The 72,089-nt window shown below is 34.6% G+C and overlaps 1 protein-coding gene and 1 long non-coding RNA gene across 3 annotated transcripts; both read left to right on the top strand.

The window, feature by feature from the left end:
* The first annotated feature begins 2,466 nt into the window (after positions 1-2,466).
* LOC116164994 lies at positions 2,467-2,911 on the top strand. Its single transcript, XR_004144051.1, has 2 exons — positions 2,467-2,645; positions 2,784-2,911. It is a non-coding gene; the product is annotated as an uncharacterized LOC116164994 (long non-coding RNA).
* Positions 2,912-19,672: 16,761 nt separating this feature from the next.
* Positions 19,673-61,447, top strand: LOC116164895 (paired box protein Pax-6-like). 2 transcript variants are annotated; one of them, XM_031479143.1, is made up of 5 exons: positions 19,673-20,203; positions 31,119-31,367; positions 55,644-55,784; positions 60,057-60,541; positions 60,599-61,447. In XM_031479143.1, the coding sequence occupies exons 1-5, from the start codon at positions 20,005-20,007 to the stop codon at positions 61,064-61,066; spliced, it is 1,542 nt and encodes a 513-aa protein (XP_031335003.1). In that variant the 5' UTR covers positions 19,673-20,004; the 3' UTR covers positions 61,067-61,447. The 2 variants fall into 2 exon arrangements, with proteins under 2 accessions (XP_031335003.1, XP_031335004.1); XM_031479144.1 differs by having other exon boundaries at positions 60,616-60,954.
* The last annotated feature ends 10,642 nt before the right edge of the window (positions 61,448-72,089 follow it).

Here is a 72,089-nt window from a genome sequence, read left to right as displayed (position 1 = left end):
ATCGTAGCAACAACACCTGCTAGGGGATTCGTCCCGATCCATTATCCTCCTTCTTTCTTTTTCTATCTGCACCTCAAACACTTTTCTTCTTCTAATTTCCTCAGGGGAAATTTGGGAGAGGTTGCCCTTTTCTTTTCGCTTTCCTATATTCTATCTTTTTCTACTCTTCTTTCTTCCATTTCCGTTCCATAGAATGAATGAATGTTTGAATGGATGGGTAGTTGACACACAAGAGGAAGGGGGTGGGTGCGCCTTCCCTGTGCGAGCCTCGGTGACCATGGGACCCCTGGAATCGGCATGAATGAGTTTTTTTCTCCGCAAATGTGATTTCTTCTTTCTCTCTTACTGTCTTCTATCCATAGCACCTTCTTCATTTCATTGCGCTAGTGCATGGTGGAGTTGGGTTGGAAAGGTACCTTCTTTTTGGGGGTTTCCTTCTACACTTTTTCGGCAAGGGGGTCAAAATTTGGGCTTTTGTGTCGTTTTTAGTCAGGGAGGGGGGTTTCTTTATTTTGGGGATTTTGGTGCTGCATCACTTGAAACTGTAGGGTTTCTTTCTTCTGGGTGGGCACTGGATTTGGTTTTCTTGGGGGTGACTAGTAGTTGGATTGGGTTGTGGGAAAGGGGTTGCTATTGTCATGATACCCGACGGCGCGAGATTCCATCTTTACGCGAGGGCATGTCAATACCCGATTTTGCATACCTTTTCCGCTGCTGGAGAACCTGGGAAAATTCTTTGAAGGTGAAATTCTTTGGGGGGGAGTTTTTTTTACACTGGGGTGGGTTTTCGGGTTTTCAATTTGTTTGCTTCCTTTTCGAGTGTGTGTGCTGGGTTTTTCGATCGTCGGAAAACTTGTAGTTTCCCTCCTGTCGAAGGAGAGGGGGGGTGTAACAGTTTAGTTTATTTATATTCAAATTTCAAAATTACCGCTTGCTACGTTAGGCAGGATATAGGTGAGATGGCGCCACTTGTACGCGTGCTTCTTTCCTCGCGCAGAATCGCGTAATTTTTTCACTTCATTTCCGTTTTAAAGCCAACGAGGTTGTACTTGTAGAGCGTGGCATTGTGAATTCTTCTAAAACCAGTGGGTAATATTTGCCATCATTCACGTAAAATCTCTGGCAATTTTACCTGTTTATTGGCGTTGTCGAGTAGAGTAACTCAGAAGCCGTTTTCTCCGTTGTGAGGCTATATCTGGTGGAAGTTCATCGCCCTACCTACATGTAAGTGAAATGGCGTTGACTTTCTTTTACGTTATGTTATCTAAAATTCTTTCAGATTCACAACCTCTTGGATAATTTCCATATTTCATTGATTTAAGTATTTTTCATTACCCTCCTGACGATTTCAGGTATGTTATTAAAAATCTCGTTAGGGAGTGTTACATCTTCATTACTTTTAGGGGGTCCATGTAGTAGACGAATTCTTGTACCGGTCAATCCATGTAGTAGATGAATTCTTGTACCGGTCAATCCATGTAGTAGATCAATCCTTGTACAGACGAATCCTTGTAGCTATCCGGCGTACCACCGAGTAGATAAGCGCTAACACCTAAACGATACCGGGAGCGACCAGCTGATTGTGGAATTTTCGGAAGATACGATCTTTGACCCAACCTTTTTTATTTGCTTCAATACCGTTAATCTAGTGTAACCTTCCGACGATTTATGATCGGAGCTTTGTATTTTGTTCGCATCAAGTGTTTGAGGTCGTGACTCTCTTCAAGAGCAACGCACCTGTATTTAACGTATGGGTAAACGAGCCGGCTACGAGTAAGCTATTTTTGGCCCTTCCGGCTCATATAATCGTTCCGAGCGTTGTAGCTTGGGGTTTGTTTTTGTGTTACAGAACTGGAACTTCGAAGGAGAGCTCTTTTTCGGAGAAGACAGCGTATGTGTTATTCAAGGTAAGATTTTTAATTTACTTGTACCCAGTGTTGCCTATATGAGTTGTTATTCGGGTTAACTTAATTCAATCTTTGAATCCATTGAAATCTTAACTACATTTTTGCTCGATCATTGTTGTAGGGGGCTGGTAACGTAATTATTAGGGAAGTGTTCATGAATTTATTTGGGGGATTGTTTTTGTCATTTAAAGTATTTGTTATTGTCGTATTGAAGATACATTTTATTTGCCGATCCTGCACCGTTTTGTCAGGATTAATAAATCAGAATTGCTCGTAGTGAATTTATTATTTGGCTCTCTTGTGTTTTCCCAATTTCTATACAGGAGAGGTCAGAATTTGTGCAAAATTGGGTGGCGCTCAACTAATCATTTCTAGTAACTACCAAAGATCAAAAACTTATGTTATATGCCCAAACGAACAAACCGCTGTGGAAGATTCTCATCTCGAGCCCTTCTTTTAATTAAGAATCTGAGCTAGCTGGCCGTTTATGCGGCGGGGTTTGAGTTTTACAGCGCCGAACTAACCTCACGTTATACACGAACAGCGGCTAATGGCGAACATCCATTTGTATCTTGCAGTGCCAACTATTGGCATTTACATACAGTTAAATATAAAAGAAAATGCTATGACAAGTTGGTCGGTACAGCGCAAAGGAACCTAGCTTCCCGTTTATGAGAGTTATGGCGATTTGTGAATTTGTATGTGCTTTGTTATTAAAACGTTTTATGCAAAATTAAGGTAAGTTAGCTTTGTATTTTGGAATTTTAAAATTCTTTATGGATAGTTATAATCTCTAAGCTAATGGTTATCAGCAGGGACGATAGCTTTATCATAGGTTTGTGTTTTTTATTTTTGTAACCTGAAATAATTTTGAAGGTCGTTTCGGGGAATCACGGACACTGTGTTCGGCATTACCAGACATGCGACTAAGCGCCGGAAACAAAAGTCTGAGATTCTTACATCTACACCTTTTAAGGCTACGTTAGAAGAGAAACAAAGAAAAAGAGAAGCGAAAGAAGCAACCTTGGAAAGAAGAGCCACAAAAAAACAGAAACCGAAAAAAAATCGCACGTTAGAAAAGTTTTCGATTCGTCTAGTGAAGATGAAATAGATGAGAGTAAATTGTGCGACGACGATGAACTCGACGATATGGATCCCCAAAATATGATGGACTTTGAAGGAAACGAAGGAGAATCCTGCTTAGTATGTGGGGAATATGGAAAAGACGAAATTTGGTATCGTTGTGTTTCCTGTGGAGGTTGGGTACACAAAATGTGCAGTGGAAAAGATAGCGCTGTAAACTATATCTGCGATGTTACTTGCAGTTAATAAAAAAACTTAGTTGTCCAATTTTGTGTCTTTTTTGTTTTGTTCGGTATTACCCACCTGTTGTACATCATTACCCGAAACCTTCGGGCCATGCCGAACATGCGCACTTTTTTTAAAAAAAATATTGTGTCATTTTACAATTTAATTTTCGCATTTTTTGGTATTACAATTGATTTGTTAGGGTTTCCAGTATCTGTTCTCCTAATTGGTAGTTAGGTAATGGCTACACTTATAGAGTTACTGATTTTTTTTCTTAAGTGTTCGCAATTACCCTTCGCTCCCCTATCTATAGTGTAAATGTAACAATAAAGTATCGGAACCCAAGGACCAAGGTGGTGGAAGGAGGGACGCACAAATTACTAGTCTGGGGCCTAATGTTCAGATAATCTTCTGCAATTAATTGTTAGTATAATATACAATGTTGTGCAAAAGAAATATTATTATTTCTTAAACCGGCGCTATTACCGCAAATCCATGCATTTTAATTTGTAGACGAGTGTTTTGACTGAATAGAATACCTATCGGTATTTGACGTCACTTATGTAAGGTAAGGGTAAACAAATTGAGCACTTAGTTAGGATAAATAATATTTATGGTAATAATACAATTTCATGATTAATTTTACCAATTAAATAAACCAATAACGCAGATATTTTTATATTGCTGAACATTCACATTATCATCTTTTCACCTAAACATTTTATTAGTCACGACTCACGACCACGTGGGTGATATTAAAAGTAAAGAAGTTTTCTCTCCGCTTAATCAAATTAAAAATGCAACTTTTCCGGCCGATAATAATTTTTTTACGCAAACTTTCACTTATCCCGAACCACCCTTGGGATTCGAAACTACCGTTCGGGTATACAATAACTAATTCAAAATGTCTCACACTGAAAAATGTAAATTCCCTTTTAATTGAAACCCTGCGATCTCTCCCGATGGCTTAGAGATCTCATCTATCTCTTAATTCTACCTGAATGATCTCTTTTTTTACTTTTACTTTTCTTTACCTCGATATTTTAAATTGCAAACTACCTTTTGTTATGAAATCTCAAAAAATAATAATTTTAGTAATTATTGTGGGTGGCACTCCCTAGGTTACTAGGTACAGACGTTTTCAGATCGCATCAACAGCCGCCTGTGTGACTTAACGACAATCGTGGTATGAAATGGGTACGTACGTACCCCCATTCTTGTAGCCAAATGAATTTCTGGACCGAGCGAAGAGGGATTAATAATGGGTGCCCATTATGTATGGAATACCTATAGTATATATCTCGGTAATATCGAATGTATACAACATTTTTCTATATGACCACCAGCCACTTTAGTAAACAATCAGCAAATTATAAAGTTCGAAAGAGTTTCTAGTCAAAAACAGCCTTTATTCATTTCAGGAATTTGTTACGGCGTGCTCTCAACTGTGATATTTGATTTTTATATGTGATATTTGTATCTTGTTTTTTGTTTTTTTAATCTAAATTCTAGTCCAAATATTATTTATATCATATATGTATACATAATGTTTGTGATTCAAATGACGATGTCAATATTTCTTTTGAAATAATCGACAATAAATATTTTGAAATTTTTTTTGACAGTTGTTTAACATTTATTTCCCATAATGAGGTATGTATCATTTAGTTGTTTTTATTTCAGAAAACAAATGAGTAACGAAAAACAATTGAATTTTTTTTAATGGCAGTGCACATTTTCATTAGGCTCATTTGATAGTGACTTTTTTTTTTCGATGATATAACATGTTGGGTGCCCATTATCCTCGCCATTATCAAAATAAATTATTATAGTTATAACAATAACATTAATCCAGATATCCTACATCTAAATAAAACAAGTGAACGTGTACGTTTCTTATTAAACTTTGAAGACAAAAAGAAATTAACCGTAAAATGGTTTTCAGCGCAATGTAATGTTCAAAATGTTCACCATTAACTAACTGCAAGGCAGTGGCACAACGTATCATAAAAAGCTTCAAATAAAAATTCATTTCTCCTACGCGGGTGGTAACTGGTAACGTGTTACGTAATTGAAAAAAGAACAAAAATCTCTATCAAATGAGGGTAATGAATGTGTACATTGCTATTTAAAAATATTCAATTGTTTTTCGTTATTCATTTGTTATCTGAAATAAAAACAATGGAATGCTGCCTTCTGGACATAATGGGCACCCTGTATATGTTTTACTTCCAAGGCAATTTTGTTGGTCCACATTGCGTCGGGTTTGCGATAGAAGGTTAGATACTTACAAATTTGTGGATATCTTGTAGGCAAAATTCTATAGGGATGTAATTTCACTTCGTCATAATTTGCAGTCAACCAAAAAATTAAGCAACAAAGTAACAAAGTACTCATCCTACCGGAACCCACTGTCTTCCGAAAACAGATTCATTTAGTAGGTATAATTTCATCTTATTTGAATTAGACAAGAGGAATACTAACATCAAATTTGTATATTATACGAGATTTATTTATAATTATTGAAACCGTCTTCAACGCAATCCGTAAAAAAAATTCTTTTAAGTATACGGCCAAAAACAATTCCCTCCCTAGTGACTGTACATACCTGCACATCAACTGAAAAAGTGAAGGTCATTACGTCTACTTAGTTATGTATGTATCAGATTATAATTTTATAGCGGTAATGATCCAAACGCCATACATTTAAATTTTTGGCAGTTTAAATATATATAATCTAAATAAAAATCTAAAAACACCGCAAGAGGTCTAAATCACATAATTTTCAAAAAATTGTAATTTGCATTTTAATTCCTATAGAAGGCAAATGCAAATTTTGTTTTATAACAAGTGTTTATAAATGTAACGCCCATTCCTTTGCGAACTTGCGGGTTTTTGTTTTCACGTTTTGAAGGACGTCTTGGACACGATAGAGTAACTACCATTATGTGACAAAATTAAAATAATACTAAAAGCCTGCACGAAAATGTTAACTTGTCGTGATTTATATGCCCTTATTACAATATGTTAAGTATTTGAGTAAGTCCTGGAAAGGACCTATTGGATTTTATCGTGCAGCAAATTCAATATGGCTACCTTATTCATCATAACAGCACGGTCATGGCTGCAGTAAGATTATCTTTGAATTTGAATAAGCGTTAGATAAGGACAATTTACATAATAATATAAATCGGGGTTAATATCGTGTGCGTGCTCTTAGGCCACCAAGGTAGTAACCCGCGAGCCAGAGCACCACCGATAAGCTTATTCCATACAATTTGCATACTTATTCGCTTTAAGTTTAGTTGTGCCTTTAAACAATGCCATAATGAATTTTCACAATAGTTAACTGCTTACTATAAATATCTGTGTTCTGCCGCCTCATTTACCTTATTATATGTCCACTTATAGGTATATTTACACGCAATTCCTTTTGCACTTCCTGTAGACTAAGGGCGATCGCCAATTGACTCAATAAACAGTAACGTATCGATAAAGATTTCAGAAAATTGTGAAAAGGAATTGATTTTATTCCTACTGTAATGAAAGGTCTCAACAAAAGAAAGTTCTGCACAATTTATATTTGTTTTTAAGGCGCCAGAGTTTTATTTCATACACAATACGATTTACAACAATAACAACTCAAAATTTTAAGTGAGGCAATTCCGTTACCCCGCTTGAGCACCCACGGAAAATTTCATGTCTTGGTCACGAGATGGTTAAAATAACTTCATAAAATTCGGAACAAATTGTATACCTTGATAACTATTGAACTTAAAACCGTTAAAAACATGAGTTTGATTTCAAATTTTGCGAGTTAATAATCGGGATTTCTCTATAATTAAGGAATTAACAAGATGATTTGAACTCCAACAAACTGTATTAACATCTGTCTTTCTGCCCCATTGTAAATTCGAGGGATCATCCTCCAGACTATGGGGGAGGGGGACGCTACTCTCCGCATGTCGAAAGCACGTTTGAGCTGTTTTCGTGCAAATGTAAAGGCGTATGTATTCCTTGGCCCCAAAAACGCCGGTCCAGACCATATCCGGTCACATCTGCGACCCTTCCATTGTGTTCCTTGATCCCATAAACCTCCGCCTATCAGAATCTTAGAAATTCATTTTGAAAAAAAGTCGAAACATCGGAATTTTAGCACCATTTTGGCCCAAATATGAGTAGGTAACCGCGGTTTTTCAATTCCGGCCCTTAATTTGTGTTCCTTGACCCCAAAAACATGGGGACCTTCGAATTGTAGAAATTAGGCATTTTAGACGGAGAATATGTACACCAGGGGAGTCCAAAAACCGCCATATTGGACGCCATCTTGAATATATCCTTTCTGGCTCATTTTCAGACGCGGCAACAGGCATAATCGGATTCAGTGGAGTCCAAATAGGGGAAAACCACTTGTAACTCATTTTCTACACGAAATGCTTCTAGCATTTGAATTTTCTTAAAAGTAGCCTTGGCTAAATATAAGGATTTAGGTAAGATAGGCCGCATTAATTTTAGTACTCATATACTCATGTTAGAAGGGCGAGAGGGAAGGAAATACATAAGATTGACAAATATAGGTAAAGCACCACAAATTTACATGACATCTATTGTTTTTAGGAGTTATACGTTTCGAGTTGCTTTATTTATTTTTTGAAAAAAATAATCTCAAAAAAAATTTAAAAAGCAATTTTATTAGATATGCATATCAATTTATTTTTGTGTAAAATAAATATTTATTTTATGTGTACCCAATCGATTTGTAACACTTTTTTTGAAAATCCAACATACAAAGGTGTACACTTATACACGGAGAAAAATGTACCTTGATATTAAAAGGAAGTAATAATCTTTTATACAGAATTCCTCTTAAAAAACGACCAAACGTAATACGGAGAAATCATCAGGAAATAATATCATGATATAGTAACAGTACATCTGTGAACAGAGCTAACTACGTCACGCAATAGAAACGTCATCAAAATAACAATAAGTACATGCAATTCCTTCCTTAAATTACGTCTAAAGTAACAGGAAATTCAGGTGGCTTGGTATGCCTGCTTATAGGTGTACCCTGACGATTTAACATTACAAAAGTGATAAATGCAAAGTCATGATCATCAGAAACTATTCGTTGTACTGCAAAATTATCAGGATGCTTATGGTGGATGTATACGTATCCTGCTTGATGATTGTTTGATCTTATACTGATACTTTTGTCGGAAATACTATATTGTACTAAAGGATTCCATGCATCCCCAGGGATGTTCGGCGACGACTGGAATGCACGACGAACGGGGTACATGTGAAAATTAATGTACATTGCTAAAGGGTTAGAATGAGCATTCCAATCATTTAGCAATTATACACAGTGACTTTGCTGTGCCCTGTTTTCTGAGCATTTAAGTCCCCCATCATATTTCTGGTAATGTTTAGTAAATATTAAATTAGATTCAAGCAATATCGTTATTCACAATTAATTAATAATTATACTTACCTGTTCTTTCTTACTAGGCACTTGTTCCTTCGCATACTTAGCATTTAGTATCAAGTTTAAGCTAGGCTTAGTCATTAAGTACTTATCTGAAATTTCATGACATTCTTATTTCTTGTGTAACCTTTAGTGGACCGATAATTGATTTATATAAAAAATAACTTTAGGCATCTATGGGTGCGTCGGGTACAAAATCTAGACTCTTAGGAAATTCCAAAAGATACAGAAGATGAGAGAACAAATATTTATTCGCTGTAAAAATGGAAAAACAAAACAACCAAAACACTATTCAAAATCTACTTAAATGAATAGCCTATACTACTGCGAACAGGAACAATAAAAAAGTATGGTGTACCTAATTATATAAGTATGAAAATTTGTTTTAAAATTGAAGATAAACACAAATAATTTGTTTATGTGTTCATGGCTAAATAAACACGCGAAAAATCCACATAATTTCAACAATCATTTTTTACCAAGCATTAAACATTCAATGCAAATACTTAAAATAAAATAAATAAATTCTCTTAAAACGAGGTAAAAAGTAAGTGTACATACTAACCATTAATTGTGTTTTCAAATTATCCTCCTTCCAAAGAGATAGATTGGCTTAAAATTTTAATTGGTCTCCAATGGGTGTCATGATTGCTTCAATGTCTTGATCCCGTAGCATTTGCAGCGCAATGATGTCGATACGAGCATCTGTGTCCATAATTCAAACACATTAGTTCGATTGCAAAAATGCAACCAAAAGATTAGCTTCGGGATTAACATATGCAAAAAGTTTGCCAATGACCATAACAAAATCGTTTCATGAAATAGGTACAGAAAAAAATTTTTACTTACCAGAAAAAGCTGTCACATATTCCAATAAACCCCACTTCACTAATAGGTCACTTGTATACTGATCCATTTTAACATTTATTTTAAAAACTAATTAGTTAATGCACCTTAAACATCACAGAACTCCTTTAAAACTAAAGTAGGAATTAAAATTCAAGAGTTTCGAGACTGAAAATTCAGCAAAACGTTACTAAAGACTATCATTTGTACTGATAAATTATGCGTATAGCACGTAATGTTCCACATATAATGATTTCTTCTCATTAGTGATGGCGAAGTAATATTACATCCCGGAAATTTAACAATGTACCTACAGTCTAAACGGTCTTAGGTGTGTAATCAAACATTCTTCGAGTATGATTATTTTCCGCTGATCTGGCGTATATACTGGGAATTGGCGTCGCATGTAAATACGACTTAACGCTTAACTTTATAGGAAATCCGATATTTTCACGCTCTATATCAACCAAGATTGTAGGTAGGTATTTTGTGTTTATTGCAACAAAATCATATAGCTACATTACGTGTTTATGGATAGTTGATCGTTGATCAATCAATACCAAATTCAAATTCCATCACATCAATAAAATACCTACATAATAAGTTGATAACGAATAACGATGAAACTCAATAATCAAAATGGTACATTATAATAATAGACTGATACCTTATTCGTATTGAAATGTTTTACCTAACTTCCTAACTTTAATACAAAAATAACAGTACGGCTGGCGAAATGTTAGTTTTTTCATAATAAGTATGTGACGTCATGCTTTATCGTGATCGCTTCTTATACAATTATGGGTATGATGTGTTAATAAATCAATCCCAAATTATAAAATAGAATATTGGTTCACGGAATGATATGTTCTCATTTAAAGGTTGAATTAATTTCCTTCTTGGTTGGTACAGCTTTGGTTTCCTGATAAACTTATTTTACGAATTGCTATTTTAGGTTACCTATTGATAATTTAATACGCTACGCTTAATTTAACATAATGCCAAAATCCCATTTTTCTCCGTGTAGGTACAATTTTGAATAAAGCATGATTTTTCCTGAGTATTGCCATTGGCAAGTCATTTTGGAAAAACCTAAAAAAGTCAGACATTTGCAATAATTTTCGATCACAGAAATGGCTCCCGACGTTAGTTGCATTGGCGAACTTGATTACAAACCAATCAATAAGAGCGTTATTATGTACAGTGCATGAAACCTGCCGAATCTTGTAGCGATATAGTTTCATAACCTTACGCATTTTGCCTTGGAACAAAAACTAGTTTAATCCAGTGTTATATTATTTTTTCCAATACCAACCGATCTGAATCCATTTCAAAATTAATATGCTATAAAAACTAAGAAAAAGTAAAGTAGGATTTTTAGGGTGTTATAGTTACGCTCGCTTGTTTGTAGTAAAAAAAATTAAGAATTTTTCATTCTGGTAAAATCATACCTGTAAACTCTTCTAAAAATATTGAAGACGAATGTGACGAAGCATATGAAGGCGCTTCTTTCATCCCCTAAGATGTCACTTGCTGACAAAGGTTAGTTTGTGTAAAACATTTCATGCTCATGCTTCCAAAGTTTGTGGTTGTAGAATGTGATAATTATGTATATTGGAGGAAGTTGCAGCTTGCAGATCAGAGGAATTGTTAAAAATTCTCCATCGTCTACCTATGCTGGTAGTTAGTATTCCAGGCACAAAAACTAAAAGTCAAGAGTTTTTACAATTGTTGAGGGGGAGAAGAACTCAGTTATTTGGCATTATATAGGAAGCTCTGGATGTACACTAGGGCCCTTTATAAAATTGTGCTTTTCATATTACCTGTTCTGAAAATAAAGAAAATGAATACTTTCTGAATGTTTGACAAGAAAACAAAAATGAGGGATTAAAGTTTTTTTAATCCCTAGGGATTAAAATTACCTATTAATGCACAAAAATTAGGGATTAAATTCAATAAAAACGTGTCGGTATTGGAAAAAAATATTTATCTAATAGTCTACCACTACACATAAAACTAAACATGTTATTATCAAAATTAGTGCATTAATATCATGGCTAAGAGACAGAGTTTTGTTTATAATATTACGAGTAGGTATTTTTGGTTTTTTGCTTTTTCTTCTCTTAATTTATCTCGTTTATAGGTAATTAGTTCATTATTTAAATTTAGTATAGATATTATTATAATACCCGTTTGATTTCCCATGTGCTTTTAACTAATTTTTACTAATTGGGTTAAAAACTTAAAAATTAGCAAACTATCTTAAATAATTTCACCATAATTTACGTTACGGTGGAAATAGACTATTATAACTAATCATTAAATTTCTTAAACCTTTTACATACTTAGGTAGGTACCTACTAAGAGTCCACTCCACTATTAATATTTGATGTAATTTCTGTAAAGAAAACCTACCACCACCTTCCTCTATACCTAGATATTTTTTTCGATAGACTCTTGAGCTTAAATCATATACCTATCGAACCTATAATTTCTCAAGGCAGCTCAAGGTCATTTTTCATATATTGCTTCAGCCAACTATGCATTGAATCTCATAAATAACTCATGAGCTATAGGTATACCTACCACAGAATTATGATGAAAAATACTCCCTCGAGGCATAAGTAGGTACCTATTTGCCTTTCCCAGATCAGAGGCCTCCTACCCTGCACCTAGTTAGTATCTTTCCCACACATTGATGGCCTATTTCACAACTGATTTCCAACCTACCCTGTTCCTTAAACATAATCACAGTCTCAGTGAAAAACAATTTTAAATCCATTTTTGTCTAAACAACCTTCCTTATTCCAGGTTGACTGTTTACAAATTGCTTTGCAGAGATTTCCAAGCTATTCATTTTGGAGAACCTGGGTTGTTTCTTTAAAATCTAATTCTCAAGACTTCCAAACGCAGTTAAAAATAATAACAACCGTACTTTTTCAGCTGGCAACCAAAATTCGTCATTTACCCACACCATCCTCACCTCTGGTCACTCTTGTACAACTTTAAAATTAAGATCCTCAAATGACACTTTTTAGAATAAAATGAAAGATTTATCGTCATTACAAAGAGTATTCGCAACACTCCCTCAATAAAATCGCCAATTCGAACAAGAATTCGCTGTTTTTAATGACTTCAATAACCCTTATTTAACCCAGTTATGTTTTTAGCTTATAAGTCAAGGTACCCCTATATTATCCCCTGTACTTTTTTTGGTAACATTCTATTATGATTAGTGATTACCTATACCTACTGAGTTGATGCGTCCCTGTTAGGCGCCTTTTTCATTCTCTAACTTCAGTGTGAAAGGTTTTGCTTTTTTATTATGAACCGTATACTTTTCTGTATTAGTTGAAGGATAGGTATTTAACAAATAGGAGGACGAATCCTTTATCATCATACCGTATCAAGTATAAAAATGTGCTGTTTCTATAACGTTATAACGTTACAAACACTACCTAAAGTTATGATAGAAATATGAAACGAAATTGCTGGCACTGTTTCAATTTAAGTAAAGATTTACTTTGGTTATAGTGCACTGACACCTTGTAGGTGTTTGATAGAAAAAGTTGTGAATCTCTGTTTGATAATAAAATTAAAGCTAGGGATTTTGCCTGTTCTCTTTGTTGGAATTCAGTAAGAGGCGTGCTTCTATTGGCCACTCAAAACAGGGAAGTGGCACTCGTCCCAATAGTAACTGGTGCCGCTGAAAGTCAATACTGAAAGAACATACCCAAAGGTGTGGTGCTTTGTGTGTCCTGCCTTTATATATTTGGTGACTTGCATGTAACGGTTCTTTCAGAGGAGATATACCAGCACTTCAAATTGCCAACACATTCGTATTTTTCAGCGCGTTGTACGATGACTTAAATATACATAAGTAATAAAGTTGATTTGCGTACACTTAAAATTTTATGGCATAACTTTAAGAACAAAATATGCTTGTTTTTGATTAATTTCAGCGTTTCTCAGATGTTGCGGCTATAATAAAAGGAATAAGGGTGAAGACAATGCAACGATGTTCACGTGTTATACCATCAGTAGGTATAGGTGTAAGTAAGTGTTGAATTACAGGTTTTACAAGCACTTTGGTAAATTATTACCAATTTTGTGCCTCAGTTGCTTGCAGTTATTTAGCAGATATCACTTCGCATATTACGTTCCCTACTTCTTGAAAGGAGTTTATTACCTTCCATATTATAGGTACCAGGTACCTACCTAACTAAAAGTGCTCGAAACAGTAAAAGTGGCTGACAACTATTCAAATTCCTGTGATTATCCATACATTCCAAATCCGCTTTTAAGTAGGTATACACATTGAGCTAGATGTATATAGGTATAGATACGTAGGTACAATAAGTATACATCAGAAAACTCAATATTTGGATGAGACTGTAAATCTATGTACAATTTTCTACAAAATATACCTAAACGATTTGACTATTTTTAAAAATCAAGTTACTTTATAAAGCCAAAAGCATTTGTTATTGGATAAATCTCCAATGATAGACGTGCTAATAATGAAACTTATATTTGGAGTTTTAGCATATTACCTACTGCTCTCGGGTTTTTAGATCTATACTGGATACGTAGAAAATGAACACGAAACTGAGGCATACATGTGCAATACATTTTACAGCAAAAAACTTTGTGCAAGGTGATCCAAAACTGTGCCCAAAACTTCAAAATTTTACCAAAAAATCTGCTTAACTATTAATATTCCTTGTGGAAATGTTGCAGTGGCGGCTCTTCTGCAAATAATTTTTGATAATTTCCTTTGCTTTTATGAAAATGGAAATTGCCACAAGAATATACCTAGTTGAGAACATTTTTTGGTTTTGGTGTTTTGGTCACAGTTTCGGATCACCTTGCACAAGGAAAATAAGAACTAGACCTGAAACCAAATTCAGTGGGTTTCTTTGATTGCAACACACATTGAAAATACAGAATTTTACACTTTTTCGAATCCTTTAAGATTCTTCTCGTTTGAAATTTTACTAGGTACATGATTATTGAAGTAATTCAGAATGCTTACAAAGATGAAGTAGTTGGAGATCTTTAACAAAAGGTTTGATAGACAAAAATTGTAGAAATTTAGAAGAACTTGGTGGAAACTTAAAGAAAATTTGTTGGAGTTTGGGTAGAATTTAATAGTCATATGGGGCATCTGGAAATAACTTTTATTCAACGTTAAAACAACTAAAAGTAAGAGTTAAGCTTGAGGGGGACGTGATGAAGATTTGATTAAAACTTTGGAAAAAGTAGCAGAACTAGAGGAGGTTGATAATTTAGAGAGTTGCATTATATGGTAAATTTAAAATAAGAATTTAGTCTACAAAATTATATGAATTGGTCCACAAATGGAATGGCTAAAAAATTGCTTCTTTATAACTTCACAGAAAAGCAAATTAATTTTGTTTTGTTACAGTAACAAGATGCATGGATGCAGGATATTAATACCAAGGTGTAGGGGGTGGAACAATTAATCATACGCTAGGGTCCATTGTTCAGTTAATCCACCTCTGCATCTGTGCGATTATAGACAGGTACGCAAAAATATGCAGGTGGTTTCAAATGGTATGATTTCATCAAGTAGGTATTACCTACTTTTACAATGTAAGGTGATAGATTCATTTTAGTATTAGTATGGTTATTTTTTAATTTCTCTGAAAAACAACAAGGAAAAGGTTTGTTTAAGCCTCACACAAGGACATGTCACAAAAATTTATAATTATTTCCGCTTATAAATTGCATACTTTTTATTCTCGTATGGTGTACACTTACCTAATATTAATGGTCGTAAGGCGGCAACCTTACTTTAAAAACACGATACCATAAATTATAAGGTGGTAAAATAATTCTAATCTTATTAATGATGTACATGATAAAACGCTATTGTGTTAAGCTACCGGTGATGCCTTCTTTCTACTTTATATGCAATCAAATAAATTATGAGTTACCTCTGTTAATTAATCTTAAAAACTATGAGAGAACTGGATAGGTATTTGGAGAGCCGTTTAATAAAAAAGTCAACGTATTGCAAGATACATAACGCCTTTCTACAATTTGTGCAATGATAACAGATGATCAATATTTCATGATTCAGAATGTGTGTACCATTAAAAGTATAGTTACTAAAATAACAATAAAAACAAAAATGGGGTTATTTTTCCTTCTGTCTGTCACAGTATACCAAGCCACCGAATTATTTTTGGATCTGACACTATATACGTAAAATTACCTACAGCTACAGTCTAAAACGGAATAGGTATTTACTTGCGTCCCTATCGAACGTATTCAGAAAATTAACTGACTGTAGTTCTTGTTATCATTAAAAAATAAATAATTAGAAATTACAGTGTCACAAGAAAAAGGTTATCTCTGAACGGACGGGCATATCGTACCAGTCGCCTAATTGTACCAATCAATTATTTAAAAATATTAATGGGTTATACACGTCATCTATGTATCGCGTTTGAAAGCACTAGTCTAATATACCGTGTGTCGCCTAAAATTTGCTCTAGTGTAGCCACGAGTCTGTAGTAAAAGTATAAAAAGTCTTAGGTAGGCCTAGGTAAAACTTTTGGGACTTAAACAGTGTTTATATGTTAAAATTAAGCTATGAAATTAGTAAATAACTTATATGGTATTTAGGTGCGAACAACATTTATGTAAACAACAGTAACCTAACTAACTAAATTAAAACTAAGTAGTTTGCGCGGAAAAATAGCATAAATATAGTATTTTCGTTCGATGATTTGTACCATCGATACGTCGGTTTTTTTTTCTATCGAAGGATAACATCAGTGCCGTAACGAGCTTTTTCAGCACCGTGTGCAACAGACCAGCTAGCGTCTCATAATTTCATATCTAAAGTATAAGGTGGCATTAATATTTCTGTGTGCAATGGCAAACGGTTACTAAGCCACCCACAAGACATTTGTCCAGCTAGCCTAATTAAATAAACTTGATTGTAATTTCTCAAACACGCCTGGCCTCAGCTACAATGAAAAAAAATCACGATAACGACTAATTTAGGAATTTCAGCAGACTTGATCACTTCAACAAGTCTAGAGAATTATTTAAACAAATGTTTAATATCACCTAGCAACTCTGGATACGAATATCAAATTCAATGTGAAAACCCTAATCATGGATCATAAAATTTATAAGGGTTCGATTAATCACAAAAGTGTTCATTGACAAATAAAATATTTATTCGGGCTACACACAAATTTACAAAGCTGAAAGAGAGAGAGAGAGAGAGAGAGAGAGAGAGAGAGAGATGCTCTTAGGGCCTGCTACATATACCACGCCTGCAAGAGATCTATAGGCAAATAATTAAAGTTTTTATTAATCCATAATCTAGTCGTTAAACGGTGTTTAAAACGTGCACTAATACTGTCGGATCGCTACTTAAAAAGCCCAGTTTTTCTTTGTTCTCGTATTGAAAGAATCTTTTCTCTTCCATATCAAAAAATCTTCTTTAAGATTCCATAAACAAATAGCCAATCAGAACCAAGTTTGATTAACGCCAGTTTCAAAATAAACTGTTGTTTTTTATCGGCGAAAACACACACTTATCTTGAAACTAATTAAATTTCACGTTACGCATCGCGATAACAAATGTTCTTATCGCAATGGCCTGATAAACCTTTATAATACAGCGCGCAAATACGACCAAATGTTCCTACATTTTAACTCGTACTTCCACTTTTACGATTAAGTAAAAAGATCACAATAAACAAATTACGAAACACTCAATTTAAACAAAACTTAAACATTTCACAAAACAATGTTGAAATTCAAATTGTAAACGATATACAAGAAGCGCATTTCCACTTGCATTCATTTCCCATTTGTAAGATGCAATTTCGTAAAAATCCGGCCACAAATAGGAATAGTTTGCGTTGCGCATGTGCAATCCATTTTTGACGTCCTACTTCAATTCCTACCCTACAATTTCAGAAATACCGAATGTTTGTCTGGCCATGTGCAATTCTTGTTTTAGTAGGATCTGATTGCGCATGCGCAGAACAAATTTTTTTATTTGGCATTAGTTTTGTGTAGTAGTGTTGAGGCTTGCACCAAGGAAGGAATTTTTTCTGTGTTTATTAATCAAAAAGCAAAAATTGATTTTTTTCATGTATCACACTTTTGTAGTTTAATAATTCACTTTTTCCGTCAGTCTGTCTGTTCGTCTGTCCGTGTGTATATCTATCTGTCCGTGTGTACGGTAACGTTGTTTAGAAACGTCCGAACGCTTTGATTGAAATTAGTAGGTACACATGTTCTTGCGGATATAAGGAAGGTAACTATTGTTTTCAGCTGTACGTAGACTATCGGGCCAAAAAGTTACATCCCAAAAACTGCCCAAACCTTAAAAACAGGGTTTCTTTTATAATTCTTGTTGCAGAGCAGATGAATGTCCGGTTTTGTGTGTTGAAATGAAATTTTGTATGTAGGCACCTCGAGTAAGAGCAAAACTAATACTCAATCAAAAAATTTGTTTTGCGAAAGCGCAGTCCAATTTTTCTATTTATTAAAATATTTAAATGAGATTTTGTATGTAGACACCTCGAATAAAAGTAAACTAATGCCGATTTAAAAAATTTGTTTTACAAACTACGCTGATCTGGTGGGACAGAATCAACGCCTTCAGGTGTATTGTAAAAATGATGGATGCATGAAGATCTCGAGGATCGTACGGTTCAGTTGTATCGGAATTTTGTGCTTGCCCAATTGACATAACGTGTTAAAGAATAGGTTGTGCATGCCCAGTGCAGACATCAGACAACCCACAAAAAAACATTTCAGGATCAAATTCTTCACAAAATAGACCTCTTTTCGTCTATGATATACAGGGTGTGTGAAAAGAAGGTCCGATATTTTATCTGCGTACATTACTCATATGAAAAGAAACAAAAGGGTCTTAATGAACATAGGTCCGCAAATTTCAGGATTTCAGAAATAGAGTTGATTTTCTGTCTTAATTTAAATATTTTTGTATTCGAAGTCGAACGAATAAGAGCTTCCCTTCAAGATGTGCAGTTTGTGTGCAAATCTATACTCTTATCTCTGAAACACCTAATTTGCGGACTTATGTTTATTAAGACTTTTTGATTTTTTTTCATGAGTAGGTACTATACGCGGATAAATTATCCGACCTTTTTTATACACCCTGTATATATAACTCTTTCACACACCAAAATTCGTGTTTTGTACTATCTGCAGCGGGCCATGAATTCTTAAGAGAAGTACAAAATCTTAGCTAACAGACAGTAGTGAAAGTTTAAATCAGGCGTTAATTAGTGGAACGCAGGTTGTGGCAGTCAATCGTTGCCTTTTAGGTTTCTGATGAGGCTTCCTTGGCAACCTTATTGTGGAATAAATCTGCAGAATCCTTCACCACTGAATGCATCCAAATAGTTGCAAAGCACATTCTTTACCAATACCTACATAAAAGAAAATCACAGATTTCCCGATTCCAAAATTTCAGAAGTAATCATTAAAATTAAAAGAACTTAATAAGTGATTGGTGCCTAAGTAAATACTTATATGTGTCAATTACGCCCTGTATTTTCAAGGCGTCGCCGTCGCCCTTGATTTAATTGCTTTGTCTTGGGAAGTAGATAAATGTAAATTCTGCCTGTACACTTTTTAAGTACCTAACTTTTCATAAAAATGTTGGCACATGATCAAACAACTGAAATGGGGATATGAGGTTAACGTTATAAGGGTTCGGATGCGAAATGGAAAATATTTCTACATGAGTGGCGGAATTTATAAGTTTGCGTAAAAGTTAAGCCCGAAAAACAGGACTATAATTCAAAAATACAAGTAGCTGGTTGATCATCATTAGTTTTAGTGTAACTCAAGACAGGGGTTACGCACAATCTATTATATCCTTCTCCGTTTTACATAAGGCGACCTTAAATATAGCTATTTCCTTTGACGGAAACTCGAGATCCGTTCAAAGGCAGCCCAAGATGAGCAATCGCAGTGGGCCGAGCACAGGAGGGTGCAAGCCTACCTATCAAGTAAGCACAGGTAGCCAACCAAACTCGAGGTAGCACCGCTTACCTGGCAGGTAGCTGCTCCTGAGCACTGGGCAGTCATTCAGTGTCGTGCCCGCAGTTCTTAGGCTTCAACTCGCATTCTCTTGCCTTTCTGAAGCATTACAAGAGGTTATTGCTATAGAACTTCCCTGAACGAATCCGCATTAGAACATTAACCCTACACATTATAAAGGGGTGCGCGATAGAAAGACGCTGGTGCATCGCTTAATAAAATCGCGTATATCTTTCCGTGTAAATAATTAATTTAGACAATTTTAAAATCGGCTGTGCTAAATAAACGATAATATAAGACAAAGTGTGGAAGCTACTTGCAGTGAATTTCACAATGACTAAACCTCAAATTGGAATTTAATCAAGATTCGAACAGACATATAAAATGTTAATTTCCAACGGAAACACACTTGGGGGCGGACCTGAGTTTTCAAGCGTGCCAGGACTTTCGGGTTGTTGTCCCGTACCCGTTGCTCCTGCGGCAAGATCGGCGATTGTTAACTGGAAAATGGACCCCGTCGGCTTACCAACACCTAATACGGCACCTAACGTTTTACCTACGGCTCTACCATTATCGCCCTCAGGTTAGTTTAGTACTTACCCCATGCACTGAGGTGCACATGCTTCAATTTACATTTACAATTTTACAGAATGTGGCTTTGATTTTAACAACTTTTTTGCGAGACAATCAGTGTCACTTGCCCACTAACGGTGTTCCTTAATGAGAAGTTAGGGCAAAATGATTGTTCGTAACTTTAATATTTAATATTTGTACACGTCCTTGATTATACTAGGTAGTAACGTAGTATACACATTGCGATTAGCTAACGGGGGTACCCGAGGGTGTACTTATAATTTAAAAATGCACACTCTGTCATTTAAAGCTCATGAAAAAAAAGCCCCATAACCTCAAAGTTCAAATTCGCCAAAACTGTTAAGAAATCACTGACTTGGAAGGTGTTTTAGAAGGTTTTGTGTTTTACAGCTTTGTGAATAAAATTTAAAAATAAGCAAAATTGAGCCGACGGTTTGGTGCCTGCATGGAAGAATTTAACTGCCAATACAAATTATTTGCCTTACAATTTAATCCACATTACGGGCCACAGTCTTTACTCATGATCCTCATGAAATAACATATCTTTTACCATATATTAAATTAGAAAACATAGAATATCATTATATAATCGTCATTACTTTCATAGAATTTTTTATTGTAAAGAAGTGCTACCAAAAACGGTTTCCATATACAACAAAACTAATCAATTTACGTAATGATTCGTAAAAATCATTTTAAGCTTTCGTAAGAAGTCATCATAACACTATAATCTTGCAATTTAATTTTGTGGTTTTACTTCTAGCGTTTTTCGACAAATACTTTCTTTATAAATGTTATATTAAATTATCCCATTCGTTATAGTATATCTTAAGTTCGCCCATTTGGACCACTAGCGAGCGATTTAAAAACTTACAAACATTCTCTTTTATATAACCTAATACAGTTAACCATAAAACTGTCTCTTAAATAAGACGCTCGCTGCTTTACAATTATGCATTTTTGCCTATTAGGTCACAATCCGAACTAATTACGGTTATTAGATAAAGAAAGACATACTTAATCCCAATTTAAAAAGTGGGGGTGTGCGCCAGTAGATGAAAATATTAGTGAGCATCATCATGATCAAACTAAAACTTGTTTCAAAAATGCACAACTTCGAATGAGACTAATTATAGTCTAGTTAGTCTAATTTCCTTAAAGTTATTTCCCCCTTCGTCAACTTCGAACTCACTTCGAACAGAATTAGCAGCTACCGGAATAGCTTCGCGTCTCCATAAAAAACTTGATTTCATCATAGCAACTCCCAAGAAGGTACTGAAAATACAAACTTCAATTTTGGAAGTGACGACTGCTTTTTTTACGAAAAGAAATGTGCCAATTCTTGACAGAACAGCTTCCTAGCTCAAACAAAAAATCAAATTTTTGGAAGAGTGTCTTCAAAAAAGGTGAAGTGTGGGGAAAAATGGAAGTTTATTAATTTCTTATGTATATTAAGAATGTTAATTATGTTGTTTGACTCTTAAGGTACAGTTATGTGAAAATGTAGATAGCATCATTAAATGGGCGACTACGAATATTTTTTACAAATCATTTTTTGTTATTCCCGCTAGTTTGCTTGCTTCTAAGGATCGTATATTCCATGTATTTGTTATATTCGGTCAAAAATGAAGTTTACCCTTTATTAAATCAATAATTCTAATTAATTCGAGATGGTCGATAACTTCGATAATTTTTTTATTATACCTACGTTCTCTCGTAAATACATCGGGCCTCGCGTTCTTGCAAATTCGCGCGTTTTTTTTAAATTTGTTTGTGATTATTACTAATAATTCTTTTACTGTCTCCAGCCCAGTAACGTTGCCCCCGGTTAACATTCGAATTTGAATGGATAACCACTCGAAAAATTCCCTCGTTATTAAAAAATGTGGGCTGTAAAAAAATTGTACGACCCCACTGCGCTAAAATCCTATTCAAACAGGTTTTAGACAGTATTATACACCTGTTAACGAGAACCGTCCATTTCCCTTGAAGCTAGGAAAAACGGAAAACGCAATTGGACATTTTTAGTTTTTCGGTAATATCTCAACTATTTTCAAAATTTTTTAAAAACTCCAAATGAGTTTTTTTTTGTCACAAAAAGGGAAAACTCTACCCCCATTTAGCCGACACTGTATCTCTCACCGTTACGGAAATCCACAATGGTGAGCCACGAATTTGAACCACCCTGTACAATCCAACGAAAAAGACAGTACGACAATTTTTTTAAATTAAAGTCTCAAAGTTGTTTATCCGGGTCGCGTATAATGAACAGCGTCCCATTTGGTATCCTGCATACTGGCGAAATCGGAACGAATTACTTAATCGATTCAAAATGTACGTGAAAGACGTACTTGAATCATAAACTGGAGGTGACGTATTAAAGACGCGCAAGTAAATCCGTCTCCAGATAGTCCTTGCTATTTTCATGTTCATTTAATTGGAAAATGCAACAAGAACCAACACAAAATAAATATTATGACTACTTGGTACATTTTACTACAGAGAAACAAACAGATTATGTACAAGATGTTACAAAAAAACTCTCTAACTGATGTTCGTTGATTTTATTCACGTTTTCAAAATATTTGGATAGATACCTTTAGTAAAAAAAAGTTAGGGATTTACAATAGGAATATTTCGCATTTTTCATCAAAGCTTTCACCCCGCACTAATTTACACTGTAATGACAGTTTAAACTGATGCCCTTCTTCTTCGTATTATTTGGAAAAAATTTCTTTGACATACCTACTTCATTGCTACAGTCCTCTGTAATATTTACGCAGGTTATGCAACACGTTCTAGTAGTACCTAAGTAGGCAGATACCTACAGTATGTTATCCAGAAGAAATTGCAGCATATTCATCTATAGAAGGATTTTTTAGGATAATGCAATCAACAGTCGGATCTTTTGAATTAAGAAAATTAAAAAAAAATATTTATAATACATCATATGTAAAATTTCACAAAATCACGATAGCTTCATACTTTGCCGTTTAAAAGTCACATACCAGAAAAAATATCAGGGCCAATGAAAATTAGGGTGCACTGTCTACAAGAATATCATAATGTAGCACCATTTTGGGTTTTCAATTAAAAAAGTGGAGCTGCTTTTAAGAAAGATGTTTTTTGTTAGGTTTAAGTGAAACCGGCTGAGAAAATAGGGCACATCCCAAATTAAAGTTATCACAATTTATAAGGCAGTTCCCTGCGCAGTTCTTAAAATCCTTTCTGATTATCTAAGCGTAATAGATTCCTCTGTTCAAGTATCTAATTTCAATATTTATTAGATATGTAATTTTACTTAATGAACTTACTAATGAAGACTATAGGGACTGACAAATTTACTCAATTAATGATCTAACATGGGGGGATAACGTTGCAATCTAACTTACGATATCAGAACAATAAAACTTTATTCAATTATTAAATAATAGACTGTTTCATAAATGTCACTATTTTAATAATTGAATAATCCTTTATAGTAGTCATTCGTTTTAGGTTTATTGCCGCTTTATTGGTTTATTGGGCGAAAAAGTGACTTCGCATATTATTTTCCTAATTTGGTAATTTGACAGGTGTTTTTTCTCAACACAAAAGCATCCAAAAACGCTTTGTTACATATTGTATTGTGCTCATACTAGTAATTTCCTAAATGTTATTGGAAATTCACAAAATGTCAACAAAAGCGAAAGTTTGGCCATATGGTAAACATTCCAATTATCTACATGCATCAGTCTGATTTCAAGAAGGCATTTCTTGCCACTTGCACCCCGTGGGCTAATATGCGACTCTGACTGGCTAGATAATTTATTAGTATTCCTCGCATATTGTCACCTTTTTTTGTTGTACACTGAGAAAAAGTAGTTATAGATGAAAATTAATACACTCTCAGCATTACTCGTACTAATTAAAAGATATTTTAAAAGTATAATTCGTCTTATACGGCTGAGCAATTTGTCATATTTTTTTTATAATTGCGTCGACGACATTTTAATTGCAATCCTTTTTGCTATTCTTAATTGATCTCGATTATGAAGATTTACTGGTTTTACAGAGTTCAGGGGATGTGAGACGATTACAAATTAACATCATAAATATTCCGATGCACGAAGAAAATTTGGAAGGTCCAGGTACATTATTAAATATTTTTCACGCTTGTAACGGATATTCGCCAAAAGACCTACAATTTCTTGCATTTACAAGGTAGCACAGTAACATGTTAATTTTTAATAACCATGTGTGCGTGCCTTATTTTTTTGGGACAATTAACTGCAAATTTCGGTCAGCACATGTGTATACACGTACGGAATACGTAATGTTTAGTGTTATATAAAATAAAACTGGTTCAATCTCCATAAGCGTTATTGGTAAAATATTGCTTTTTAAATAGGTAATTATAGGGGTCGCTTTCCTTTACAGAAAATTCGTTTGTATTCATTATACGGTGGACATCTGCGAATATTCACCTAATGAAATCTGTTTGAATGTCTTGTTTATGCCAACAAACACATGTCCACGTGTTAATTTGTTGTATATCGATTATATCTTGTATAGAAAATGGAACAGGTGCATCAGTTAGTACCTATAACAGGTAGCGACACATAGGTGACTTAGTGCCGAATTTTTGTACTTTTTTGTCAAGTACACCTGGCGTACGGTAATAAGTTTCGCTTGTAGACCACCCTTAAGGAACAATCCAGGTTGTATTTAATTTTACCGTTACGCATTCAATTGGCCATTGTATGATGTACAACAACTTTTTTAAAATGAAGTTACTCTTACAAATCTTATCTTCAAAGAGGTTTCATTCCATTTCAAACAGTTAAGTTGAAGCCCACGCAACAAAAGATAATCCTAACAGACTGAAAATTTTTTGTGTTTATACCCGTCTCATTATATATACCAGATGCAAATTTTATGGTGTTCATCCATTAACGCATAGATACGGTAGCCAATCAATGAAAAAAATAAAGTAAGTAGGTCATAAGTAATCCAGCAAACTGCATTGTGATACCATGATTTATTTTATAATAAATTTTCTCAACAAAATCAATTATCAAATCTAAAAATGATTCATGGCGAGAGTGATCAATGGTTTTAAAACAAACACTGATTTAGATCTAACCATTTACTAATGCATTGTTTGTAATTGCCAATTTTCAACCACTTATGGACGAATGTCTTACTTCTCACGGTAGATATGTTAAAGTCAGTGGCGGATCAAAGATCTTGGGATGAGAAAATTTTAGTACAGCGATTATTAGGTATGGTGTTTCGGGGGGTGCGGTAAACCCCTCTCAACCGAAGGAGATACAGCGAATTGCGTATTCTTGAAAATAATTGCACGACAATTTTTTTCACACTCGGACGGTGATGAGCACTACGATCTTGACACCGAAATCTTATTTTGCCTCAATTTGCCCATAATAGTATCTCCCAAGATAAGCAAGAAATCTCTATGGCATAGAAAACGAGCACCCCGCACAAGGTGTGATCCGATGGTATATAGAGGACCAAAACATTTTTCCAATTAAACCAAAACGTTTCGGTTCGTTCTTAAAAGATTCAAAATGTACGTTTCCTCCTCGGTGTGATTTCTTTCTCAGTGACCATAAAATATGTATATAGATAGATAGAAGTGAACGGCTTTACATGGGCTTTTGGGTGTACTTTTCCAATTTTGTAAAATTTTTCTTAACATTCCTACACTGACGCTCCTAAACGTAGGTCTCAAAATGATCTCGATGGAGTTTCGTTTCAGGGATCTTTGAACATGAATATAACGACAAAAAGTTTATTCAAAACTGGGCTGGGAACTAAAAATATACACCGACCCGTAATTACCTATTTAGGCCACCCTGTACAAGGATTTTTCCAGATAACAAAAATCGGAATTGTAAATGAATTTGTTCCTTTCTTTGATCCATATAGCTATTTGGAATAATAGAACGACTCTAATGCGTGCTGCAGTGTCATACGGACAGAAGGGTGAATATTTAATCAATCAAAATCATGTTTCGGGCATCGAAATAATGCTCTTGGTCTTTTTCCCAACGATCTAGGTGCATGAGTAACGATTTTGGCAGGTTTTGGTCAAAATACATGTGGCTTCAGAAAAATAATTTAAAATCTTTTAATCAAACACATGCGGTTATCAGATGTGCTTGTGATGTACTCTTTCGCCATCAAGATTGAAGAGATAATGCGCGTTGGAAAGATTGTAGAACTCCAAATTGATGTGTAAAGAATAATTTTTGCTCTAAAACATTTGACTAAACGCTATATAAAGTATTTTTTCTACAATCGATATCCAAAGTAGGCATTTGCGCTCGTATTTGACAACGCAAAACAACGCTGGGCAAAACGCGGGAATTAGCAAAATCCAAACAGTTTCAATTTGTATGGACTGTCGACGGCAAGATATTTGTCAGGAAAGCGGTTGGGCGACCTTCAATGCGCATTGGATCTGTTGCAGATTTGGAGAAATTGTAGATGATCGCAATGGTTTTTCCTGTTTATGTAATCTTTTATTTTTTATTTTTGTCGTCAAATAAATTTTCTTTGATTACTTTCTCTCAGCAATGAACTCTGTCATTAAGGACGTTAGCATGTACTATCAGAATGTGAGAGGGCTGAAAACTAAAACCCTGGAATTTTATCTCAATACTTTAGGGAATTCTTATGATATTATTGTACTGACAGAAACGTGGCTGCATGATGGTATTCTATCCAGCGAATTATTTGACAGTAGGTATTGTGTATATCGAAATGATCGGGATAGGAAAGCTACTAAACTTTCTGATGGGGGTGGGGTTTTGATAGCTGTTAATAAAAAGCTAATTTCGGCACGCATTAATACTGGAGGTGATGAACTTCTTGTTAAAATAGGAAATCACAATACCTATTGCCTTTATGTTTGTGCTATATATCTTCGTCCCAATAGTAGTGTGGATACATATTGCCATTTTTATGATAGAATAAATGAAATTCCAGATCTTTCAAGGCAAAATTTATGTATTATTGGAGACTTCAACCTTAAAATTTCTGGAGTTAATCAGAATTTAGAATATGGAGATAACTATTGTAGAGAGTTATATAACTTTCTTTGTTTTAATAACTTAAGTAGTAAGAATAACGTTGTTAATAATTTGGGACGAACATTGGATCTCGTATTGAGTAATATTACAACAATTGATGTTTCACCATGGGATGACTCTCTTGTGGCAGTAGACAAATTTCACCCAGTACTCCATGTATCATGCAAGTTAAAACATTCTAAATCCGCTAACTGTATAACTGAGGGGCAGTATTACAATTTCTACCGGGCAGACTTCTTGCAGATTTATTATAGCTTAGCGGAAGTAGATTGGACAATCTTAAATAATATAGGTGATGTTAATGAAATTACTAATATTTTTTATAAGATTTTATATAGAATATTGGACCAACATTGTCCAAAAAAACCGTTTAGGAATAGTTTCCAATATCCTGTGTGGTTTACAGCGGAAATTGTTCAAAGTATTAAGCAAAAAAGTAAGCTATTTAAAAAATACAAACGCCTACATTCTAGTAATGATCCACGATCAGTAGATACCTATTTGGAATTTAGCCACTTGAGGGCAGACGTGAAAAAACGAATCTCATTGGCTCATAAAAATTACATAGCACAAGTAGAATCCAACATTCACTCCGATCCAAATCGTTTCTGGTCTTTCATAAATAATATGCGACAACATGTAGATCTCGAAAACAATATGCTGTGCGGAAACGCAGTTATTAAGATGGGAAATGAAATAGCTGATAAATTTGCGGAAGTTTTTGAATCTGTATATCTACCCGCGCCAAATCAATATGACGTCGAAGCTGCAATTTCTACTACAAACTGTGAACCCTGGAACGTGGCACTTGATTTAGTAGAAGTTTCCCCAAATGACGTATTAGGTGCTATTAAGCACTTAAATTGTAAGCGTTCAACGGGCCCAGACTTGTTGCCACAATACTTCTTTAAGGGATACAAAGAATTACTAGCATTACCACTATCCATAATATATAACAAAAGCCTAGCCTCTAATACATTTCCGGAAGTCTGGAAATGCTCAAAAATAATTCCAATACATAAAAGCGGTAACCGTCGATTCTTCTCGAACTACCGCCCGGTTGCCTTGCTGTCAGCTCCATCAAAAATATTTGAAATAGTCTTGCACAACAACATATTCAAAAAATTAATTCCGCATTTATCTACTAAGCAACATGGTTTTGTCTCGGGAAGATCTACGGTAACAAACCTCATTAATTTTACACAGTTCATTTCAAGAAACTTGGACAAAGGTAATCAGGTGGATACAATTTTTACAGACTTGACGAAGGCGTTTGATAAGGTGGATCACTCCATTATCTTGTTCAAGTTAATACAATATGGGGTATCATATAACGTGGTTTTACTGTTAAAATCTTACTTGCTTGACCGTAGTCAATATGTTTGGTATAAAGGGCACAAATCTAGGGAGTATACAGTTACTTCAGGTGTACCGCAGGGTTCGATACTTGGGCCTGCACTTTTTAATCTTGTTGTTAATGATGTCGTGAATTGTGTACAGGAGTCTGAGATATTGTTATATGCGGATGATCTCAAACTTTTTAAGGTAATTAAAAATAATCAAGATGCGCTGGGACTTCAAAATGATATAACTTCAGTTAATAAGTGGATGACCCTAAATAAGCTATCTTTTAATGTCTCAAAATGCGTAACACTAACGTTTACGCGTGGGAAACATTACATCGCCTATGACTATTCTCTTAATGGCGTGAACTTGAAACGGGTGTCTACATACAGCGACCTGGGGGTAGTGTTTGACCATAGACTGACGTACACACTTCACTATGCCGCCATAACGAGCAAGGCGTATCGCAATCTTGGGTTGATAATTAGACAGAGTAAGTATTTCACGTCAATTTCCACATTGAAGCTATTATATGTGACACTAGTGAGATCTAATTTAGAGTACGCAACGACGGTGTGGAACCCCCACTACAGTATTCACAGTTACAATATCGAAAAAATTCAACACAAATTTTTAAGACATTTATATTTTAAAACACATGGATATTACACGTATCTGACGTCAAGTAGTGCGATGTTAGCAATGTTTGATTTAAAAAGTTTGAATACCAGGAGAAAAATACTACAGCTAACTTTCCTTTATAAGCTTCTTCGAGGTTTCACATATGATAGTGGATTGCTCAGTCAAATTGGATTTATCACCCATTCATACTCCAGTCGGTCAAGATCATTATATCATATCCCATACGCTCGTACAAATGTCCTCAAACATTCACCATTAATTAGTATGTTGCGCACATATAATGAATTACCACCACAGTTGGATATATTTGGAGACTGCCTTCACGAATTTAAAAAGAATTTAAAAAGAAATGCTATCTGCACGTACTGTAAAGAATCTTATCACATTTTGTAACCCGTGTGATTCGTGATTTCCCTGCTCCAATCATGTAACTCGTTAGTTTTGGCAGTCATACAGAATGCTTTTTTGTTTAAGTTTTTGTAAGTTTTTGTTTAAGTTTCAAATATTGTTAGCCGTGATCGTTATAACTATAAATGCATCTAATTTATATTTTATTCCTAGTGCCTTTTTGTTTTTTTGTGTCCTCTGTAGCTAGTAACTACTTAATTACTAATTATTATTTTATTTCTTGTGTACTTTGTTATATTTGAGTTATATTTCATTTACTCACTTAAATGTAAATGTATGTACTGCTCAACTGTAATTGGGGTAAAACCTGTAGTTGAGCAAGCAAATTTCATCAATAAATAAATAAATAAACGCAAACGTCATCTTTTTCGAGGAATGTCACTTTGTCGCTTATAAGCTACAAAATAGAAAAAACGCTCGCTCTCCCAATTATTAACTATAAATCAAATATGCATTGCTCAGAGTATCCAATGACAACGAGTAAATTACATCTTTCATTTGGGCATAAGATTAAAATGATTTGAGTGAAAAATTTTAATTTCTGGAAATATGTGAACTGCTGGATTGTAGAAAAAAATCTTGTGTGTAATTCGAGCGCAAATTGATTGTCGATTTCAAGAGATTGCCGCGCTCCTTTCAATCGACAATATATCATTTTGCGCTCTTAATACACAAATAGCTATAACGTTATTGCGAAAACAGACGAACGGACAGAAAAATTGGCGGACAAGCACACAAAACTATAAAGGATCTGAGAATCCTTATTCGTATTTATTATTATACTCGTTAATTTTATTTAACCTGTATGACAGTAGTGCCACCTACTGAAATTTTATTTTCTTAGCTTTCTGAGTCGAGTTGTTAAACTCAACCACCTCAATCTATGTATGATCACGGCAATACGTTATTAAGCAGTGTTGCCAGAGTAAATATGCATAAATCAAAACCCCTATTTTAGGTACTTTGCGGACGGATACCAACAATCAGAAGGGTTTCTTCTATTCGAAACAAGTCAGACGATAAAATCTAAAAATAGCACGATTTGGAGATTTTTGAATTATTTAAAGCATTGAAAATAATGGGGAAAAATTGTGAAATTATTATTTAGATTCAGTTCCTCCTCCACAATCATCAAATGAGAGACGAAATGTTTTACTCTGTTTAATATTGATATGAAAAGATTTATCGTATGCGGTCGTTAAAGCTAATGATACAGAAAACATAGGAAATAGTTTACAAGTAATGAGCAACACCTTAAAACATATTTAGATTCCATTATCTGGGAAATAAAAGTGTAATCGTGTATGTAGCACACCCATAGAAGTATACCTAAACGTTTTTGGTGCCCAAAAAAGGAAGCTGTCGTTATGTAATTGAATTTACTTGAGATAACAAATAAATTTCTTGTTTCAGTTGCAAGTTCGCCTTCCATTTCAAGTCCAACTGTCGTCTCCTCGCCTGGGATCGCGTCGACTGGACCAAACAGCTTGGGGCCTGCTGCTCTGCGTGAAATTTACGGTGGTGCCGCATCTACCCCTGGTCATCCTTTGGCTTCCCTCGTATCGCAACAGAGGTTACTTGAAATGTCCCGATTTGGATTAAGACATTTTGACCTCGCTCAACATATGCTCACTCAGCAGGGCGCCGTCACAAAACTACTGGGTAAGTTCACTACAGATTTATGTCGATTTATGCATTGGGCACCGAAAGAAAATCTGTGGACAAGCCGACGCGTAACCCGCAATTAAATTCGCAACAAATCTCCGGATTATCAACAAAATCCTATCATTTATAATCCGACGTAAGCATAAATAACTATAACCAGACTTCATAAATTGCGGCTACATTTCACCAACAATTAAGCGTAAATTTATTGTGCCGTCTTCGCCCTCGCGATAACAATACAGGCGATTACATACCAAACCTTAAACGTTTACGTCAACCAACTGTTTTAAGCTATGCGATCAATATCGTAACATCAGATATGCTAATTCGAATCGAACATTTATAAATAGTGAGCTACTTAATTGCCAACTATGAAGAAATAGTACCTACCAGCACATCCTTTACTTTCGAACTACCAATGCCTTTCGGCGTTAAAAGGTTCACATCGTGGTTTTATCATTCGATGACTGATCGGATTCTGATCAATTGAGTTGTATCCAAAACAAAAACCTAACGATTAATGGTGATCGTGGTGTAAAATATTACAAATAATTATAGGGGGAACTTTTTAATCCATACAATAACGCAGACTGTTTCTTCCGCTTTTTGTTCGAAGGCAAAGCATAACGCGTCTTTTGTATGCTTCATTGTTTAAAAAGTAGTAGTTACAAAATGTACCATAGAATTATGTATGAGGATGTAAGAGTAGAGAAAACTGCACAGAAATTTGCATATCAGTTGAGAAACTCACAATGTGCCGGAAATTTTCGTATAGCCATCTCGCTACTATATCTAAACGCGAATTTACGATCGAACCACTTATACGCTCTCAACACCGCCCAAATGAAAGTGGCAATATCGCGATTCGAACAATAAATACTACAATATATAATGATACGCTACATCGCGATATTATGAGTTATAAATATTATCGGTTGACCGCACTTTTGATTAATATTGCAGTTTACACAGTAGCGTTAGCTTTTCAAATGTCAGTGTTCAATTTCGACACGATCCAAAAGTGAATGTGCTTCAAATTTATTTGCGTTTAAACATTAATACGATACTATTAAAATTAGAAAATATCAAGTATCACACCATCAATCATACCACTTCTACAATTAAAAATTGACCAAACGTTATTACTCAACCTTTATGTACGGTTCGTTTTCTAATTAATAAACTCTAACCTTTTTCTATCCTATTTTTCTCTATGCTCTTATTGCGGAGGCTGACAGTTTTCTTCTATTAGCAAAATTTAGTGAACAGCCACCAAAGCGTTAACACTGATCAGAGTTTGCATGAGAGGAAAGGTTATGCAAAGTTAGGAGAAATACGTGATACCCTTTAATGTACTTAGTACCTATTATTACCATTTTGATGTATTTTTTCTGATGTTTTGGAGTTTCCTTTCATTTATTAACATAGTCAATAAAAACCACGCTTGATTTTTGCACAAAATAATATTATGTTAACTACCATCTCCGACAAAACTAACAATAGCACTGTTTGTCAGTTATATAGTGTGTTCATAAAGCTAATACACCCTAAATTTGTTGTACTTTTTTCGGCTCCCCTTTTTATGGGACTTTAAGAGAATGATAAAGAACCATATATAACAGAACTTGGTAGAATGGAAAAATAAGTACCGAAAAACATCGCCAGCTCCCGGACCTCTACAATATTATGAAACTGCACTTGAATCACTAGGACTATATGTAATGAACATATACGTCGAGTTTTGTGGGGTCCTTTCTTTTGACACCAAAATTATATCACATAATTCAATAGCTTGATCGTAAAATAATTGAAATTTGGTGGTCATTATTTCTTAGAAATGTGATGCTATTTTACTTGTTACGAAAGTGAGATCTCTTCAGAAGAAACACACGTAAACGGTACCTGCTGTACCTAATTTTTTTCCATTTATATCATACACCTACGCGTTCTCTAACAGACAAAATGAACCATAAATTAATAACAAAAATGGCTTTTTATAAATTACAATTAATATTATCACTCCGTAGCTGTACTCTTATCGGTAAACAAATTATAGCCTCTATTTAATATTCAGTAGGCTAAATTGATCCCGCAAATGATAACTAAGAAAATTGGTGATAATTACAGAGCATTCTTCGTCTAATTATAAATTATAAAGAATATTTAGGTGTAATCCTTTTAATTCATTTAAAAATAGGGCACTTTTTTATCGAATTAACGATTTACCAATGGGGGTTTACAGTATAGTTGAATTCCGTAGTTCTAATTTAATAAGCGTGTACTGAACCCATAAAACAATTCTTTGGGCAGTAAAAGTTTATTTAAAAATAGAGGCTGTTTAGAAAAAAAATAATGAACACGTGCGGTATTAGGGGTTTATTCAAAACGAGAGTAATAAGCCCGACCAATCAGCTTCTAGAACCATTCAGATGACATACGACTTGGTAATATTGCAGGAGAATGTCATTTGTAACTTGCGTCATCTGTCACAGACAATTATAAAAATTTTGCTACCAATCTACGTACTTTAAATTTGTGGCCAGTGGCGTACTTCCGTATGGTCAAGTGGGGGAACTAATAAATTATTTTAATGGGAAGTACTAGTTTTAATTACGTATTACTAAAGAGTATATTTTTTTGGATATACATAGCACTATACCAACATAAAAAACTGATTATTATATTGCGACGAACGTTCTCCGTAAGTTTTCGCACCAAGGGCGGCTTCGGTTCTCCTTCACAAAAAAAAACACAAATTAAACGGTATAAACAAAATGCAATGTTATATTTGGTAAATGTAAAAATCATGTAATTATCGCATCATTACTCGTATTATATGCATAGACAATATTGCTTTCTATTCTTTGAATGACAGTTGTACCTATAAGTGAGGATGCGATATCAATTAAAACAACTATTACAGCTGATTAAGAGGTCACTATAGAAAATACTAAATGTTATGGATGACCACACTGCCAGACTTTTGCGAAACGTTAGACGATATTTCTTTTAACTTTCAGAGAAAGTCGTCTGGATATCTATTTTGCAAAGCACACATTTTACACTATTTATTGGAAAACAATGTAGTTGAATGGAGGAATAAAAATGCCTTTAATTTCATGTGGCACTGTAGAGTTCCGGAGTATATTTTATATAAAATTTCTTCCCTCTCAAAAACAAAATTTGACTTATTTTAGAAATTCTCCGAAAAATGGTTGGTTTTCTACATAAAGAGGGTCGCATTTTGGTTGGAATACCCTGTATAATTACATATTCGTTTAATATATCTTTAAACACACACTAATATTGCACTTACATTTACCACCTATGAAGTACAAAATCATACTGTTCATCAATATCTATAGCTAGCTTCCAAATCCCGCTAGCCAGTACAACAAAATATCGGCGTTCTTAATAGGTAGCGGACTTTTCTTGTCATTTTAAGATAGTAGGTACATAAACGGTACTACAGAGTACTGATACTGGCGCGTACTGGCCAGAGTGTGCTGGCTATCTTCACCCACGCATAATATCACCCTGGATTTAAGAAAAAAATATCTGATCAAACCCAATAATAAAGGGAAATGGTTCATGCAGTTATAAAGACATTGATTCACCTATATACGCAAAGATCGACATCTAAATTATTAAATTTTTGTGTGCATTATTTTGAAAAGCATGCAGTATTTAAGGGCCGCACTTCACATTTGTATCACTCTGACCTAATCTAAAATTATCGGAATAATGTTTCACAAGTTTAAGCGGTTTATGTTAATTAAGCTTATGAAAGTCTATAAAAAGGTACCCTGATTTCATTAATTAATAATGTTTCTTACAGCACTATGTTTTTTTCGCGTTTGAAACGTCAATTTAATTGTGTGCATGTAAGATGAGGCGGAAGTAACATTAGAAATCAAATTCTGTATTACATTATAATCCAATGGACAGGCAGTTTTTAATTAGACAAAGATACCTGTTCGTAGTTTTGTTTAACACGTATAATTTTACATTGAATGCTTATCAATGTCTAATAGGTAACTCTTAACAGTCACCGTTGTGTAAAACTGACACTCCCTTGCCATATATACCTACACGGCTTGTAGCTAAAATGTGATGGACAAACTATGAGCGATCACTTTTATTATATTCAATGACTTTCTTGTCTTACGACTTTAATTTTTGTCTTTGCAACTGTTACAAACGCGATCCGTCGAGACCGCCATATAAATCTTTTTAAACGGGCTTTGCATATGATGAATATGAGAAACCACTGATAGGATGCACTAGGTTTCAATATATTATACCTACAGTGTGAGTTTACCTAAGCTCTGGTTTATTTGTGTTAGACCATAATAGTTTTTCTGCGTTGAATTTTGACTATAGGTACCTTTACTTATTGTAGTCATTGTGATGGCGTATATAAACTGCACAACTTAGGTATGATTATGTAGGTAATGAATACTGGTTTATGTTTACTAGTTAAAGCAGATCATGTATACATCAATTCTGGTTGCTAAATCATTTATTTAAAAGTATTTGTTACTTGCACGATTTTTCAATATCAACAGGCGCAACTAAACTACCCGCTAAGTAATTTCTACCTGGCTTATAATGGCAATCGAGAGACGAGAATGCTACTTTACACAAAGGGTTTTGGTTAATAGCTTTTATTAATTGCATAACACCTAATCCGTTATAATTAACAAGTCTTAAAAACCAAAGTAGGTAGGTATGTGTACCTTTTAGAATAAAATTGGATTTTTTAATGATCTATACTGTTAGAGACGCTATTATATTAGGTTTCCACCTTCTATAATATATGTGGATGTGTACAAACCTACACTTTCCTAAGAAGGTTTTTTTTACTATAATTGCAGCTTAGGACAAAAGCGAATGTTGAAATATTGACTCATTTGGAAAATTAGCGAAAATTCAGCAAATGCGCTTGCTAACCTTCTCGTCCCTTAAACCGAAATACAATACTTGCATGAGATACATAAATTTGAGAACAGTAATTTTTCATTTCATTGTATTTGAAAACCTGGCCATTTTTAAAAATCGAAAGTATAGGTAGATATCATTTACATAAATGGATCCGCAACTTCTAATGGTAGAGTTCAATAAGTGCAGGTACCTCTAAATTATGGTTATCACCGTTTATAAACGCGCACATTTGTCATTAAATTAACGGCTGTCAATGTAGAATTGAGGGAAGGGGAGTTTATGATCACCACATATAAAAGAGGTTCATACAAGACGAAAATGGGTTTTGAGGATAAATTATCGGAAACATTTTCTGTACGTGATTCTTTTCAGTATGTTATGGTCACTGGAATATTCCACATAATATTATTTCAAATGGAATTCTTTATATATTTTAACATTTGAAAGGAAATTTCTGAGAATTAACATAATTCCTTCAATTAATTACATTCGATGAAATTTAACACATACTCAATAACGGTACAAAGGACAACAGCTTTAAAGACCGCACAAGAATATTGCAATTAACATATTGCTTTCTACCGTACAAAAAATTACACTTAATAACCAACGAATTGTAGATTGTTGTACGAATTGGCAGCAATAAGTGCAATGTCAATTTTTTGTCTCTGATTTTAGTTATTTTTTATTGAAGTATTTTTATTTTTTTTAAAGCATGTCATATGATGCAGGCAGTACTATTAGAAACAATTAAGTGTATTTTGTTAATGAAATATATGCAAACTCTATGTGTTTTTTGTACATCGTAAGCTAAGCATTTTTCCAAAACGATCATAATAGTACATTATATTTCAAGAATCAAGTACGTTGAAGTACAAGTCAAACAGGCCGTATTTTGTTCTGTCACTGAGATATTTTCAAAGAGTGACTTTGTTCTAATTTTTTCAAAATGTGATAATTTTAGGTATGTAATTTCCCTGGAAATGGCGGATGGTGACAGTTATTCATTTTAGAGAACTTGTCTAAACGTTTATTGAGCGAAATTTCGTGTTGTGTTTTCTAAAAGTGACAACGTAACAGTTCTCATTACTGACTACTAGTTAATAATGTCCACATTATTAACCACTTTGAACAATTGCCGAGAAAGCCTACTTTACAAGTGGAAAAAAGGTTAATAATCATGTCATCAGACGCTAGTAGTGAAAAAAATACATTCTTGAAACATTTGCGATAATATCAAAATCAAAATCATGCAAGGTAACGTTAAAACTAGTCTAAAAAATATTGTAGCGAATCACAGATATATGTGATGGGGCAGGCAGGGCTCGGGCCTGATCTGGAAGTGTCTTTATGTCTAGAAGCTGTTTGTTTAATACCCACACTAAAAGCCAAAGTTCTTTTGTACGGGGACATCGAAGAATCATTGTGTATAGTGTCGCACTTGATACTTGGGCAGTGTTGGCACGATGTCAATATTTCTGAGATTTGTTCTGTGCAGAAAAACTGGAGGGCAATCAAATTTTTGCAAACCTCCATCCAATTTCCGACGCTTGCCCAGTACTTCAACTGTTAAACAAAGACTTCCAATTTGTAGAAGATGTCTAGTGGTTCTTATACACCTGATCGTCTTGGATTTGAAAAAAAATGCGGGCAACTTGTTCGGCAGTAGTTTTCACAGTCGCGATTTTTGTACTTGAACACTAGTACGTTACGATAACGAGGCGGTTCGGCCTGATCGAGAAACCGGCTAGTAAATATGGTTTTAAATCGCCGATAGTGATTCAAGATTTCCCTTTCTAAAATATCGCACAAGGTTTGTAGTTTAGTGAGACCCATCGATGCGCTCTCTCCATGTGACAGAAGATAGAAGCAGACAGCATATTAATTACATTAATTTTAATTAAAGGTACTCTTGACTTAATTTTTTAGGCAACCCATTTGCAATGTGTTTGTTTACACATCAAGTTTGCTAAAAATGTATTTCACTCGGTAAACAGATGGGCGAAGGTTGCCCTTATGTGGGTTCTTAGATTATATCTTCTATCAAAGGCATTTTACACCTTTCAGGATTTTTGTTTGTCGGTAATGTATAATTAGGACTACGTGCGTCTGTTATATATGTAATCTTGTGTGTCTTATTTTTTATTGTTATTAAATTATATATTTACTATTACTATTTCATAAATTACTAGTGTTAATGCAGATACAGCATATACTAGCACACAAATATTATAATGAAATAATCATTTATAATATTCGTCGCTGCGTGCGTGAGTTTCGGATGCGGAAATATAAATGTAAAATGTGATTATTCTGTAAAGCGCAATATCGAAACAATGACATACGGTGTTCCTCATGAAAAGTGCTAGGACCTATATGCCTAGAAAATTTTTCTGATGGTACCTACTGCAATACCTTTTTTCTTTATGTTGTTCCTACGTGTGGAAACGTAAACGTAAACTAATTTTTTCAGTTTTTGATTTGTAAAATTGGTCATTGTTGCGCCTCAATGACAAAGTTTGCTTCTATTTTACCCATTTTTCTTGTATTTTTTTTCACACAATTGATTGTGTGAATGAATGACATCCCTTTCATACGCAATTAATTTGTGCCAAGATGCCAGCGACTTCCAGAATAGGACCGCTCAATGTTGAACGAAAAGTCCACGTTTCGCCCACTTTCGTAAGGGGCTTCATCAGAACCAAAAAAAAACATTGGACGTGCAAGCATCCGCTCTCTGAAAACTTGCACTAACTTTATTTTTAACCGTCATGCAATACTTTTCTTTTAGATCCATTTCTAGAGTTTACCCTTAGATTATCGTTATATTTGTTGATTCATTAGCTTTTTTCTATTAATTTTTAAGGCTTTAAGCACATTTATAGGTAGGTACATCAGCAAGCCTGCCTTTCTATTTGTGCCGCAATGCAAATATGTGATTAGGAAATCAATGTTTGAGATAGGTATTACATGAAATAATGAGCTTCATATCCACTTTGTAATAATCCGTGGTAAAAGTGCTTTATTTGTGCATGTTTTTCTTTACCCATGTTAATGTATCGGCACGGTCTACGTTGAACGGAAATAGTCATTTCGCTGTAATTTCTGAGATAGCACTACAATGTAGGTATGTATAAATTATTAATCCCGTAAGTCAATACTTCATTAATAATTAATGGAAATTTAAGCGTCTATGTTTAATTATGTAGGGCAATAACGCAAACAGCTTGTAAGTAATCTGAAATGTCAATACTGATAATTTCGTGTTTATTGATCAGCAAAACGAAAATTTCAGAATGGTTGGTGCTATAGGAGCGTCAACTTCAAGGATCGTCACGATTAAACATCGTGTACTATGTAATAACGCGAAAAATACCCATCGATATTAGGATAATTATCTTATTAAGCTTATGTATACTTGCACACGATGTGCAAAATGGTGTAAAAGACGCGATGGTCACGGTTTTCTGAAACACGAAGGGAAACCATGTATACGTACTTAAAATTGATGGGTGCCACTTTTACACAGTGCGCATATTGCTTTACGAACTTGCAGTTATCATTGTGCGAGCAGCCTACCTATTACTTATCCTGCCAAGGTTTCACTAACATGCGATCGACAAAATGGCCGACCGTCTGGCTGCATTTAATATCTCTAATAAGTGGAATTATCATATCGTATTGTGGGGCTGTGATAGAATTATTTATTTAAGCGCACTTGACATTTGTGCAATCCCCACATGAAATTATTCATAGATTTTTTTATAAACCTACCTGTATAATTTTAATACAGTTAGAGATATTTTATGGCGAACGCGATGAAAGCTACGTTTATTTGATCGATTTGCATGCAAGTGGTGGGAAAATAAAGTTTACCAACTGTTCAATTGTCATTACGTAAAATTTGTTGTAATGTAACATTCAAAATTATTTTTCTTTCAATTTACGGACTGGTCTTTCATTGTTCAACTCATAGATTTAAAAACTAATACTTATAGCTCAACTATAACGTTAAACTCGTGGGAAGCTGTTGGTGTGAAGATATCCGGAATTTTCCACGTGTATAAAATAGAAATTCAAATCAAATGTAAAGTAGGGATGGTGTTCATGTAGGTACTATGCAAGAAGATGTAATATTAAAGAACTACAGCACAGAAATAAAATGTCACTGGCTGTTAAAATTTATATGCATGGTACTTTAAGCAGTTGACAGTGAGGTCTAATTATCCCATTACTACAGTTCAATTTATGAGATCACAATTTGAATGCTACCTAATACCTGTATTTGTAAAACAGTTTTAGTATAGGTTCAACATTCTCAACGTAAATTGTCGTAAAGCTTTCCAACTGTTTATTTCAAATCAAAATGTAACTACAACATCAGTCAGTTTATAGAATCATACTAAGATATGTAATACAGTGACACATTGAATAGTAATAACTAATTAACCAACTCCCAAATCCTGTTTTGTTGCCTATAGTACCTACTTGATTATTCTCATCTTGCCTTTGATTCTAAAGCACTAAACAGTTTTAACTGTTTTTGCTTTTTGCAACATTTGTCTGCAACATACTTATACAAATCCTGAGTCACGCATTTATTTCTCTGATCAAATTGTATACCGATGTAGCGCACGAGAATCGGTCTAGTTTTGCGGACTTGTAATAAAGTTTTTTATGGAAAATCAAAATGAAGTTCCGTTTAATTATATCACCCATTAACAATGTAACGGATTAGTTACATTTACAACGGTCGAAGACTCCACTCGCATAAAATGAAATTGGACCACTACGGCATTGACAAGGAAAGGGACTTAGTTTTAAACGCAAATGACCTCGGCTGGCGTGCCCTAACAACCAATAAAAAAACCCACTTTGGCGCTCATCACGTGCTCGGCTTTACACGAAACCTTTAGGTCCCAAGAGATCGTGACAACCGCGCTCGCTTTCCGCAATACGTTTCTTGTATCGCTTGTTATCGGCAGACACCCTTTCGTTCACGTTCGCTATGAAGCGATACATGTGGAAATTTTATTATGTGAACCTTTTGTCATTTCGAGCAACTTTGTCTTACTTTGATCAGTTATATTTTGGTTAATATTGGGTCTATAAATTCATTACTGCAGCCAAATTTTATCAAATTTGGTGCCCTACAACTTTGTAATGCACTATGATACAAAAAATATTCTTAGATTACAGATATAAGCAAACAACTGAAAAAACCCAAAAATTTTGGGGTTTTTGACCCCCCACAAAGTTAACACACGGTCCTCGAGACCGAACCCTTAGAATAGACATCCTGGTATTCTCCCAAACCACCTGTAAAAATTCCACTCATTGAAATTAAGGTATATAGGACCTTAGAGCTTTTTACCATTGCATCACAAGTAGGGTATATGGGAATAGCAATAGTCGAGCCATGCGTAGCCTAGGGCGTTGATGGGAGTTAGTTTTGGCTTATTATTCTAATTCCTCCTTCCTATGCTAGAAATGGTTATTGAAATTTATTGAATTGTCCCCCTGTAGCCGACACTATTAAGCTGACGATTTAACAAATTTTTATAGCGCTTAGTAATACGCCGTAAACTGGTTTAAGGGCTTAGTTACATTTACAAGGGTCGAAAACTTCACTTGCATAAAATAAAATTGAATCTCTACGGCACTGGAACAAATTTCAATATCACAATTAATTTTTAATTTTTCCGCGGCAAGCTCAGTAATGAAACTGTTTTTTACTCCTTAGCTTGCGGAACTTTGTCCCTTTATTTCCTCTTAAAATATGAAATTCAAAATTTAATGCGCTGGTTTGATTGAATAAATTGATAAATATGAACAAATTAATTTTTTTTTAGATGGTCCTTGTAAAATATTAGTTAGATTCATAAATAGAAATACCTTCAAAAATGCGATTTTTTGATCACGTGTCCATGCTAAATTTGATCATTATCTTAACTGTCATTTTTCTATTCATAATAAATAGCTGGCACCTTCTTTCGTTTAAAATATACGTACACCCCTGAATAATAAACAAATTTATAATTCAACCAAAATACTCCAAATTCTTGCTTGAATTCTAATCAATAAACAATACAAAGGCTGTTTCATGCAAATAATTTTCATGGGTCGATTCCTGCAGGAATGTTAAAATTACTTCGAACAAAATTTCCCATGCAAGTTCCTAAAAATAACCGACCACTAATTTATCCGAGATTTTACTTCACGAAAGTGCCACTGTGTTACTATTAATTTTGCCAAATTTATTAACTAGGTCTTGTTGCAGGAAAAATACACCGATTCGCAGAAAACCTTGTGCTCCACAGTAGCCATCTCACTCATCACTGAAAGCACATGAATCAGTTTTAAAAGCTTTGGAACTTCTTCTTTTCGTTGGTGTACAGAGTGTTTCTAAATGTAATGTACATACGGAAAAGGATATTTCCCATTTTACGACTAACAGTTCATATAAACAAAGGTCCACAAACGCTTTGTTACCGATATACAGGGTGTTATAATTTCATGATTTTTTATTGTTTTTCTCCTGCAAACACAAGATACAATTTCAAATGCGAACTGTCAAAACTAATAAAAATAAGAGATTAATTAAATAAAGCCAGGGCCTTGCTTTCATTTAGCAAAGTATAAAAATTGTGCTTTGTATTTGAACATAAACATTAATTGTCAACAATCTCGCCTTATTATTAGATATTGGGGTACCTTATTTGAGCAAATTTGATATTTTTTGGCCCGTCCTGCATAAAATTTAACTTGAGGCACAGATATTCCATATGAAATGGTTATCAAACATACATTACCTAATGGTGTATTTAATTGAAGCTGAATACAAACCAGCATCCTTTAGTATACGGTATACAAGATCAAATCAACGTTAATCTTTTCAACACCATATAATGGTATTCAGTTAGGATTCTAAATTAATTACCCTTGGTTTGGGTAACATAAATTTTATAGTTTAAGCAGGTGCTGTTGAATAATGAATGTAGATATAAACGTAACTCACAAAAAGTTCAATAACACTATATAATCACGGAAACTCTCCATATCGATGGATTGAGCATTATGCAGCGTATGGTTGTAACTTTGTAATTACCTACCTATACCAGATTTTTTAATGAAGAAAAATTTAGAAGATCCTCATGGAAAGAAATCCTATTTCTTTTTTACAAATTTTAAATCTATAATTTACGTGAATTTCTAAAGCGTTTCCAGCTTAGCGTGATTGTGTTCTGTAACTTTTCAATTTCTAACGATGAGGGTGTGTTTAAAAGACCGTCAATAGTATAGATTAATTATTCAAAAATGTAAAAATCAAGATTTATTGAAAATAACCCAATCCTTTCCCTAGAAAGTAGGACATTAATAGATAATGCTTAAAACTGGTAATTTCAAACAAATAGTTGAGGGATGTAAAATTGAAACGACGGCGACGCCTCCCAGCTTTCGAAATGGTTTTATACACCTTTGTTATTTAATATCGCCTGACTCCAACTCCAATTAAATAATTAAATGATATGCTTTGAAGGACCATAAGTTCGCAACTGTAATTACCACGTGGCAATTTACAAACTTAGATGTATAATCCGCAGTGATCATGGGTTACAGGAAGTACCCAATAATTTAATTAATCCATCCGCTAACCATGTATGTATGTCGTGACGTTTGATGACAAATTATATAAAATTTTGGTAATTACAGTAAATGTATAGGTAGTTTTCAAACCTACGCCATATTTCGTGTGCGGTTCCAGCTATTCATATACGAAAAAATTTAACGCACGCCACGTATTAATTGATATCTATGTAATTCCATGTAATCGAGGCAACCAATGACTATGCATTTGTTTTGTCTATCCTTGTGGTAGTGAGCACCGTAACGTTCTAACGCTCATGTCATAACACACCCCTTAACAAGGCCATATTGCTTTTGTATGAGTACATTTTATAATTATTCATTGTGAACGTCATCTGCTTTCGACCGCACCAGGAAAAGTGTCACGAAAAACCTGCGATGCGTAAAACTTTACACAATGCAAACGAAAAATTGCATTCTGCAGTTTATAATATAATAAACGCGACACCTTTTAATTGTACAAAATTGGCTAATTATATCAAATCTACTTTGTTTTCTTCTCGGAAAAATGTATTAATTGAATTTGCATGGCAGAAGTAGTTTGCGATGCATAAAATTACTGCCTGTGCAGATTAAGTTGTAATAATACCTTATTATAGTCGTACGCTAGTTTTTCTAAGATTATTTAACACTACGTTAAAGCCCACATGTCACAAGGCATACCTATTATAAGAGAAAAATTTTAAATATCCTGAATTTCATTTTTCGTTTGAAAGCTACACCTAAAACACACCCTACACCCGCGATAATAACGTCTTTAGTTATAGGTTATTGGGTATAATACATGCCACCATCTTTTTTTTTTATAAAATTGCAGCACCCCTTAATTAGATAATGGTATAGGTAATAATAATAATAATAATAATATATTTAGTAATATAGCACCTAGAACAGTATAGATTCATAACAGATATTAAGTACTTTAGTATAATTCTGACTTTTTACGGAACTTTAATATATCAATTAAATTTGAGTGAATTCCAACATTCTAATTGCTAGATGTTATTAGTACAACATTAACTTGGAAACTAAACAACGCTTTTTGGACTATAACTTGACTCCACTGAAGCATCACCTTATATTCAGTGTTGACGTTGTTTTTACCTCCTGTTTATATGTGGTACATGGAACCGCATAGAAATGATGACGTCAAAGATAAATCATGGTTAGAAAAATTTTGCTGTAGCCTAGCCGTCCAAAGAATTGGGGGCTCTTAGGTGATGTAGTACTAATGAAAGCATAAGCTTAACTCTATCCGGAAAATGTATGTAATGAAATTTTAAAAAGCGCTTTAGATTCAAATATTCGCATAGGGTAGAGCTTTAGAAGAAATTGATGAAAACTTCAAATGGATTAGTTATAATAATAACATACGTAAGTTATGTTTCTTACCACCTCCTAAAGAACGCCCTAGTTTCCCTAGTCTTGCATCTGAAATGGCGTTCTCCGTCAGTTTGACATCCACCGTGCAATCTGCAATTATAAAAAAGATTGATTACACTTGTTGCAAGGGAGAAAGCACAGAAATAGTGAAAATTATGAGAGCACTAAGTTTTCGTTTTTACCACCACCTTCAAAAATCCAATTAGACCACGCCGATGTTTGTTACCGTACATAGAAATGTAATAAGAAAAATATTCAAGAGACAAGGTATAGACTGGTTCACTTTTATAAAAAATAGCGTTTTAACAGGTTCTAGGGGCATTTCAGACAACATTTGGCCAAATAGGCGTTTTTTACTGATTTGGACCTGCCGAACACGAATATCGATGTTGGCACCTCGAAATCTGAACAGGAAGTCCATAATTCAAGATGGCGGCCAATTTCCGAAAATGTTGATATTTTCACTCATGCGACCGATTTTTTCGATCTAAAAACGGATTATGATCTTATTCTTGACGGAGGTATGGCACGATAATAATAGTGAACAAATGTTTAAACAATGATTTCATAGTTTTTGTAAAGCCTAATTTACATTTGGCAAGTTTACTGGCGGAAAGTACTTTCTGCCAGTAAATTTATTACCCTATTTCTATTTAACGGGCACTTTTCGCGCATTTACACGTGGCAAGTTTACTGGCCGACAGTACTTTCCGCCAGTAAACTTGCCAAATGTAAAAATGTGAAAGTGCGTAAAAGTGGATTCCCTTTTTTCATAGTACTATGGCTAAGTACTGTTTAAATTTCTTCACATCGTGTAAGTTTTCTGCTCGGTTTTCTGTAACCGTCAGACGACACAGATTTCCTCCTTAGAAGTTTTTCACAAGGAAGCGGATACTAGAAAAACGCTATAGATACAGATGTATTCCTGTTCCTTCTTCCTAACATGGAGGTTTCAGGAGCTGCGAAGCTTTAGATCTAACAATTTTGAACTCCATTCTCTTGGGATTCCATCTAATCTTCTCTAGCATTTCATCCATTTCCATCATTACGGCATATTATCAGGTGTAAATCTCAAGATGACCTTTTTTTATCTTGTAAACTATGATCTACCTTATCTATCCTTGATTTCCTGGGGAAAGAATTGAAAATGGTTACATTCCCATTCTCACAACGTTAGATTAATTCCGAAGGCTACTCTAGATATCGTCCTTTGTGGTTGTAAATAGAATTGCTCGTCAAAACTTTGTAAATGTTGCAAGGCTCAATTGATTTGTACTACCTAATTCTCTAGAAGACGATTGACCTAACACCATGAGAATAACGAAGGTGTTAATAAGTTTGTATTCACTTTTCTATGCTTTCATACTTTAAAATAATAATATATCCTGAGGAACGGTAATTAATACCTAGCAAAGTAAGAATCTTCCGAAACACCGCAGTATAGTTGAACTCCCTTCATTTTTTTCATTTAAAAATCGTCTGACGGTTACAGAAAACGTTTCTTTCATCATTGAAGCCTCCAGCAATCACCAGTACGCCGTCAAATGAGGCCTCTTCAAGATGATGCGACAAGAACTCGATCAGATTTCTTTTGTTTTCCTCTAATGAAAAGAAGTTCTTCCAAATGTGAGATAATGGAAAACATTGCGGATATCTATCACACGACGCACAGGAACTAAAATGCTTGCCAAAACAGAAATAATTTAATAATTATACGATGTGAAGAAATTTAAACAGTAGCCATAGTACTATGAAAAAAAGGTTTCCAGTTTTACGCACTGTCAGGTTAGAAAAACTATGAAATCATTGTTTAAACATTTGGTCACGATTATTATCGTGCCGTACCTCCGTCAGGAATAACATTATAATCCGTTTTTAGATCGAAAAAATCGGTCGCATGAGTGAAAATATCAACATGATCGGAAATTGGCCGCCATCTTGAATTCTGGACTTCCTGTTCAGATTTCGAGGTGCCAACATCGATATTCGTGTTCAGCAGGTACCAATTAGTATAAAAAGCCTATTTGGCCAAATGTTGTCTCAAATGCCCATAGGACAGAGAATCTTCGAAAAGTGAACCAGTCTAGTAATGAAATGCCCGCAAATATAAGGAGAATATTACAATGATTGCAAGGGAGAATGTACGGAAAATTGACAAACTAGTGAGAACTATGAGAAAAAAAGTTTTTCTTTTTCGATCCCCGAAAGATTTCCAATTCTCTCTCGATGATCCGTCAACAGTGGCATCCTCTTCCAGCTTCACTTCCAACTTGCATATAAATGTCAAATCTGCAATTATTAAAAAAAACAATTACAAATAGGTATTGCAAGAGAAAAAGCACAGAAAAGTTGTAAACTAGTGAAAGTTTTGAAAAGTATAAGGTTTCCTTTTTAGCACCCACGAAAGAAGTTCAACTATTCCTCGCTAATCGATCAACGGTGGTAATCTACCTCAGTTTTGTTTCCAACGTGCATATAAATGTCGAATCTGCAATTATAATAGTTATTTATGTATTAAGGGCATAATCAAAAGATTATGGCACGAGAGAATGTTTAAAGCCCGACGAAGGAGGGCTTTTCATTTCTCGAGGGCCATAATCGATTATGCCCGTGGTACATACAACGTTTTATTCTAATTTCTAAAAAGTTAAAAGGGATTAGTAGTTCTTGCAGGAATTTGCCGCTAACCAATTATGAGTGGTGTAGATAGTTGGTGTTTTTTGTATTGCTATGGATACTGAGACTGCGTTTACTTTTTATCAAACAATTCGCTGTTGGAAATGAGTGTAGCTGAAATGGAAAACGTTTATTCTGACGAAATATTACGTGAATTCGAAATCGCACAAAGTAAAGTGGTTCCTCATAAATCCAAAGATCTACATGAAAAAGAATACAGCAAGTTTTGCGAGTGGTAGTATCGTTGCTAGGCAACTTTTGACAGTTCTGTGCCATAAAGTCCAATTAATACCCTCATTTGGGTTGCTTATAAAAAGGATTATAATCTAAAGTAGAATAAAAGAAAATAATTGCAATATTGCAAGAGAAAAGGCACAGAAAGGTTACCTTCACATTAGTTAATATTATTAGAAAAATAAGTTTTCCCTTTTATCACTCCCTAAAGGAAGTTTTCTCTTGCCGATGCTTCTCTAGTAGTGCCCTCCGTCAGTTTCATATCCACCGTGCATATAATCGTAGTCTAAAATTTAAAAAAAAGAAAGATTATAGTTAGTGCCAAAAAAAAACCACATAAAAGTTGCAAACTATTGTTAAGATTATGCGAAAATTAACTTCTTTCTTCAAACGGCAAAATATTAGGTCATTATTCGACTGAGTATGCGCCACAGTTTGATATTATCGCTAGAGCAGATTTCACTTTTCTTTTTCCTGTCGCCGGAAACACAAAATTTAATTTTCACTGAATACTGCGTTACCAAGGAAAAGGCTAGGGAAATTGAGATTAGGTAGGGAATTTAAATTTAAAGAGAACTTTCAGGATCTTGAATAGTATTAGAGTACCCTGGAACTCTAGAGGAACTAGAGAAAAATTGATTCGTAACTTGAAGAAAGCCTAGAAGAAATTTGAATAGGGTTTGACGAGAATAATCTGAAAAATATTCTAGAAACCTGAGGGAAGTTTGAGAAAAAACAGAGGTTGCAAAAAGAACTTCAACGACATTTAAGAGGTCATTGAGGTGAAGATGGAAATGAGAAAAGGGAAACCTTAAAGAATTTTGTACAAAATTTTAGGAGGGTCTAGACGTAATTGTAACGATAAAAATGTAATAAGTAAGTTGTATTTATTATTTCGTATTTCTCGATAGTAATAAGAAATAATAAGTACTTAAACGTTTTGCATTTTTTCTTGAGGGGGAAACCAACAAAACGGTATTTCATTGTAAAATCTTTATTTCTTAATATTTTTACACCAAATCAACTTCAAAGTATTCTTCATCGAAAACGCCCTTTCCATTGTTCAAACCATTTTTTAAATTCACATAATATCGGGATGTTCGTTATGCCTCCTAAGCGATTTTTGATTTACTTCCTCCATTGTAGTAGAAGTAGAAGTTCTGGCTGACAGTTTGGTCCGGTAAACGAACTCTGCGTGCACAACACCTCAGAAGTTAAAGAAACAAAGAGCGTTGTTTGATGTTTAACTTCACTTGGGACGAGGAGAGCCCGTTTACTTCCCCTACCTCGATTGCTGCTTTGTTTCGTGGTATCCATAGCACTACAATGGATCGCCAGTAACCACCATGAAAAAAATTCAGGGTCTTGGATTTCTCCACTTTTAAAACGTGAAAACCTCCTAGACTCTATACTTTTACCTAGAACATAAACAGTCTTAAGTATTACAATAGTTTTTGTGGCCGTTTTCCGCAACAGGAAACAAAATTTCACATACGCGTGTTACTCTTGATAATCTGCCATCGCGTTTTCGATGAAATGGAAAACGTTGGTTTTACTTAAAAAAATTCTCACTGGCGAACAGATGTACTCACTGCGACACGACTACTGTACGTACACTGACTCAGGAGGTGTGACCCTAATGGCTACCTGGCCTATTGAATGATTCTGCCACTTTTCTCCCAACCGCAGCCCAATTCCCCCAATACTCGGAAAAACAAAACGTCACCCAACCAAAATAATGCTCAGTATCAGTGATAACCGAGTTCCCATTCAGACACTGGGTCACTGGAAAATTACCTCTAGGTTGGTGCACTGGTTACCATTGCAAGCGCAAGTATCATTCAGCAACTCCTTTGAACCTATGTCATTCAAAGATCATGCTGAAGCGAAATGTAGTGAAAAAGCCGACAAACTAGCTAGAAGGACCGTATATTCACCCACCGTTCGAAATCCAGAATCCACCCCCTCGGACGGTTGCTAAATGAATGTCGATTTTTTTAGTAGGTAGTACCAAAATGAAACTTAACATTTCAATGAATTTTTTTTAGATTAGAGGGGCATTTCACTCCCTCAAACGAGACGATCGCTAAATGACTGCAATTTTATTTACTCGTTATAGAAGTATACTATCCTAATTCTCAATTTCGATAAGGAAATGATTGAGCCGAGGCCTACGATACTTACAGGCCGGAGCGCTCAAAAAAGTCACGTGACGTTAGGAGTCATATGAAATACATTACGGCTTATGGAAAATCCGTGCGCGGCTCCACTATTTATTTTTTTACTCCGGATCCGTTCAACATAGAGCCACGAAATTTCAATGAGAGCTTCTCAATAGTACACACAATCAAATTATGGTGTTCGTTAATTTTTAATAACACTAAAAATAATTAATTTTTAGGTTTAAATTATTGAAGATAAAACGATGTTAGTAAATCCGCGTTTTTCTATCTTTACATTATCATATTTCTTTTTCTAGAAACTATATCATTAGAATACTTTCGGTGTCTTAAACTAGAATAATCAGCGCCTCCAATTATGCGTATATAATGCCTTATTTGGTATTAGTATAGTTTTAACAGGCCCTACAAAATCGCGCATTTATTATCCGCGCAGAGAAAAATTCACCATGCGAGAAACTTTTTTGTTATTGCTATAATTGTAACACATATATCGAATGAATTGTGGCTAAAGGACACAAAACTGTTCTTCAGAAGGAAATTTTAAGAAATGGTCTCTTGTATCCTTTTTTTCAGCAGCTGAAGTAAATAGCGCAGCGCGATTTTAAGAATAAGTGAACGCGCAAAGGAATTATGTTTCAAATAATTGTTAGTAATCGATTTTCAAATTGTGTGTGTGAGATTTAATTTTACATTAAACTTATAAAATTATAAATATTAAGCTTATTGCGCTTAAAGTCTCATTCAAGAGGAGTTTTTGCATCAAAGATTTTGTTTCGTCGTGTAATTTAGCAGAAGATGAGGCGATGTTAAATATAAGTATTGAAATATTCTAACATTTAGAAAACGACAAAATAGTTACTTCTGAAAACGATGTCAAGGTACTCATATTTATTGGAGGATATATGATACAAAAACTGTTTGGAAGATATAGCACCTGTTCTAGGTGTAAAAGTTAATTTGCTACTGAAAGACCACTGGAAATTGATGATTCCAGTAAAACATCGGAATTAGAATACATAAGATGTTTAGATAGAGATGGTTTGAGATATCCCACTGATAGTTTCCTGAATTTTTTAATAATAGCCTATAATATTTTTAAACAACTTATTTCTGAAAGATACGAAAAAGATTTTTTGTCATGCGGTAACCAAAAATTATTATTAATAAAAATATGTTTGAAGAATTTAGAAGTGGATGATGAAATTTGAGACCAATGTCAGAATAGTTTTAAATACTACATTTCAAAAAGTTTGCAAACATTCGCCAACATCCTACTAAATAATTATTCAAAATGTAAGAATAACAATTTAAGGGACAAGACTAGGACAACAAAAAATTGAAAAACTGATGTCAGTCAAATAGGCAGTTTTATATTAAATTAAGGGTTGATTGTTGGATTTTAAAATATGACTGTCTATATTCTTAAAATATATTATTAATTTTATATTTGTAGTGTTTATTGAAATCTAATCTAGCGGCCTGGGCCAGTCCGGCACTGCATATTCCTTACAAGCTGTACTTTTTACTAAAACTGCTGTAATTGTTGGATAGAAAAAGTTATTTTTTAAAACTTCCTTATTCAAAAGGTTATTTTTATTCATAGAATGAAGATGAAAGCCTACGATACTTACCAGGCCTCATAGGTGGACAAGACAAATTTCCCATTTCACTTTCACAATAGTAGGTACCTATAACTAAAATACTTTATGTACTGCAAAATTCATATTAACGAAGATATAAGATATACTCCATACTTTTGACTGATAATATCTTTAATTTTATAAGTTTAATGTAAATTTGAATCTCACAAACACAATTTGAAAATCGATGACTAACAATTATTTGAAACATAATTCCTTTGCGCGTTCACTTATTCTTAAAATCGCGCTGCGCTATTTACTTCAGCTGCTGAAAAAAAGGAAACAAGAGACCATTTCTTAAAAATTCCTTCTGAAGAACATTTTTGTGTCCTTTGGCCACAATTCATTCGATATATGTGTTACAATTATAGCAATAACAAAAAAGTTTCTCGCATGGTGAATTTTTCTCTGCGCGGATAATAAATGCGCGATTTAGTAGGGCCTGTTAAAACTATACTAATACCAGATAAGACATTATATACGCATAATTGGAGGCGCATATTATTCTAGTTTAAGACACCGAAAGGATTATAATGATATAGTTCTTAGAAAAAGAAATATGATTATGTAAAGATAGAAACACACGGATTTACTAACATCGTTTTATCTTCAATACTTTAAACCTAAAAATTAATTATTTTTAGTGTTATTAAAAATTAACGAACACCATAATTTGATTGTGTGTACTATTGAGAAGCTCTCATTGAAATTTCGTGGCTCTATGTTGAACGGATCCGGAGTAAAAAAATAAATAGTGGAGCCGCGCACGGATTTTCCATAAGTCGTAATGTATTTCATATGACTCCTAACGTCACGTGACTTTTTCGAGCGCTCCGGCCTGTAAGTATCGTAGGCCTCGATTGAGCGCATTTTTCTCTATATACCTACTAGATATCATAGCATTGTGGTTTTGGTTAAAAGGCGTGCACAATAATTAAGGTTCTTCCAAAATAGACTTGAACATTTATACTATAGATATTTCCAGCTAGAACACATCCACACACATTCTCCAGTTCGACTCACCACCAGAAATCCTATTTAACCAGTAAACTCTACTATCGATCCTAAAAGTGATCGGAATTTAAAGTATTCCTGCACTTAATGACGATCGCCATTACTTTTAGCGAGCGAAACAAACCGTTGACGTAATTAAGTTCTTAATTTAAGGCAAGAGTTTTCTACAAATTTATAAATAAATTCAATTTAATTGACTACAGCAATTAAATTATGTGCTTCTCATAAATTGTACTTAATTACATATATATTTCAAAGATGTAGGTAGGTATCTTTTTTCGTTTTACTTCAATCCATTAACTCGATTACATGGCTTTTTTCATTTTTAATCACAAATGATAAAAATAGATAACAATAATTGCTTTCATAAAGCGTGGTCAGTCGTATAATCAATAAAAGTAAAGTACAGTTGTATAATGGAACGAATAAATAATTATACCTCCATGAGAATGCTTTCGAAATTGTTTGGCGTTTATGAGTAATTTTGATTGATCGAACTAAATGTCTACTTTGAAATTGTTTGACATAATATGAATAACTATAATCTCCGTCGGAAAATTACTAACGCGTTGGCAGCAAATTTCTGGATTTTCTCCGCAGATAATCATCTGAGATACAAATATAATAACATAATGTGACCATATTTAAAATGTCCCAAGGAAATAAATAACGAATACTAAAGGATTATGAAAGAGTAATTACACTTGCATGATCAAGTGTTCGAAGTAGCCAGAATGCCCGAAGCTGTGCACTCGACTACATGCAACAATGCTCTCACGCAAACTACGCAGAAGCAGGCACAGATCATGACAATTCCTTTAATGTCCTTTAATTTAAATTTATGCGGTTGTGCTTTGAATTTTGGGCAATTACGGTTTTGGTAATTTGTTACCGCTTCCTTATTCCGACCCGAACGGAAATGTTGACAAAGCATGGACAACATTTTGGAACTTAAACGATTCGTATCACTAACTGCGAGTAATCTTGCCAATTTTGGTTTATGCTCACGCAAACTTTAACTTTCTCTTCGTAGTTTCATTTTTTAGTATAATTATCGTGCAAATTCGAAATACGCGAAGTCAAGTATCTGCCCCCACTTAGTTGTTGATTGGTTTTTGAAAATAAATTTCTTCATCGGTCTATTCGAAATGAGTCTCAAGATCCACGGCTCACTTTACACCCTGATCGTGGAAGTTCAACATGTACCTCCGTTTTGGGTGAAATTCTGTATGTCCGTCTGTGTGTCCGTGTACATTATAACTTTGTTTAACGGCGGAGGATCGTGAGATCGCTTTGTAAATTGTTATTAATAAATACATAAGAAAGGTCGCTATTGTTTTTCAGCGACATGGATTATCCGGCCAAAAAGTTACAGCCCAAAAACGATCTCGATGATCGTTCGGACTTCAATTGCATGGGATTTTTATATATTGAGATAGATATTAATAGACTACTTTAGACTACAGCTAAAAATAAAAAAACACTTTCTCATTGCCACTTTTTGAGTACTACAAGACAGCGTCGAGAGGTTTTCAATATAAAAAAAAATAAAAACCAAATCGCCAATTTCGGTTTTTCTGGCATATCTTCGAAAATAATCCGAATTTTCTTGTTTTGTTTAAAGTACGATATTAACTTTTTAATTACGCATGTTTTGTCTAATTTGAATATCGTCGTATCTTCTATGGTTTCAGAGATCCCCATGATAGACATCCTTATCCTGGACACTGTATATTAAAACGATTTTTTAATCACCTTAACTTAACTCATGTATTGTACTGGAGAGAAATTTATATCGCACTGTATAATCTAAATTTTCTAAACCTACACATTTGAGGCGTAAGACAGTGTCTGTTCATCAGCCTTCGTGACGGAAAATAAATAGCAATGCCCATTGAAAGCAAATAATGCCACAAACATTATTATTATTGTGATTTGTGAATTAATAATATTGCAATAAATTGTTTTGAAAATTGCCACAGAAGTTACCAAGGCATATGCAATTAAAAAACAGCATAATGAAAAATTGCACCAAATTCAAAACAGGCTAGTCCGGAAATATAAAAACGACCCCTTGTAGCTAGTAAAAGGTTTTTTTTCTAAAATTCTCACGTTTCTCAGTACACAGGTATTAGTTAAATATACACTCATTTATTCTTAACAAGGGAAGTTTTTAGTTTCACAGATTATACCAAGCATATTAAGCTTAATAAAGGCTTGCATTTAACAAACACAAAAAGTTTTGTAAAACAGAAGGCGTGTAAATCCGCAAGAGGTCGCAATTACGATTATTACGGAAAAATGCATTTCGCGAGCTTGTGATCAATATTTCTTACAATAAAAACTAGTGTCATTACGTTAACATGAAAAAGTGAAATTGCCAGACTACAGGAACTGGTCTGACTATTTTATACGTGCCATCAATTATATTTTAAAGCGCGTATACCGATTTGTTTTGCTCGGACGTGATTCTATTTTCAAGCCGATTATTTGCACAACATATAAACGTTTATATCAATTAGTGTTTTGATCAACTTTTTTTTTAATTTTAGGTACATTAAGGCCACCAGGACTGATTGGTGGAAGCAAACCAAAGGTAGCAACCCCGGCTGTTGTTTCGAAAATTGAACAGTACAAACGTGAAAATCCAACGATCTTCGCTTGGGAAATTCGTGAAAGATTAATATCGGAAGGTAAGCAAATTAAAAGTAAAGTCGCAATGGCGTAAGTTTACAAGTTTTTTTGTGCGTGTGGATGGTTGTAATTGACGAAAATTAAAAGACGACTTCCGTGACTAATACAAGCTTTTTAACGTGACGTGTGAACAAGAACACTTGCCTAAACTTTGAAGACATTGCGTAACGCATTAAAAGATCAATGCGAAAAAGTTAATTACATACATTGTACATTTTATGCAAAGTTAACCGGGGCGATATCAAAATAAATTATGATTTAGAACCTGCAGTTCCGGCGGCCTAAGGCTCTGTTTTAAAATACAAATTAGCAAATTTTGAATCAGGCAAATTACATACCATTAAATGCTGTGATAGTTTGCGAAATATTGCAGGCATCTGGATCATGATTAGGCAGTGCAAAACGTTTCTATGATTTTTAATCAGAGTAGTGGACTTATACCTATGCATCTCTTTGAAAAAAAGGACTTCGTCAAATCTGTTTATGGTACCTATGCCATGTTATTAAGTGGTAAACACCTTCAAGCATGGACTTAAGTTATGTAATTAGTCGGAGCACGCAATCTTTTGTATTAATGCGCGCAGGTACTTATCCAATTATGTTCAAAAGAAAAATGCTGTTACATAACAACTTTCCAAGTGTCTAAGTTCTAAATAATCAAGAACAATACATTCTCGAATTTTAATAATACAATTGAAGAATGGGGTTAATGCGATTTCGGGTCGATAGAAAATTAATAGCTACTTTTAATATGACACACGCATTCAACATTTCAGAAGTCCCTCATGAATATCAATCTGCGTAGGTTTATGTTCGATTTTCAATTAGATAGCCGCCAGCTAAATCTCAGCCCACCGTATGTAATTACAGTGTGACTGATGAATGATTAATAATTGTATATTTATCATGGAATAGCATTGATCATGATCACACTCGGGATCGTAGCTTGGTCGATACAATCTTCTGAAGCGGCATGATTTATCTAACACATTAATTCACTATTCAGTCCTGCAGGCACAAAAGGAACCTATCAATAAAATCATCCTTAAATGCGATTGCTTCTTATTGAAAACTGAACGGGTTACTGGAAGGCAATCGCGAGGATCGATCGAAATTCGAGTGCCCACCTTTAGTGCATCGTACATATAAATTTTAACACGAAATTTGCAGTTGTCAACATAAAGTTGTCTCTTATAATAAGCATGCCCTTCCAAATATTACTGCTGCACGTAGACATTCGTTCGAAAGTGGAAATGTGCTTCAAGGGGCCGTATGAGAGTGTTAAAAGTCAAGGGGAAATTAGATAGTTATCTGGATCATAATTGAATAGTGGGTCGAGTTGATTCAGTAGCGTCGGTTTCGGCCTGTAGAGATTTCTCACAGAAGGGAATCCCATAGAATCACTGCAGAAGTTATGGGAAATCTTATTGGATCATCACAGAAAAATTTCTACAAAATTTCCATAATTTAAGAAATATGAAGGATTTGATTCAGAACTCTTTAGAACAGAAGAATGTTTTACAATCTTTACCAAAGTCTGTAAGCAGTGTCTTAAATCCTACCAAAAAATATCTACAAATTTTCTCATGACTATTTAAGGATGTTTTAGAGATTTCTCATGGATTTGGTTAGTATCCATATTTTAGGTCTTTATGTTCGGATATGGAAAGACTAGTGATTACTGGCTCCTCTTCGTAACAGCAGCGTCTGTGTCGGGCTGTAGTCACAGAAAGGAATTCCATAGAATCTATGGAAAATCTCTAGAGTCTAGATCGCCTTGGAAAGATTTCCAGAAAGCTGAACAATCAGAAGGATCTCTGAATGAGAATTTTTAAAGAGGTTGTTGTGAATCCCTTAGAACTTTATTGCGAATTATCTCGCAAGAATTTTTGAGACAGAAATATCCCGGGGACAGAATGATTGTAAAAGTTTTTACAAAATCTCTAAGCAAATTCTAAAATCCTTCCAAAAATATCTAAAAAATAAAAATGTTATCAAGAACCGTCTGAAGAAATTTTGAAATATAGCTGAAAAGGTTCCTTGCGAGGTTCCTACCCACATATTTATTGGAACCGCATTTTATCAATCAAAATCACATGCATGGAATGCTCAAATTTCATGATTTCGAAAAATGTGTTGCATTACAAAATTCCTCCCCTCAGAGACGTATTGAATACGTACTTTAAACGAAACGGTTCTGATGCTCGGAAATTGCCAAAAGTACATGTAGTCCAGTCAAATTATCATAATACCTTGCATCAGATGTGTCATTTCTAATTTTTTTTTTTAATTGTTAGGCTGAGAATGGACGTCAAAAATTCTAGTTTTCGACATCCAAAGACCTGTGCGAGCAACGCAGCACTCGACAATACGCCATTTTTTCTATTATTTTTAAGTTTTGGTTAGTTTTATTTCTGAAGCATTTTAAAGCAATTACTGTCGTATACTTTTTTAAACTAGACAAAATTTGTGACAATTCAAGCCCTTAACCGGCTCTGTAAGTCTAATCGTTTTGGAGATACAGCATTTCAAAAATTCGTAAATTCTTCAATTTTAATCAAATTTGCCTTTTTCTCGCATAAAAACCTCATGAATATTTTTACAATTTTGGTCGTTTGGGGGGACTTTGTGGTGAGGAGTCCATAAATCCACACAGAAAGAGGTAAAATGTTGATCTCCTCTGGATCCCCAGCATCTCCCATGATAAGAAAGTTGTCATCTTCTTCTTCAACAAAATCCACTACCTGTTGCATGGATTGCGAAATCTGTGAGTTTTTTACTTCTGCCTGACCTTGCTTGACCATTCAAAAGGGACACCGAATATAGAAGATCTGTGACAGTAGCAGAAAGCTTACTCACAACACTATGGTTTGAATGAATAACGCATCATATATAAACATGGATATTTTTCCACTAAAAGACAAAAATCAATATTTAATTTGCTTTCATTATCCGCAATTTTTAGTACTTCCTCAACAACAAGTTTATTACGACTCACGACTTACGACAATTCATCGTGCATATTTTGTAAGTTTACTTTCTGCGAAGAAAAAACGCAAATTTTGATAAAACTTGTAAAACTAATAAATTTACCAATAGTTGAAGCGCCGTATCTCGGAAACTATTAGACTTGCGGAGATCGTTAAGAGCTTAAATTGTCAGAAATTTTATCTAGTTCAAAAAAGTATACGACAATAATTGCATTAAAATCGGTTCTTCAGGAGTAGGTAAAACTTACAAAAACAAAAAAATTGTAAGAAAAATGACATGTTTTCAAGTGCTGTGTCGCTCGCACAGGTCTTTCAATGTCGAAAACTTGGATTTTTCACATTCATATTGATCCTAACAATTTAGGTAAAAGAAAAATTAGAGATGACATATCTGATGCACGGAATGCCCATTTTTTGGTCTAATTTGACTGTACTAATGGCAGCAAATTTTAACGCGAAACTACAAATTATTTCATTTTACACGTGTCCCATGTCGAAACTGCTTTGCAAAATCTACCATTCCTCGTTTTAATGTAAGGTGTTGCATTGCATCTTTTTTTAAAGTAATTGCTCGCAAACAAATCATTGTTGAATGATGATTAATGCTATCTAATTGAATTTATGGAACACTTACACATCATTTGTTAAAATTAACAATAGAAATGGTAATGAGCCGATGTTCCTATTCTATTATGACCTACGATAAATTAAATATCGGAATCGTATTACAATGTAACAGTTATGAAAATTAACCAATGTGTAAAGAATAATATCTAAGAACGTTACAAAAGCAATACGTCAAGCTGAGCTAATACTCTTGTCTATCCATTACTTGACTGCCAAAACGGAGATGCAAGATAAATAATTTGTATTTTTCATAGTCGACCAATTGTTTAGTTTGAAAACGGCGCGATGGCTAATAGATTCCCGTAGGTAAATTACCGAAGAATTCCTTGTTAAGCTGACCGCATTGTAATGATTTGATGATATTTTAAGAGGCAGCGCGATCATTTCGTATCACTTCTTCAGATGTGTAGGCACTTGAGTATTAACCGATAAAGAAGTCTTTAGTTTGTGTTTAAACAAATAATAGGCGAGTCATTGTGTTCGCTCTTAAATTCTGTCCACAATGAACGATAATCTGTTCAAGGGTACTTTAGAAGAATACCTACGATTTTATGAGGTACAAATATGGGTTTGATCTTATTATGCTGTCAAAAAGTTGAACTTCATTCGGCATAATAACCGTCGGTTTAATTGATTTTTTTCCCTTTATTTCAGGCGTCTGCACGAACGCTACGGCACCATCCGTTAGTAGTATAAACCGCATTTTGAGAAACAGAGCAGCCGAGAGAGCTGCGGCAGAATTCGCAAGAGCTGCCGGTTACGGACTGTACCACCCCCATCCTTACGCCGCAGCCGCCGCAGCGTTTCCCTGGCATTCACATTTGTGGCCGAATGGTCCATTAGGTCTGCAACCCCCTAACGGCGGCGTAATGGGCGGCTCTCCCAACTCGTCCGCATCTCCCCAAGACCACAGTCTCCTCAACTCGCCTCCCAGTCAACGTCTCCTTGATGTCGACGGCAAGGACGACTCTAGCCTATCCGAATCTAACGACCAACCGAAATTTCGGCGAAATCGCACCACGTTCAGTCCCGATCAATTAGAAGAACTAGAAAAGGAATTCGAAAAAAGTCACTATCCCTGTGTATCTACAAGGGAACGATTAGCGTCCAAAACGTCACTATCGGAAGCGCGAGTTCAGGTAAATTAATCTTCCCTTAAATAATACATTATTATTAACAAACGAATTGTTAACCAGGTTTGGTTTTCCAACAGACGAGCAAAATGGAGACGGCACCAACGAATGAATATGCTGAAGCAATCTTCTCCGGTTCAGCAAGGAAGCCAGTCGCCGATGTTCGGGGGTCGTTTAACACCTTCGCCTCACTACACAGTCGCTTCCACCCCTGGCTCCCCACTTACTACACGACAACGCACCTCCGGCCCGACGGCTTCATCCCTCTTACTCCAAATGGGAGGTGAAAACAGCGCGTTCAAATCCCTAGTACCAAATTCCGCTCTGTTGGCCGCGTCCGATAGTATCCACCGGCTAGGGGATTACGACGATAAGTCCGATTCCGACGAGGAAATTAACGTAAACGATGAATCTGACGACGATCGAGGTTTCTCTAGGTCGTCAAGTCCAGTTGAAGTAGTTGATCCGCCTAATGGAAAGGAGCTGCCTACGTGTCAGCCTTTGCAGTTGACAATACACGACAGGGATTAAATATGCGTACATTAATGAACAATTACCAAAGCAACCGATGTATTTATTATAGTTATTTATTGTGTCAGCGGCTGCGAAGCAATCGAGCAAATGAACAATGTGTCGTAATTATCGTATTAAAATTCGTTTATATCTTTAAGCCGAACATTAATCTTAGTAAACATTTCCGCGTTACAGAATGTGCGATTTAGTTATAGATGAAATCTTATTTATTGAAGTTATGGTAAAGTTGAACAAATAACCATTTGTTGAACTGATCTAATCGCCAAGATCTTCACATATTCTTTTAATACCTTGGCGTGTAGGTATTTCAACATATGGTTGAGCGTGAATACAATTACATCATTGTAAAATAGTTATAGGCAATGCAATTGTGATGCAAAAATTACAATTTACACCTTCTTTACGTGTTTTATTTATGGTAATTCGATCCCGTACAATTTTTGGCCGGTAATCTCTGGGTGCCAATGGTAGATGATTTTACGGTGTATTAAATTTCCATTTCTATTAAAAAGAACTGTCGATGGTCAAGAAATGTTTAGAAGTAAAGTTGCTAGTAGCTTTCAAATTTATGGTGTCCACTGATACTTGTAACACGATAATGGTAACATCCAGAAACATCTGGCGACTTTAAACGTTGTAAGTAATAAATAACGTTGATATAAAAAAAGAAATCTGGTAAACCCCTTTTGGCATTCTACGTAAACAATACTGACATGCAACAGAGTACAAAAAGTGTACTTGGAGATCTTGAATAATTGGATATTCGCCCATTACACGTTAGTTCTAATCCATTATCTAATGATGTGCTTCATCGTATTATAAGCAAAGTGGATGGATTTTAAAATCAAATACAACTATCCAGTTATGCAAATGCTACATAAGTGTGAACACAGCGTGTTGTCTGTAGAAAGATTATGTACAAAACTACGGCAATATTTTACCCTAGTGTCTCAATCAGTGCAATCTTCGGTGACGTTAACAATCCTGAAAATGATCATCGCGTGGTGTATATAATTGAATCCCAAATTATATATGCAAATCTTGAATACGCACCTAATTATCCGTACATTAAAATAAGAAACAAAGTCCTCCCATATTTTAATGTCGTCCGTTTCGAATAATAGATGACATAAATTAGTATTAAATGAGAAATGCACATTTAAAAATACTTACTAAACAGTAAAAACGTAAAAGGTGGAGATAATCACTGAAGACAACTTCATAAAACGCCCACTCTATTTGCTCTTAAATTAAGTCATTAAGAAACTGCCTTCATTTGTGAGATAAAGAAAACTTAAACTGGATCCAATTTTTATATAAGAGGTTTGTGTGTTACAATTTGAGAATGGAATCATTAATTAGTATCTTTTAACAATTGCCGGGAATGATGATACACCTATCCCAAAAACGGAGTAATCAATTGTAAAGTGAACATAGTTTATTTTTCAGTTTAGAATAAATTAGAATAAATTGGTATTTAAAAGGATTAAGTTGAAGTTGACTTATAATGCGTATCATTGTAATTTTCTACGTTTTTTGAGATCTCTTAATGTCGTGTATAAATCAGTGTTGAATCGTAACCACATAATTTCTCGACGCTTCTTTTATTTCCAAATGTATAACTTATAAGCACATTGTTAAGATATAGGGTATGGTATTTGCACTAAGTAGATATGCAAAATGATTAATTAATTAATAGCCCTTTACTATATAACATATAAATTAGTGATCCCTTGGAACCATACAATCCACAGCAAGTCCTGGCTGCCGTGCGTTTACAATAAACAGGTAGTATTAGCGCATTAATCAATTTCCTGTCCTAATAATTGAGAGGGTGGGGATGACTGACTATAAGGTGACTTTTCAGTTTCCATTGCATCTACCTTTTGTAAGGGACTAAAACACCTACACTTCGAAGTACTCCCATTGGTTGACAATAATTCACGCACTGTTTCGTATCCAACACGCAAAGACAACTGCTTAGACAATGTGTTCATAAACTCATTCAGTTTATAGTTTTAAATCTAGTGCTGTCCTTACAGGATTCTCTGACCACTTTGGGCAATGCGTTTTGACTTTTAGACTTGAGTCTAATTCTGCAATCGGTGCTTTGCTGTCTTAGAGCTTTGCTGTCTGGAGCACGGTTGCTGTTTGTCCTAGATCTGAAGCCCTGTCCATTGCTTCCGTAGACTCCACAGCCGGTGTCCTTCGTAGTTTTTGAGCCCTTTGTGTAATACACCATTCCATTCAGCTTTACCTTACTGGTATTATCTTCCCATCCGTATCGAGCGGCTTATCTCTACAATCGTAAGCAATGTGTTGTTCAAGGCTACTTTCTACGAAACATGGTGTTCCACAAGGCTCTATTTTAGGGTCTCTGTTTTTTATTATTTATGTAAATGATTTTTTTCAATTTGTGTGTCCCAGTATCTGTATAGCCTATGCTGACGATACCTCCACAATTGTTAAAGATCATTATGCACTAAAGTCAAAATAGGTTGACGTGCATTGACTATGTTGTATCGAAACTATCAACTCATTATTTGTTTTGAGAACTCTAAAACGGGCAATATCGATTAAACCCTTATATCCTGATACTTCTCACTTTTTTATTCTCATCTCCTGTATGGAGTAATTTTATGGGCAGATGCTCCCAAATCGAACAAAGCTTTTATTGTGCAGAAGAAAGCGATTATTGTAGGTACCCAGTTTATAGCTCACTGCCAACCCCGCGCACTCAAAAATAAAGGCAAAATAAATAAAAACTTGCATTTCTTTTTTTGGGGAATTAGCTGAGATTTCCTGAAATGCTGATCTGTTTTGTATTTTAGCGAATAGCGAACGGTTCTATCGATGAAAGGTCTCTCCGATGGGCATCTTGATGCTTTTGCAAACAATAACAAATCTTTTTCTCAGATTGTCGTCGTAAAAAAACGTGGATATCACTTGGAACCCCCCAGCAGTCTACTTATAGTGGGTTTTTAAAGGCTTTCCACCACCAAAACAGCAGGAATAAAATGTGCGCGATGGATGGGTGTTTTTTTGGGACAAAGAGCTTTTTACTTATTCAATATGTGAACGAAGCTATAACATTTAAATTGTGTGGTGTATAGACTAGATAAATAAGCAAAATAATGACAAACAACGAATTCGAAACACCCGAAATACCGCAAATTTTCATAGCATCAAACAAGTGAGTTCTTTTAGTTGGAAAAATAACTGGACAAACGCTGAATTAAATGAGTTAGCGTAGATATTACGTAGAAAAATTGACTGTTTTGAGTCTATGTACGATTTGCTTCATCGAAAACAAATTCCCTCGAAAAAACAAAGTTACCTGTATCGATGAAGATTCAAGGGTTTTCTAAAACATGTTCCCATGGTTGTTGCCATTAACAAAACAATCCATTTAAAAGGATTACCCGCCAAACCAAACGTAAGCAATTAGCAGGGCAATTAGTGAGTGTCACAGGACTGCAATTAAAACTTACCCTTATCCTTCGTTAGATACGCAAATACACCGCACCGATGAACAGTTCACTTGCAACTGATTTTGAATATAGAAATATTTCTGCATTATTATGACGATTGTGGGACAGATCAGGCAAGGTCAAGTTTCTTATCTAAATTTACGGTGCGATGTAAATCTAATTCTCAGTCTATTTACATCCAACTTCGCATTCAATTCCACTATCTCCTTCCGCAATATCTTAGGAAATTATTATTATTTAACATAATTGAATCAATATGTTACATCCGAAAGGGATTCTTAAGAAATTTCGAGACAAATATTGAAGTACTGCAATGATCCAGTGACCAAGGCTTCTCACAATGGAAAATTCTGTAGAAATTTCCTTAAAATATTTATTCAATTCAATTGTGTGACGTTGGCTGTTACCACGTTTATTGAATCTATAGTATTTACCCCCTCTTAGCCCATACACTTTAAATATGTAATATTGATGTTAAAGATGATTTATTGTTAAATATTCAAATGAAAATTGAAGATCAAACTTTGTCCATAATGTGTTGCAGCTTAATGTTGTAAACTAAAACAATATAGAGGTTTCTGAAATGATTAGAAAAAATTCGATACAACTGAATACCAAACGATTCTCGAGAACTTCGCACATACATGATTTTTACAGGACCCCTTAAGGGATTGATTCTGTTGCACCAAATCAGCATAGTTTGCAAAACTAACTTTTGAATCGTAAACGCAACTTTCTACCCCCTTCAGTTACCGTTTATTTTTTATTCATCTCGTAGTGTATGATCAATTGTGTCACTCATTCACCCCTTCATCACCAATCATTCCCCGCAGATATAAAAAGAAACAATATGGCTATCAATTTGTAATGAGATCTCATAACCAATTTAGTATTTTGCAGATTTTCAACAACCAAAATATTTCCTCTCTAATCCTCATCCTTTTCCGTCCCCTATTTTTTTTCATTCAAAAATCGCATACAATATGTCAATTATTTAATGTTAATTTTTTGTGCCATTAACTGTTCCAGAACGAAATTAATTTCTTTTATTTTGTGTTTGCCTTACTTCCCCTTTTAGGCTTAGCTTCCTTAATCACCATCAGAGGGCAGCTTCTCAATATTTGTGCACGGGCCCTAACAGGGAAATAAAAGTTAGTGGCAGCTGAAGTATTATCATCAATAAAAAAACGTACAGAAGTCTCTTCGTGAGCCGCCGCAAACCGTGGTTATCGTACGAGAATAGCTGTCGAACAAATTGTTCATTTTCCAGGAAATTTGACCAATAGGGTGTTGGGCGCGGGTGCATAATCCTGTTGAAATCAATTTTTGTTTTTTTGTGCCATACATCGTAATAAAAAATGCTACTAATACAGTATGCACTTTTTTGCGAGTCATATAAAAAAATAAAATTGATGAAGCGAAATGTATGGAAAATCTCTCAACGGTGTCTTGTAAAGCTCAAATAGTGGCAATGGGAAAGTGTTTTTTATTTTTTTTTGTATCTGTTCAAATAACATGAGAAAAATCAGGAAATTTTTCTGCTATATCTTTAAAAGTAATTGGAATTTTCTGGTTTTCTTTACAGCGTGATAATAACGCTTTAATTGCGTAACTTTTCCCTAATTTTACCATTGTAGTACCTTCTATGGTTTCAGAGATCCCCATGATAGACATCCTTACCTTGGACACAGTATAAAGCTAAACCTCACGAAGTCGAAGAGTTGCAAGAAAGGATAAGACATTAAATTTCCATAATTACTCCCTGTACTCTTTTATACTCAATGCAAAATTTTGTTCAATCACCTCATTATTCTCATGCATATTGCATGGCCTAATAAGAGTATAGACCATGGTCAAGCGTATGCTGGACACTGAGCACCTTATGAAAAATGATTCAGGTTCTATTTATTTAAAAAATATAGTACCCATATCCTCTTCCTTCAGTTGCAATTTAATTTGGAAAATAAATTGAAATATCGAGTAATATGAAGGGTATTCCATTAAAGAATATAAATTTACTTAAGTTGTAATTCCATACTTACGGTACGCATACTAACACGAACAATTTAAGCGCAAATGAGCATAAAAGTCTTAAAAGACCTATTCGAATAATGGTGTTGAGGCAAAACTTATCACATATTAACGTAATATCTATTCTTGTTGAGAAATGTTTTCCTTAACAATAGTGACGTGTAATTGCGTATCACTATCGCAGAAGAGGATATAGCTACAAGTCATTTCCTAGCCAAAAATCAAACGAAAGTCGAAAGCAGTAAATATTCAAACCCATTCTAACGTGTTACTGGTGTTCCTCGGATAACTTGAACACGACGCTTACTATCGAATAAAAATACCTTAAATGGATAACAAGGCTTACCCTTTTACGGGGGCTATCTAAAATAATCCATTATTAAAGATACGAGTTCTGCTAAGAACCAACAGTTATTCAATAAAAGAACAATGTAATCGATTAAAGCTATATAGGTAAGTTTTTACGACGCCCATAAAAACGTTAAACCAAAATTCGACCGGTAATTCGGTGGTTAATCAATAACGGAGGTGCCAAGTTTTCTATAAGTGTTCAATTCAGGTTTATTGCCTCATTAATCGTCCAAACGAATTAAACGCAGGATAAAACAAATTTACTATACGACACTTAGAATTAATAATTAGCTGGTCCACATCCGAAATCCTTGTTGTAATTAAGGGAAAGGTAACAATAAAACGCGTCCAACACACAGATAAGGCGGATTGATTTAGAGCGGTCATATTCGGTAGTGATTAGGTAACGCTTTGGGATCGGATTGTCAGATTGTATTAACATGGGAACAAGTTTTCGGAATTAAGAGGTAGACAAACATGAGAAGCTGGAAAGAAGGGCATATGTGAATCATTTTTCCGATGATTTTTCCCATAATTAAGGCACCTACACTGCGAGCGCCCACTCAGAATAATTAATTAGGTGTCTCATCCAGGTCGTAAATTACTTAGTATCAAATGATACAACTAATAACTTACAATACGTTGATGTAAACTGCAATACTTAAAATCAACGCCCAAAACGTAATCTTGGGAAAGCCTTTCAGGACCTCATAATTTATCATAAATTTGGTCATTAATGTCATTCTAACACTTCGATATCTTTAGCATTTGGTTAAAATCGGGAAACCGGAGAATATTTTGGCTGCGCAGAAGATTATGGTCTTAAGTGCTAACGGGTTCGGTTTCCAACAATATTTCGCCGCTACTTCAACAGTTTGTGAGATTCATTATAATTACGTGCGGAAAGACAGGAGACCATTTCGGTAAAATTTATGAGAACCCACGAACAGGTACACATAAATGCGTCAAACTCTAATAAACTTAATTGTAATTAAAATAAATGAACTCCAACTGGATTATACCTTGATTGAATTTAAATGAGTATCGATACAGTTAGTGGACTAACATCTCAATTCAAACACTTTTTAATGTAAATGAATGTAAATTTTTGTTAGATATGCTGTCTGATGATCGTACAAGAACCTGCACAATTCCTAATTGCCGACAAGAACTACAGTTTATTAATTGGGAACCTTTTATGGTCTTGGTTTATTGCGATTTCTTTACACAAACATCATTGACTCGTGCGCAATAAATAACATTAAAAGAAGAAAATGTACGGACATCACTGAGTTTTAATAGGCTTTCATTAATTAATGATTTTTTCGTGTCGTTGTAAACTCGTTCTGACCGCAAGGTATTTCGGGAGCGTCTATTTTTTTATCACCGGGTCCAGAATGTAATATAGGGGTAGCTGCTCGCCGCCCACCGATTTTTCAAATCGTTACCCACGATGCTTTATAAATTAAGTAAATTCCTGACCGTTCGTGACGAGTAAGAAATCGCGTGTGTCTACCAATAATTTCTCAATAATTTTTACTAGGTCATCTAAAAAAGTCACAAAAAATCGGATTTAATCTTTCCGAAGTAGATGAGAAAATGTTTTAGCGTTGGTCAGGGTTTTTTCCTAATTATTTAAATTATATATATTGATATTTGGGAGTATCACAATCATCTCGAATTATTCCAATTAATTTTCAAATCGTTTGTGTGATTTCTACAAGTCCAGTTGTTAGTATTTAATTTCATTATAGGTTTCCACGTCAGTTCTCCAAATTTTACCTACCTGTCTGGGAATGATCAGCATTTCAGATTTTGTAATATATAATTTTGTCGGTAATTTAATAGGTATATATCGTATTAGGAATGCTTGACTAAAGCTTTGACTCTAGAGATATCATTTCATGGGTCACACCGTCATACTTGTACAATAGATCCAACAATTGTACCTATACACCATATTATCCATTGGAAATACTTCTGATGCGTTATATAAAAACAGTCCTAAAGTGCTGATATGTTTTTAATCAAAATTTGGACAAGTTGTATGATCTTTTTCGGTAGAATTGAAATGCTGAGGGTCTAAATGGTGAAAAGCAATTGCTGTATACTAATTTTCTCATAAAAGAGCACAACCCTTCCCGCTTTTCCACAATTGTAATGGATTTAAGGTTTTATATTACAAATTTAATTTCCCAAAAAATAATACAATTCAATTAAAAATCAAATATAAATTTCCCATTTCATCATCGAAACAACGCATTGTTCCCATTGTACCATTACCATGTTGGATTGCCAAATGAATGTGTTGCACTAAAAAATTTTGTGTTTGAGAAAAGCCAGTTTATTTATTAACTCTTCCTAATTGATTAACAAGATGTTTAGTGTTTTTGTCCCATGGTCCAAAAGTTTGAATAGCAAAAGGTATAAAATGGTCATTTCGACTAATTTGCTTTATATTTTAATGTCTTCAAACGTTCGCCCGAATCGGTGGTAAAACCAGGATCCCGGGTGTTCGCAGCTGCATTCTAGGTGAGACGAAGCAACGGTATCCACATATGTAACGTCCCATACTAAGGAGGGACCTCTGTTCCACGATACTATCGTTATTCTGCCTGGTCTCTTACCGTCAGTCACTCCGGAAAAGGCCAGAAGGTTCCGAGATGCATCTGCTGAAACAAAAGCTCGTTTTAAAATATTGATTACTGTGGCATATCGGGGAAACCTTCCATAACCATTTGGGCATGACGAACCGTGGTGTCCCAGGCGATTCACGGACGCATATGCAAGTGTGTGGTTGGTAAGTTTCGGAGCTAATTCTCAGTCCAAAATAGTGCCTAGTTAAGTTGATTGTAGGACTTTTAACCAGGCACTGATGCTTAGATGCAGCAAGTAAAACGACTTTTTGAAGTAGCTGAGAGCTTTTTTGATTTACAAGTTGTATATCCCAGCACTTTGAAAAGCAGGTTTTTCAGAAACATTGATATTAAGAAAAAGAGTTTTCCGCTAGTTTAAATCTAAATAGATTGAAGCTAGGAAAGCAGATAACGATATATCCGATATAGGACGAATTCCTAGGCTCTCTGTGGATACGAGAAGGGATGCTTGAATTTATCAATTTGTTTAAAATTTGATGATTAAAATAATTTCCATTATGCTTTTGATTTTGTTATCGTATAATTTACATATAAAGCTAAAATTATCGATCTCACGAATAATCGCATCAAAATAGAAAAAATACAGCCTGCACATCTACACTATAGCAGAAAGCTTTTAGTGAAAATTGGTCTCTAGATATTGCAATTGCCGAGATCTCAACCGAACAGGCAGACAGCCAACCATAACGAATAGAATAGCGTATTTTTTTCAAATAAAAATTCCGGAAAAGTCATAGAAACAGGTAAATTCATCCATAAGTTTTGACTTGAGCGATGGAAAAGCTTCTTCAGATAAAGGGCAACCAAGGAGATATAGATCATTTATTAAGCTCGTAATTCTTATACCGGAAAGGAGGTCAAATTCAGTTCGAACTTTTCTAAATTTTTTTGGGAAATTTTTGCAAAAAAATAATCCACATTTTGATGAATTTGGTACTAGACCAAATCTTTTAAAAATATTTATTTTTTCAAAATCTCCATGAACTTCCTTGACTGTTTCTCTTAAAGGTCTATCATCAAGATACCAAACGTTAAGTTTGGATTGAGTTCTTTGATTGTAAGGTTCAATTGAAATGTTGAAAATTGCCACACAAATTTTTTTTGCGACAGGAATCGTTGCTCCGTGTGGTATTCTCTTCAAAATTGGTATGCTTGATTTTAATTTAGAGCCCTGAAAATTACAAATTGGATTTATAGATTTATAGATAAATTTATCTCCGAGTCATAACGAGAGTATGTATTTAAGGCCAGTTTCGTTTTTTAATTCATGGGTTTTCCAGTTCAATTATTGATATAAATCCGGTGAATACCTACTGTTTCAGGATTTTCTTCGTATGAACCCGAATTTTTCCTGGGGTATATTATAATTTTAGACTACGAGAACCTATACTCATATACCCCTACTAACCCAAATTCCCTTCAAATCCATCGAAGCCTTACGGAATGCAATCGAGAGCAATTGGCCACCATATAACAGACATTTCTTTTCTTTTCTGAACTTGAAATCTCATTTATTGCATGTGATGGATTATACCTTGCTGGTCAGCCGAAACTCAAAAAGACAGACCTGATAGACAGTTGTAGACGACGCAAATGCTGAGAATTTGCATTTACCGTGGAAAATAGGGAATTACCGCAAATAAACTAAAATTACCTGAATTAATCGGATAGTGATTATTGACAGAGCACGAATGGTAATGTCCAACCACGTAATAAAGCTAATTATCACAGCACTCTTAGTTAATATAATTATCATTGCGGTACGGACTGAAGTAATTTAAAGTAATGTGATTCAAAGACGTTTCCTGTAATGTTATTACGTTTTTACAGCCCAAACATATAATTGTAAATAATTTTTTAGTCACATTTCAACTTCATTAAATATTCATATTTCGTATTTTAGAAATTTTATTGCCTCCAGTAGAATACCCTTAAGTTTATCTAATGCTGGGTTTTATGTATCATTAAAAATTAGGTTACACCTTTTCTCGTTAGATTAATAACGCCAATAAATTGTAGGTTGGTTTATTAAGTACGTTTCACGCATATAAGGATCGTTAATCTCGACTATTTTAGAAATTTTATTAATACTCAGAATGGCGCGTATGGCGCCATAAAAATATTTTTTTGAACAATCCTGTCTTATTACCACTGATTCGTCGTAGGGGGTTGTTTGATAAAGTCGCCCATCCAAATAATATTTGGTTTATTCAGTCACAGATTGTTCGACTGTTAATCCTTTTTTCTATTGGGGTGATTCGATGAAATCATTAGGCATTCGATTCCGAGAAAGGTATTCGGTCCATCGATTTTAAATTAAATCAAAAAGTTAATTATTAATTACCTATCACGCATTCTCTGGCCTTTATATTTGGATGGTTTTGGGTAGTTCCCAACACAACATCCATCAAATGATCCGTGGGATTTGAAATTAATACTAAATGTCTCTTCTGACGCAACGGTTTATTAAATGATTCGTGCTGTTCAAAG

This window comes from Photinus pyralis, unplaced genomic scaffold (genome assembly GCF_008802855.1).
Source record: "Photinus pyralis isolate 1611_PpyrPB1 unplaced genomic scaffold, Ppyr1.3 Ppyr1.4_LG2, whole genome shotgun sequence".
NCBI lineage: Eukaryota > Metazoa > Arthropoda > Insecta > Coleoptera > Lampyridae > Photinus > Photinus pyralis.
The sequence above is the reverse complement of the archived record's forward strand: the minus strand, read 5'-3'. Positions and strand labels throughout refer to the sequence as shown.

Bases quoted from the DNA above. Each gene is read 5' to 3' on its own strand.
- LOC116164895 (XM_031479143.1), top strand. From the start codon at position 20,005: ATGTTAATTTCCAACGGAAACACACTTGGGGGCGGACCTGAGTTTTCA. The intron at 20,204-31,118 runs GTTAGTTTAGTA...TTCTTGTTTCAG, and splicing joins TCTACCATTATCGCCCTCAG to TTGCAAGTTCGCCTTCCATT. The intron at 55,785-60,056 runs GTAAGCAAATTA...CCTTTATTTCAG, and splicing joins TGAAAGATTAATATCGGAAG to GCGTCTGCACGAACGCTACG.